The 66,850-nt window shown below is 39.9% G+C and overlaps 1 protein-coding gene across 1 annotated transcript; it reads right to left on the bottom strand.

Moving 5' to 3' along the window:
- Positions 1-6,196: 6,196 nt before the first annotated feature.
- On the bottom strand, positions 6,197-66,309 carry angpt1 (angiopoietin 1). Its single transcript, XM_085148492.1, has 9 exons — positions 65,424-66,309; positions 44,538-44,693; positions 43,759-43,880; positions 42,305-42,537; positions 35,425-35,552; positions 33,559-33,660; positions 29,092-29,258; positions 14,415-14,545; positions 6,197-10,294 (listed from the first exon to the last, which is right to left on the bottom strand). Exons 1-9 carry the CDS (start codon positions 65,823-65,825, stop codon positions 10,131-10,133), a joined length of 1,605 nt encoding a protein of 534 aa, XP_085004618.1. The 5' UTR covers positions 65,826-66,309; the 3' UTR covers positions 6,197-10,130.
- Between the last annotated feature and the right edge of the window lie 541 nt (positions 66,310-66,850).

Raw genomic sequence — 66,850 nt, 5'->3', positions numbered from 1 at the left:
ATGCATTTGTTAGGGGCTCTCAAGCTGTTACTCTGACCTTTGCCCGTGTTCCTAGATTTGTGTTGTGCTCGCTGTTATCCTTTTGATCATACTTAGAGTGTTGCTAAAATGATCAAATCAACTTCCCAACATGCAGATGAAACAGATGTGATTGAAAAAGTAACTTTGGTCAGGGTTTGTTTGCAGGGCCAGTGTGAAATGACAAGATGGAACAGCTGTAACTGGGATGTTTCTTTTTTCCTGTCTGTAGACCTTCACTGATTTGTTGCCTCTTCATTTTCAGGCCAATAAACAATATCTATAACTGTCTAACCGCTCTTGACAAATAATTGGAATTACCTACACAAAACTGCAGTTTTAACGCAGCTGTATTGAGCTCTTGAAATGCTACAATGCTGACCCTGACAAAGAAGTCAGCCGTACAAATCTGTCTTGGCACAGGAAAAGTAAACCACTATAAAATCCACTAATACTTCCTTCCGAAGAGGATAGATGTTATTGTTTGACTGTGTGATTTGTCTTTTATAAATAAAGATGGGAAAGACAGTAAATTAGCGCTAGCTCAAAGCAGGGGTCAGTGAGGCAAAGAAGAGACCTCGTCCCCTGCAGAGGGGTGGACGGGATGACAGAGTGCACTGTTGGAACCAGACAAGTTGATTAGCTGAAGGCCGAGGGAGAGTTTAAAGGTCCCTGGTTTGGATTTATGCACTGGGTTTGATGACAGTGCGTTACACAGCGAAGAGCCTGGAAGAAGACGAGGAAGAAAAATAACAGACAAAACAGGAGCATAGTGGCAGTGTTTACATTTATATGATCTATTAGTAGTGCTGTTTAATGTTACGGATTTTTTTTATGTGTAACTGATAACTGCTAAGGCTTTATAAAGGATTAGATGGTCTCCTTGAGGGGCTTTGAGGCTCTCCTTATGCACACACAGCACTGGCTTCTGACAAATCTAGACGAATGACGCTAACACTCACAGTTACAATGCTAACATGATAACATTTATAACATTTATGTGTTATCGAGCTTAGATTTTCGACTTTGTGCTGTAAAACAAAGTCTGCACAGTGTTTTGGGAGTTCTCAGAAACTTGTGGGTGGCATTTCTCAGTTATAGTTCAGTTACACAACAGTGAACCTCTAGGAAAAACACTGGCTGCCCAGTGATTGCATTGAATGTCTTTGCTGTTGGAGAACAATCACAAGCAGTTGGTGCTGCAACCAAATGGTTGCCCACAGTTTGTGCGTGCAACACCTTCAACCTCTGGGCGATCACACAGGTTGCCTAGTGAAAGGCAACCTATTTTCCTCCGACTGCAGTCACTCTCAGAAAGATTGGCAAAGGTTTGCAAAGTGATTTATCACAGCTGATCGCTGTGTTAGCAACAGATTGCACGAAATTGCCAAATTGATCTTACTCAGTCACAAACTAATAGCAGATTTCTAGGAGATTAACTTTGTTTTAGCTATTTTATTGACATGTTGATGCTTTGAAGACAGCAGTTGGCTGCAAGTAGTCACAGATGCTGTTGCCATTTTCAAAGAACTCAAGTTACAAGTGTATTACACACAGTCGCAGTTATTTTGGTGACCACAGTGTGCAGCTACTCTTTTGTCTTGTGTTTGCAGAGTTGGGCATTTATAGTATAAAACCAGCAAAGATTTATACGCATAGTCTACATGTTCCCTGCAGAAAAATGATGATTTTCCATTGCTATAAAAAATAAGACCACTTTATATAATGCACTTCACAAAAACAAAGATTTATTTTACCCAGATAAAGCACTTTCTCTCATTAAATATCATAATGAATAAGAAAAAATGATAAAAGACAGGTACTTTAGTGGTAATTGGCATTGTAGCACCATTGTTTCATTGCTTCACAGCAAGATGGAGCTGGGTTCAAATCCACCAGTGGGGAGTTGGTTTATTTTTTTCCCTCTGGGTGCCCTGGCCTTCTCTTACTGAGATAAAGTCGTTTTCTGAAAAGTGTGTCCCTGTGTTTTATAATTTCAAGATTTTAAAAATGACACATTTTAATATCTTAATCCAATTTTTTATTTAAAAGTATTTACACTAATGTAACTTGTATTATTCTCAACTATCTGTTTTGGCATTTTATTCTTTTACATTCCCGCTTTGTCTCTCGCACGTACGCCACTTTGATGCACATGCTGGCTTTTGTCACAGCTGCGTTAAATTCTGTGTTAAATTTGTGGCTCGCAAACAAGGAATATATCAAAGTGTTCTGACATAAAGACTGAGACTTGCCAAGTGCAAATTGTGATAAAAGGTTTATTGAAGATTAGGACAAATCAGGCTGCTTTTCAAAGTATTCTTGATCATTTGCACGCCTGCGCCTCTGCATTTTAGACGCATTGAATATGTTAGTAAAACACAGGCTGTTTGTTTTGTGACATGCTCTCGTTACCAGATATCTTACAAAAACATGTTGCTTTTGGCTGGCATAGCATCACTCAGCTCTCACACTTCATTACTTCTAACCGCAGCAGCCTCTGGAGCAATAATTGACCACACACTTCTCACTTGTTACATCATCTTTTATGGAAAGTGAGTTCCAAATTAAAACGACTAAAATACGGCCCTCATATTCTTTATCCACTACTTCCTGACATGCAAACCAACTACCCGTGCTTTTTTGCAGATTTTCCAGCGTAATTAAACAAACAAGTATATACTATGTTCCCATAACTTCAGGATGTTTAACAATCATCTAAATCCATTTGGATAATTTGTCCTTTGCTTAAATTGGTGAACAAATCAACATTTACAGCTGAAAGCTTTCAAGCCCTTCAGTAACCACGCAAGTACAAAGCCTTGGTGTTATTATCAGTTTGAATGGTCCCTTCCGTTGCCTGCAGCCTTTCTTTGCTTCACACCCTCTGTGTACAATAACTGTCATTCTTACTCCCACAGACCATCAATCATGTCAGGCTCTTTTTGAGTTTTTCTGCATGAGAGAGTCCCGCACCTCAACATACATTTACTTTTCTATTCTTCTCCATTTATTTTGTTAAACTGCAGGACTTTTCGCTCAAGACCAGCATATACAATTCAAACTGCTTTATAATTGACAATCTGAAAAAGTAAATCATGACGATACCAGATAAAAATTGGTCTTTGGTGGTCTTGAGAGATCAGAGATTAATAAATTGTTAATGTACATTTGGACAAACTCTGACATGTAACATTTTAACTGAAAAAATACTGAATAAAGTATCATTCCATTTGATAAGCTACAGAGTACCAGAGTGAGAAAGGGAATGATTTGAGTTACATACCTCAAATATGAGGAATATCAGACCTCATTCAATCTGATGAATTTGAGAGGTGACTACACCAAGGCTGTTTCAATATCATGCTTTGTGCTGGTGCATCTTTTTAAATGGCTTGCTTTACTGGTAGTTGATTCTGTCTATTGTTGCTAGTCGTGGAGCTTCCTCCTCATGACTGAAAGTGTATAAGACCCATTTAAACCTCAGAAAAAAGTTGTCATAGGAATAAAAAAATAAAATAACATGTGGCTAAACACTAAATACACTTCTACCCTAAAAATGATGGAAGGAGCCTTTTCTTGGTCGCAAATCTAACACATGGATTTTAATTTAAGCCTGCATCCAAAAATACTGCGTTTGTAATTTGAAACTTTAGTTTGGTTGTCACAACACTTTTTATGGAAACACTTTTTATCAAACACTGCATTATTCCTGCTGAGATAAGAGCTTGATAAAGGTGGGTGATTTTCTCTGAACCTTTCAGTGAGGTTTTTGAGTTCACAATGCTTTGTCTGCCAGATGAAAACGTACTCAAATTTAATCTACACACGTGGCTTAACAACCTGATGTGGCTTTGCTTGCATCACGAGCTTCCAAACCAGACCCTAAATAGACATTTACGCCTCGGGTCTAATATGTGCAACAAGGCTGATTATGTACTGAATCTAAACTCTAAAATATGACTGTGTGAGAATCATCGACAGTATATAAACAATCTGTTTTTAGAGCGTCGTCTGTCATGTGTAGGCACAAGCCAAGAAGTGTAGCCGCTGCTGCTGTACTAACCTGCTGCTCAGCTTATAGCTTGCATTCTGTTTTCCTGCAAATGTGCATATTTGTCTTACTTAAATGTTTCAGATCAAACACATTTTTATATTCGACGAAGATAACCTGAGTTGTTATTAAATGCAGATCTTAAAAAGGATGATTTCATTAGTTAAGGGAAAAAAGCTATCCAAACCTACCTGGCCATTTTTTTCTTTTTTTGCACCACATTCGACGGCAAGAACTGCAATCAAGTGTTTGCAATAACTAAAAGTACTTTGTCTCGCTCGTCTTTGCAGAAATAATCTTCAATGATTTTTTCAATAGTGAAGTATTACATTTGTTATAGTAACAATACTAGTATATGCAACACCTCCAGTTGCATGTTTTTGGCATCTTGATGCAAATATTTACTTTGCAGAATTACGACCAGTGATGGGAAGTTATTTTAAAATAGACGTAAGAGCAACTCAGTGCCGCTGAGTCTTTGTGTTTTACTTGCATCTATCTGAAAGAGCGAGTGTAAACACAAAAAAGGATTTTATTTTATATGCTGGAATATACAAAAAATAGGTTTAAATATTAAACCAACTTCTTCCAGTCAAAGACTGTAGCATATAATTTAATTTTTGCTTGATGCCATGTGCATAAAGTTAAAAGATTAAAATTAATAAAACAAGTTTTAAAAAGAGACTATTTCATTTGATCCAATTTTATACGATAGGTTATGCAGAAAAAGTAGAACTGGGATGAAAGGGCCATTGCTTTAATACGTATTCAGGTTGTGTTTTACCTTTTTAAAAAGTAACTAACTAATAAAGCAACTAATTACTTTTGAAAATTAGTAATCACTAAAAAACCGGGATTACTTTCATGGATAAGTAATCAGTAATTAGTAATTGCTGATTTCAAGTAACTTGACCAACACTGGTTACAACCGTAGATGACCACTATGAGCAAGATAAATAGTAAATGCTAAATAAGTGATGTTTGGAGACCTTTTGTATTATTAGAACAGAACGACATTAAATAGAATGTATTTTTATTGTCATTACAATACATGTATTATACAATGCAATATATATATATAAAGTTAAAAAATAATCATGCAACAGTGCAACATATAAACAAGATATGCCCACTAATGATGTTGTTGCTTTTTCCTACATCACTTCAAGGTATTTCAGGTTCCCCATAAACGAACCAGACGTTTGTTTGTGGAAATGTAGGAATTTTTTCCTTTTCAGGGGCAGCAACTGCAACACAAAGGCCCACTGACCACTGGTTCCATGGTAAACACATTCAACGCACCAAATGCCACTGACGAACAAACAGAGGGTTTTAGAGCTGCAACACTACACATGCACACACAGATTCTCAAAGAGTCACGAATGTACTTCTGGTAGCTGTCATGGCTTTATTATAGTCACTGCCTTTTTAGAAGAGCAACTGAGATTCCAGTGGACAGGAGGTCCTGCCATGAACAGTGATTTTTTAGCAGAACTTTAGGATGTAGTTACCGATTTAGGGTTAAGACTCCACCGAGTACTTACAGTTCTATATGCTTTATAGCAGGCTGATTTGTGGTCTCCACTAAATGCAAATCTACAAAGACGTATGCTTTTTTCTGCTTTTAGTCCAAGGGCAGACTCAACATACATTCATGTGACAAACTTTGTTAAATTTTGGATTCAACCAAGTCTCATTACGGCCTCTTCAGTCTGGAGACGAGTGTGTTTTGTTGCTTGTTCCACAGACAGCTACATTTTGCACAAAAGCAATTCCAGTGATAAACATCTGCTTTTGATACAACAAATTTATTTTGCTGACACCATTCATTTAGTTTACAGTTGCAATAATGGACATAGCTACACAAATACAACTGCTTCTTCTTCAGCATATTCTTCAATAATAATAATAATATAACAATAATAATAATAAAACAAAGAATTACCTGATTTTTGTTTCTGAGAAAAATGAGATCCACATATCAGGACATTTGTTTTAAATTTCGATAGAAGGGTAGCAGGCCCTTGTAGAGCAAAATTTAGTATTTTGGTCTAGACAACTGTTATGTTCCCCTAAAAAGGTCCAGGGATGAGGTTGAAAAAAGGAGACAGGGAGGCAAAATGGTTAAATTAAAGAGTTTTATTACTGCTTCTATTAATAACCAAACTGAAAGAGACAGACAAGCCCCTATCACCATTTAAAGAAACAAAACTCAAGCGTTGGTCAGTAAACTGAAAAGTAAGTAAAAAAGGATTAGTTACCCAACACACTCCTCTCCACCGAGTAGGAGCCAAAAGTCACAAAACACAGCTCACTAGCTGCAACCACTAACATGGCTCTCTGGCACTAGAGCTCACCTTTCTCTGGCCTTAAATACTTCTAATTGCCGATGAGAGTCAGCTGTACAGAAAAATGGTGACACATAAGGCAGATGGCCGCCCCTCCCTGAGCCTGGTTCTGCCGGAGGTTTCTTCCTGTTAAAAGGGAGTTTTTCCTTCCCACTGTCGCCAAAGTGCTTGCTCATAGGGGGTCATATGATTGTTGGGCTTTTCTCTGTATCTATGAAGCGCCTTGAGGCGACATTTGTTGTGATTTGGCGCTATATAAATAAAATTGAATTGAATTGAATTGAATAAGGCATGAGAGACAGCAGGACACACCCACCCAAGGGCAAACTCAGGAGGCGGCCCTGCTAGGGCTGTGACAACAACTCAAAATGTGATGTCCACACATGTGCACGCCAGGTCCTAGGAGGTTAAAGGTCACACCTTTTTGCTAATGCCTGGCATTCAGCCTATTCATCCTTTGTTTTCTCTTTAGCTTGGGCCACTATTAAATGCTTTACTTTACTGCTTGTCAACACTTTAGGAATTATGATACTAATATTTTGTACTTTTTAAATCGTGTCCATTTCAAAGCCTTACTGTGTGGTTCCAGGTGCATCATGACAGGCCTGAGTGTTTTCCGCCACCTCTGGAGCTGGCTTTGCTACCCATGCTGCAACAGCTGGCTGTCATGTTGGAAAGATGGTATGCTGCTGCAGTTGGTAGTGATACTGTAGCTACAGATGTAAATGTGAGTGTGAGCGGTTGTGTGTGTCTCGGTGTTAGCCCTTTGATCGACTGTCGACCCTGCCTTTCGCCTATGTTAGCTCAAACATGCTCCAGTCCATCCACGACCCTTAAATAGATAAGTGGTTAATAAAAAGGACAGAGGGATGCATTTCAAATTACAATAATCTTTCTTAAGAAATATGAAAATGAAATCCGATATAATTGAATTAACAGATGGCAGCTACACTTATGTTTTCAGTTTCACTTTTCTTCTCTCTGAATCCTCATTACTTGTATTTGTTTTAGTTGAGCAGGTGGTCTCTTCAGGGGGTTTCAAAGGCCTGCGGTATGACTGTTCATACTGCAGGCACTGTATTGTGTTATATCTGATTTGGTTGTGCTCCAGTGCCGTCTGTCCTCACCTCTTTCTGGGAGTCCTCGTTGACCCTTAGCTTTTTCTGACTTAACAGGAAAGGATCCATTTTCAGCGCGGTAATCTGTCTGTCAGTGTAAGAAGCTGGTGGCGAGTGTGTACGTGCGTATATGGAGATTACAAGAGGAACACCACTTTGCTCAACATCCCTAAGCCATCACTGGAGACAAAACTTCCCAGTCTTTAGTACCTCCTGTCTTCACACCAACAAAGGACAACGCTTAGGACCACAAAGGTGTTTGCCAGGTTTTTGTGGACCCTCTTCACGCTCCACTGCCTCTAAAGAACACATTCCAGTGAGGGTGTTGGGTCAGCGAAGGCGCTGAAGGACAGTCTGTGGCCTGCAAGCTGCGGTAATTTGTTTATTGTGATTAGGCCCAGGAATGTCAACTATGAAGAGACACTACAAGTCATGACAGCTTCGTTTGACACTTTTGGCAATCTGTCATTGACACTAGTGAGCAAGCAACTCAGCACAATGCCACTCCACTGTGTGGACAGGGAGAGAGTTTTAATCTCTGCAGCATCTGGTTGGGTACTTCAAAAAAAAAAAAGGAAGATGAAAGCACGTCTGTTTATCTACGTGATTTATCTCATGTCTTTCTGCACCAACACATTCACTTTGCCCGGCCTACAGTACAGCATTTGTATATGAAGATTTACACTCCTGTAAAAGATCTTATCGTAAAAGGAGGCTTGTTGAAGCAAAGGAGAAATAAAAGGGAGATGTAATGAGGGCTAAATTCTGAAGCCCCTTGTTTAAACCTTTGTCTATCATCACATCATTTTTGGATGACAAAGTCCAGCCTAAACGCACATTGAAAACATTAGTGCATCACATGCGCTTTTATTTAACCTCAGCAACACAACACTGACCACATGTTACAAAAGATGTTTAAATAAATCTGCAAATCTAAAAGTTAACGAGGTAAAAGCAAAGTTATCAAAGGCACATTTTTTCCAGGGTTATTATTTTAACTTCTATGTTTTATGCTCAGCTTCAAAAAAACACCACTGTACCTCTGGCAGAGTGAAAACTGCAAAAAAAAGAAAGAAAAGAAACAAGCAGGAATGCTGCTTTACATGCACACCCATTAAATTCTACAATTTTAGTATGCTAATAAACATGTCAATTGTCATTTTACAAGTTCCAGATACACTTCATCTTCTCGCCGCGTGTACCTTTAGTAAATACACCACAGTAGATTCTGTTTTTATAAGCTGGAAGTTATGAAATACATGTTCACACGGATCAGTTGGTGGAATCATTAATTTCATGCTTCATATCCAACCCAGACTCCTTTTTTTTCTCTTAAGCCGAATTGATGAGAAACAGAAACTGGCTGGATTCAGTGGATGTGTCATGTTGATGTCTGTGGAAAATATTTTGGATGTAACTCGTCCTAATGATGTGCTCTTTGTCGAAAGTTTAGAGGTCGGAATTCGATGAAAGCTATTGGACAAAAAATAACAACCCCTTTTACCTCAACTCGTTCGAGACGCTAGCTTAATATAAGCATTTACACCTTTGTGAATATGAACGAATTGCTTCGTGGTATCATATACTGAATGCTATGTACAGTATATATAGTGTAAATCTGTAAGAATCACTTGTAGCAAGTGTGCAAATGTGAATGTTTTCCCCTCAGAGTCGCAAATGCATTGGGATTAATGTCCTTGAATGATATTTGTCTTGTTTTTTTACAGTCAGTAAAGGTGATCACTCATATCGTGAACTTTGGCATGTGTTAGTTGCTCCTCGGCCAAAAACACAAGGCAAATACATCTCAGTCCAGAATCTAATCCAATAATAACCTCACACGGTGAACTCTAAAAATAATCACACTCTGTCAAAAACACAAGTGCATAATTGCCAGCGAATAACTGCAAGCGACCTTCCTAATTCTTACCAACTGTATATCACCACTGGAATCTCAAGGTCATCTTAAAAGTTCTTACAGTATCCATAATGCAGACAGGAATTCAGTATACACTGTACGAAAGATAGTTTCATGAGTACAGTTAGGATAACAAAAAATAATACTAAAAACACAATATGTAACACAACCGCGATACTGATGGCCTGTGTTCTGTTAGCAACATTTTAATTACAAATTACAAAAAAAAGTCACAATGCTGTCCTGCAGTTTTAGAGTCTGTGCAGCTCTGTGGTAGCTGCTTTCTATTCAAACAAAACAAAACAAAAAAAACGTTCAAGTCCTTGACATTATTGCAACACAGGTCCAGGAAAATGAATTGAAGTGCGACATTTTGTGTGAATATTCCCTACAAGCTCACACATTTACAACGTCTTCCTCATTTGTAACATCAAGCTTGTGAAATCGCTTGGGAACAGAAAATCAGTTCTGGTGCGTCGCGCCTTGATCTGCGCTCCTCCTCGTGCCGGCTTTTTCAGCTCAGTGTCGGGAAAGGTTACGACGCAACAGCGGCGCAGGCTGAAGAAAAGATTCACTGGGTGACTCCCCTGTCCAGCGAAAATGAGATGAGACGAGAGTAGGAAATAGGAAATGTCCCCCTAATGTGTGGAAGTTGAGTTCACAAGTTCAAAAGACTAGGAGAAGTCCAGTGGGCGGATCATCATGGTTGTTGCTCGAAGTGAGTAGCTGGGGCCCTTAAAGTAGTGCCACTTGATACCGTTCAGCTTCCCTATGTGTTGTCCTTGGTTAAAGTACATACCATTAAGGTTTGAAGGGCCACAGGCATCAAACCACCAACCTGGGAAAAAGACATAAACATATACGTATTATTAACATATAATACAGACCAGAGAATTATTCCTGTAGTGTTGGAGCAGTGATAACGTTACTTCAACTGCAGGCTTTGTGCTTTGTGAAGGTTGAAAGGTTCCCATGGCCTCACCCGCAAAGGCTTGGCATAAGTTCAGACACCGTTTCCTGCTATCTGCTGAATGTGTTGCTGTCAGTGGGTTCATCAGCATGCCAGTACCTGTTGCTGAACACTTTTGGGACCTTCTTCTATTTAAAGCAGTGCATGTATGTGCTTCAGTGGGACATCAGAGCAGTGAGAGGCATGGGAAACTTTTATTCCACCCACAAGGTGACACATTTTATAATTTCTCTGAACTATATCGGTTAGATGAAGAAGGGGCCAAAACTCAGGCACCAAACTCAGGCATGTTGAGTTTTTACGAGGGCCTCTTTTATAGTTTTATCCAGTTTCTCAAGTACATGGGAATAACTTTTCATTTCTTCTTAAAGGCTAAAACTGTGGACCAACTGGCAAATGTCTGCTGAGGAACTTCTACATCTGTGGTAGCCTGAATCCTATTTGTAATCTTTCAGAAGTACTTTTAATCTTTAATCATATATTTAATGTCCACCTTTTAACTCATTTATTTGAATGATACATGATATTTTCCACTCTGTGACAGCGCTGGTGATTTCCACCCGAAAGAGACTGGTGTCTGTGCCAGCAGAACACTACAAAATGGATGTGCCTAATGTTGGAACAGCCGGTGTCAGTGGTTGCTGGGACAGCTACAGCAAAAACACAAAGAAATAAAAAACAAAACAATGATTTGTGGACACAGCCCACGGATTTTGAATCCCGTGATTTTCTGCCAATAAAAATGACAATGGAATCACTTTCAAAACTAATGATATGTAACGTTCTCAAATCTGCCAGAACGTGAGCTGTTTTGTGAAAATGCACTAGCACGAGCATCATGCTGGTGGGAAATTAAAATCTAATTTTGCCCGTTAAAGATTTGGAAACTGCAGATCGTGCTTTACTTTCTTCTCACTCCCACTGCTCTAACTTATTTCTATGAAGGAATAACACAGTTACACCCTTATAGCACTGGCCTCTCTTCACCTAGAAGTGAATACAGAACTGAATATTAATTGATTATTAATTCTCCGTGTCACCTGTGCAGTGGGCGGAGAGTTTGAAGAGAAGGGGAGGCCAAACCTGGTATGGTGGAAATGTTTGGCACTACAAGTACATCTTTAAACTCCTACTTTTTCAAAAACAAATTGGAAATAACATTAAAAGCATCTTAAAAACTTTATCTTTGAAACAAATCTGGTTAAGAGGTCTTTTTATTTATTTAAAGCCTATCAGTGATGCTTGCAATATTGTTATTCAGACAGTTTCTGCTCTTACTTTTAGACATTTGTTTAACAAGTATAATATCTCCTGGTTTGATCCTGGGAGAAGACACAAATTTTGTGAATTAAATGAAAAGCTGTACCTTTCTTATTTGATGATGATATAAAATGCTGTTTATGTTATACTTTCATCCACAGAGTCTGCACTCTTAATAATTCAATTCTCGCTTGCTTCTGTGTGTTTCACATCTATTTAATTTTGCGATTCTGAAAAACAGGAATTCATGAATTTCTGGTTTATGTCATCCTATCTGCCACTGATCAGTTCTTATATCCGAATCACTGAACACACACGGGAACACAGTCAGATATAGATGGAGGAACGGAATGTGTCAGTCACATGGTGACAAATGGCACTTCTCCCTTCTGGCGGTCCCGAATACCACAGCGCACAACAGCATGACATTTCACTGAGACCTGTCAGTAATCAGGAGCAGAGTTTTGCCCTTGTTGCTGGCACACATCACACAGATATAAGTTTCACATTGATTGCTGCTTCATCCTAGGACAAATGGCTAACCTGGCATGGAAACCAGTGCACGCCTCTTTATATTTCCACTGCTGCGTATCATTTCAGGTGCAAGTGCCAGTGGGGAGTGAAATTGCACTTGTGGTGGTGCAATTTCACTTCCCAGAAGAAATTCAGTGAAGAGAAGGTTAAAGCCGGCTATTTTCTGAGCTCAAGAATAAAAAGTATAATTAAGGAAAGGGGTTGTTTAAAGTGGCAGGAAACTCATCAAGCATCTCAGTAGTTCTAACAATGCAATGTCCAAAATCCCCATGTAGACTACCTGCACCGCACCAAACAAGAGCTAAGCTGCTAGAAAACAGCTTGTCCTTCAGCACTGAATGTGAGCATTTAGCAAGTAGGAGAGAGATATTTTCAACCCAGCACTTGGTGGAGAACAAAACAGAGCTGTGAAGACCAAGAAAGACTTAAACCCCCCCCCCCCCCCCCCCCACACACACACACACACACAGATCGAAATGAGAAAGCCAGTGTTTTTATTTTTTTTACACCTAATATATCAGGACTAAACAGACTATAAAAATAACAACGGAGACAAAATTAGTCTTTAAACTGAAAAACCTGTTTTTTTGCAATGCGTTCTGTTGAGTCTGCTTTATTTTATTGAGATTGCATTCTTTCCTCCCATAAAGCAAATGTGGACCACTTGCCATCTTTTACAGTACTTGCTGATATACTGCAGACCACACAACCGCTGCCATACACATAAACATTTAGTGTGCACATCTCGATCCTTTGGGATTAATGATTAGTGGCCTCCCGGTTTCCAGCCCACAGCTTTTTACGAACTTGTAAAATATTTGAGGATGTTTTCCTTTGAAAAACTCTCAAGCACTGCAGTTTGTTCTCATGATGAAAGATGTCCTCCTTACTCCCGATGTCTGAGCGTCATCCCTACTGTACGCTCTGGATATATATATTATGTGTGTCCGTACTGTATCCTGTATCCTGTATTCTTAGCACGGCACGCTGTGGTTGTCCTCATAAAGGTAACAGATACATATTTTCCCCTTGTATATTCAAGGTACTGACGTCATTTGATGTCAGACTTGCTCTTATAAATGCAGGGAGTAAATCAAATGATATACCACATACTGTACCACTAACTCAGCGCTGGGTTCAGCTCAGCCTCGAATCAGGCTACATGTTGTCATGCTTCTCATTTGCGGCTGGCCACAGGCGGGCCATGAATCAAGCAGAGTAGAGTGTTGATCATTGATCAATTCCAAGTTCCCTGTAACCCACTGCATTTAGAATGACCTAAGAGGTAATTCCGATCTTAAATTTGCATTTAGAAAATCCTTGATTGGTACCAGGTCAGGAATCCACAGCAACAGAGCTTCTACGAGGTGACATCAAGGGTCAGCGGGCTCCACTTACACAGCATGAGAAGCAGAGACGTTTTAAATCTCTCTGACACTTGGTGCCGCGCCCAGGGATTTTTATATTGTGCTTGTTTCCAACCTCAGTGTTATACATGTGGGAGTGGATGCAGAATATAGACTAATAGGTACAGATAGATCTTTAATTGGCCACATTTGCAGAATGAGGAGGTTTGTGATCACAGTGACCCGAGCTTATGACTGTGCAGTGAGGGTTGTGGTTATGGAATAGTTATAGTTCTGCATCACGCCCTCGTAAAAGTGCATTGTGTCCTGAGCGCTGCGTAAGGAAAGCGATACTTCTACCTCTTCTGTGTTATCCTTTGGGGTCTTTTTGTAATTGTTGAAATTGCGGTCACGGTAACGTTGACATTTACAAAGCAATCTGGTGAGATGGGGAATGTGACAACATTACGAAGAACAAAGTCAGACGGGGCAAGAAACCCAAAATGATAACACAAGAGTTTTAAACAAACCCTTAGGGAAGCCAAACAATTTTGGTTATGAAAAAACAAACAACTTTGATAGTGTGTGCCCAAACAAGCTGTACACAAACATCGCAGACCCATTCAGCAATTAAAGAGTCAGTAATTTCTCCCAGGAGGGCCCAAAAATGAGCCGAGACACACGCGGAGCAAAGACTGGACTCATATTTTCCAGGTGACTTCAAATGAATATGTCTCAAAAGCATTTTTGAGACATTAGCGATTTGATTATCTGATCGCTCTTCTTCCTGCGCTCGTCAGACTACATGTGTAACTACAATGTTACAACCACTGCGCGAATGCACTTACCACCAGTTAGCATGAGGGCGCATTTGCACATGCAGTTGTCATTGTCCATGTCCTTGGTACTGAAGTCTGCTCCGTGGATTACTAGACTGCTCTGTCTGCCCGCAGTCCCACTGTGGCTTTTCAGGAACAGCCTGAAAGACATCAGGAGGAGGAAAAGGAGTGAGTCAGGACTCGAAAACATGTATGTGGGAGGAAGTGGGGGAGAGAAGTACGGTGAACACTGAAGGCAATAAAAGCACAGAGAAGACATAACGTGGTGCAGGAAACATCTCCTGAGAGATATTTATTTTTCAGTTGTGAGTGAGTACATGTGGAACACCTGGAACAACATTAAGAGCAGGGTAGAGAGAATCTAAAATAAAGAATGAAAGACGGAGTGTATGAAAGAATTACAGACGAAAGTGTGAGTGAGACAGAATGTCTGGGGCATGTCAGCCTGTAGAGCCAGTGAACGCTGATTTACACCGCAACAACAGGCTAAATCATTAAATGCAGACCTGTAACAGCTACCTGCAGTAAAAGAGGAATAAATAACCTGCTGAACAAATCATTTATCCATAGCTGGACACACAGGGAACAATCTCAATACATCATTTCTTCCCTGGCTTCTTGTGTCAGGTACATAGTCCTTGGACTTCTTCTTCAATTTTCCTACCAAGTCCAGGAAGATTTTGCAGCAGGAGTGCAGTTTTCTCATGTTATCTGTGATTTATCGTGTAAGTTCTCTTGGATTGTTTGGATACTGTGCACATGCTACTATTAGTAATATTCTTTCTGCAGGTAAAGGTCTAAGAATTTTTTTTTTCAAGACTGAAAACGAGAAGATGGTTCAGTACTACCAGAATGAAATAAGAACGAAGTATTTCGCCTATAAGTACACTAGATTGGGTGGCATTGTGGAGTGGTGGTTAGCACCTCCTTGCCACAGCAATAAGGCCTTTCTGTGTGGAGTTTGCATGTTCTCTCTGTGCCTGTGTGGGTTCTATCTGAGTACTCTGGCTTCTTCCCACAATCCAAAGATATGCATGGGGTTACATCGAATGGCGATTCTAAATTGGCCAGAGGTGTGAATGTCAGTGCAAATGCTTGTCTGTCTCTCTGCATTAACCCTGTGATACACCGTCCCGTACAGATTGCAGCCCTGTGTCAGCTGGGACGGACTCCAGCACCCCTACATGACCCTGATTTGGATAAGTAGAAATAAATGGATGTGCAGATAACACTTACCTGAAAACAACATTTTAGTTTTGGAATTCTTGCACAGAATTTTTAACAATAGCTACATAAAACTAGTACCTGATAATTATCAATGTGCTTCTGAACCAGTTTAGTGATTTACTTTCAGTAGTACCACGATTCGTAAACATCCATCTACTCATATGTTGACTACTTTTTCTAGTTTATTCTGAATTAACTGCAAATGGCACATAAAGAAGGTATGATGCTTCCTTTCTTGCTTTATCCCTGTAAACACAGCCGTAAATGTTTCTTAATTAGCTTTTTTCTCTCTTAATTATCTCGTTAAGTCTAATTTTAGCAAAGTAATAGATGTGCAAGTTTACTAAACTTCGAGTTAAGAGAAAAAAAATCTTTTTCAAAACAGCCTGAGTTCATTTAGGTGCATCTATTTACGTTTTCACTAACTTTCGTCATGAAATCCAAAATGCATTATTTTCACTGGTGTTTAAAGCATCTGCAATCATAAGCTTACTTAACCTTAAAAGCTTCTGTTTATACTTATCTAAGTGTATTTTAGGGATACTTTCTTGAGGCCTCTAGAGCAGAGCTTGGTAAATATCCTTTCAATTTAAGATATGCTATTGGAATAGCATGTTGGAAACAGCACGTTTAGGGGACTGATGAGCCATCACTAAGATGAATTCCTTCACACACTCAATGCACAGAGCACAAGCTGAAAACTAATATGAAGGTTGGAAGCAGATTTCTCCTGGGTGTGGCCCACTGTGAATTCAATCCTGGTGTGAGTGATATGTGCTGCATGGGGATATGACAATTCCTGCACCCATTGGACAGAACACGCCTTCTCTTATCCTGCCATATCGCAGATTTACTTTTTTCTCCATGGATACCCTTGTTTTTCTCACGCTCTCAGTTTCACTTTCTCCCAGCAGAAGGAATTGCACATCCAAAGATCAGGATCCCATCACCGAGCCAGTGAGGTCTCCATTATTATTATTATTATTATTATTAAGTACGGTTCACTTCCAAACAAAGTAATTGCTTGAGATTATTTTATCGACAACAGGGCAGCGTGGGCGTGTTGTGAACTTTGAGTTCACACTTTGAGTTTTCCGATGAGAAAGTAATAAATGCAAAATGCGGTAATTTATGTTTTAAGTAAACTCACCCAAAACCTTTTTGAGGCTTGTTGCTCTGAGGCATCAGGTTGTGCATCTCAAAGAACCAGACTGATAGGCTTCCCAGGAAAGAAAATCATTTAATGTGAAAGACTTCTGTATTTGGACAGCTGTGTAAACGGCCGATTTGTGCACCAGGGTAAAAAGTATGTCTGCTAGTCACAGAGGGGAATTTGCTAAGCCACTAAACCAGAAGGCACAATCCTACAACATAAGGGTGAGTCATGTTTCTAATCAGTGGCAGCAATGACCGCTGGACATGGCAAGTTTTAATAAGGGCCAGTTACAATTATGCAAGCAGTAAAGTGTCTAAATGTGCAAGTTCCTGTTTGGGTGTCCAAAACTTAATCAGTGACACATTGGAGTATTATCTGGTGTCTAAAAGGCAACAGATGTTTTTGGAGATATTTTCCAGGTCAAAGTAAACTCATCCCAAAGCGCTGCCTCACTTACATGTAGAATGACTTCCATCAGCTAATTCCTGATCCCGACAAATACAGCATTCAATGTCGAGGATGTGGTCTGCTAACGCTCTGATAAAGAACAGACTGTGCTTCACATTTACTCTCTCTGTTTTCTTTAGCTCTTTACGATCTGTGTTTGCCTGATGAATCGCCAAAGCAGATCTTCAAGAAGTCTTTTCGACATGATGCTTTGTCAAACTGCTCGGAGTGTTCTGTGGCTGTGCTTACCAGCTATGCTGCACATTTAAAAGACCAAAATCCCCTAATAAGACTGACATCTGCAGTTTTTTCTGTCAGATTCCATTAAGCACGCAAATGGTAAGTGGGATAATCCAAAGAGGGGCCAAGTTATGAATACAAGAGGAACAGATGCCTTTCCCGAAGCCTGTTTAGAATTAGACAAAGAAAAAGACCTTGGCAGATATGGCATCTTCCTGTTAATGAAATGTATCAAAGGACAGACATCTGCTCAGTCAGACTGGAAACTAAAAAGGCAATACACGCTAATCTGATCTGGCGTTAAAGAAACTTAGTAATGCAATTCGTCAAGGTACATTAGTGAAAAAATAATTTTGGAATTATTTGGTTGTCTTAGTGACAAGAAAGGAGTTACGTGTCATCTCAGGTCTCTAACATCCACTGGAAATGCTGGGTGTTTCTGATGCTCTAAAGTTACAGTGTGTAAAATGCTGCTAGATGTCAATAGACTGCAGATTGCGGTCAACTGAGTTTTGCTTTATTACTCCTCCTAATTGAAGTGCATAATTGCAGCTATGGTAACAACTTTGGCTGCCATTCATCTGTAGTGAGTGTAGGCTGTTAGTTCACTACTTACCTCAGCAATGTGTTGTGTGTCCTGTCTATTTACTCTACAGCATGTGGCTGTAAAATCTTCTCACTTGTAACCAAAGACAGCAACACTGAGGTGAATACTGAGCTGTTGAGGAATCCTGTCAGTAAGTGCTGCTGTTAGCCTCTGTTAGCCTCTGTTAGCCAGCGTAATAAAACTTTCTTTGAAGTGGATCAAACATAGTTCGACTTGGTAACTTAGCAAATAAAGCCTTACACAATTCGAGAATGTATTTAAAATGTTTATTTGGGGGAAAATGTTACTTTAAGGACACTTAAGGTTAATATTAGCTGGCATAATGTTTGCTTTTAACCAACTGTTGTTGGAGACGGGAGGGTCGCACACAAAATCCTGTGTTATCTGCTAACAATAAGTAATTCAACATCCTGACAATATCAGGAATAAATAAACATGTTTTGTGCATATTTTCATGTTTTAGAGCCCCGACTTTAGAAGAAGAGGCTTAAGTTGAAAGAGTGGAAGAGGATGACATTTTTTCTAGATGCTAGTCATGTTTCCTTTTTTTTTTTTTTTTTTTTCGCCTGTCCCATTTGGTTCTTTAGCCATCAGAATTGTTGTCTGAAGACCAACAAGGATACCCAATGGATTTATTTTGCCAAATGGATCATCATGGCATTGCCGTATTGGTCCATTTGATCGACCTTTGTTTTTATTATTTATTTTATTTTCAGTTGTTACAGACGGGACAGACATGAGTGAGGGATAGGAAAGGGAGAAAGAAAGAGGAAGGAAAAGAAAAACAGAAGGGGAGAGGGACAGTGAGAAAGGGGGGAAGAAAAAATATCTCCGGGATCACCTGTTGAGAGAAAAAGAATAGAAAACAAGCAAAAAAAAACAAAACAAAGCAACATACTATACACAACACCATCGCATTAATCTAGCTAAGTGTAAACAGCAGTAAATACTAAATATTGAATGTTGTTGTGCAGCACGCAGGACAGACAGCGCACAATGTGCTTTGAAGTAGCAGCCAAGAAAGGTGTGATTTAAGTCTACGAACAGTGAACACCCATGTGCACACCTGTGTGGATCGGCGCGCTTGTATTCAAATGGTTTCCCCATGTAATGGTCTGCTAGAGGATGTAGAGAGTCATAGCCCCGTCCCCCAGGGCATGAAGCAGGCATGGAGGAGATCCAGGCCCCAGACATCCAGAGGCCCCAGAGTGCAAGAGCCCAAGGAGGACCACCGGAGGGGCATCCGTGCCACCTTCATGGGAAGGGCTGAGGATCCCCAGACGAGGGGTCACCCAGTAGCCACCGGGCAGAAGCTAGAGGGGGCTGCACCGGCGTGCCCGCCGGCTCCGCCGGCAGCCAGCTGTGCCAGAGTGAACCGAGCCGCAGGCACAGAGGCCGGAGGCCCGAGGGCCCCCCACGCCCCGGAAGAGGCCTGACCGAGCAGCAGGCGCCAGGCCCCGCCAAGTAGCCACCGGGAGTGAGCTGGCACATGACCTGAGCGCCCAGCCCCGGACACCAAGAACCAACAATGCACCGACCCCTGAGGGCATCAGTCACCGGCAGGGAGTGTGGTGAGGGGAGATAGGCCTCCACACTTTGGAGGGCCTGGGAGTTCCCAGAGAGGTGGAGTCTAAGACCCGACCTGACATATAGACACAGACAAACAGGCACACACAGACACAGACATGCATTCCCACCCTCATGCACACATATACAAACACTCAGCACTCACCCAACGTAGGAATAAACGTAAATGGACATGTACACACAATCACACTCCCCAAACATACTCTATACCCCGGGTCCAGGTATCCTCACCCGCAGAGATGGAAACGGCACCCAGACCCAAGAGATGTTACCCTTCCCTGCGGGGTGGAGGCAAGCAGACCGCCCCAGGCTCCGCAGCAGCAGGGAGGCCAATCAGACAGCCAGCATCTCTTCCCAGCCCCCCCCGCCCCGATGGCTAGCAGAGAACGGGGGTGTGTTAAGACCCCATACCTCCCTCCTCCCGCTCAAGTGTAGTGTTGCTGCGTGTTGCTCTAAAGTGTATTTAAAACAAGGGAGAGCATGGTGCTGCTGCCAGAGAGCAGCAGGTGTTAGCACGGCCCCTCCCGAGAACCCTCAATGTCTACATGGATTTAAAATTGAGAGGTGGGCACCGGCGCCAGAGGTAGGTTTGAATACACAGACCGTCTACTGGACGCCGTTAACGTGCCCACCCTCAAGGCCCTATATATATATATATATATATATATATATATATATATATATATATATATATATATATATATATATATATATATATATATATATATATATATATATATATATATATATATGTGTGTGTTATGAGAGTGTAAGTAATGTGGATGTCTAAGTTGTGAGATAAAATTGAGGCACAGGTGGCCAGAAGAGGACAGGGGGGGGGGGGAAGTCAGCTAGTCATGTTTCCTATGCGCTCTCACGCCTTTGGTGAAGGAGACCCCTTCTCAGATCATAAATGAACTTTCATATCTTGAGTCTGAAGGTGCCAACATGAAGTTCTGCTAAATAACTGCTCATCGATAACATTAACCAGCTGGCCTAAGCTTAGTTTGAGATGCTGTAAAATGAGGAAAAGCTAGGCCTACTATAAATATGCTCGTAATGTGATTACTCTAGGTCAAATCGACTTTTTTATCTTAAAAAAGAAAAAAGAAAAACTGAAAGAGATGTGAAAACAGAAACTGTAATAAGAGTTTCTGAAAAAGACAGAAATATCCAAGTTCGGTGTCACAAGAAAGTCATATTATATTAGGAAAGACACATCAAGGAACAAATAAACCTGAATAAGGAAACACAACTTAAGTAAACTGAGTTTTTATATGTGTTATTTGGTTGAGCTGAACCCTTAAACCCTTAGATACAGATTCGGTTTCAGTCATAATGAGTCGACGCTCTAGAGTATTACAGCTGCAAACTGTGTACGTGGGAAATCATTTGTAGCACTGTAAGGTGAGCTATCCGATGACACTAATATGTTTATCTGAGACTACTTCCAAGTGAAACTAGGTTACAGTGATTGACATTTTATCAGACTGTAACCTAAAACACAGTCATTAAAATTATTAAGAAGAACAATTAAGGCTGTGCACTTTTTAGGTTTTTTTTTTCAAGTTTAGGCTAAAATTTAGCACAAAGGCTGCATTAATTAACACAAACTCAACTTTATATGTGTAGAAATCTGTTTCATTTAAAGTAGCAAAGTGTTCATAAATGACCCCTTAAAGCTGTTTTTTCCCAGACTTAGTGGATTACAGCTGAGTAAGTGGGATTCATGTGGGGTCCTAGATCTGCGAACACGTTGCCTCTTTGAACTCTTTTTTTTTTAGCTGACATGTTCTATTTCTCAACACTCTGTGTTACTCTGAACTGGGAGAACATTTCTGTCATATTGTAACTTCATAGAAGAATTATTCTGGGAAGGTTTGGGTCAAGTCCTGAAGCAATACTTCTAATGGAATGTATGGCACACTAAAGTTCAGGGTGCTCTTTGAAGAAAATGCCAGAGATAAAGTACGGATGGTGGCTAAGCATGCTTGTTTCTTTCCCATCTACTTATAGGCGACTACCCTGTCAGCTGAGAGTCCTGCATTAGCCTCTGCACCTTAAGCCACTGCAGAGGTTAATCACTCTGACTGAGGGCTAGCTTCATACCACAGAGCCACAGAGGTATCTAGCTGGCTACTCTCTTGCCAATGGGTGTCATATAGCTCCACTGAGAAAATCATTCAGCCAGGCATTTGTCATAGTGCTTATAATTTGGCAATACACTTTATAATTCACATTGTTGCGTTGAGTAAGGCCGCTGCCATATCCATCTTATTCATGCCTGTTAAAATATGCAGACCTATTATGCTTACTGTCACACATACTGACCCTGGATTTTCTCCATCTGACCCAGAAAATTCTTAGCATTGATGGACGAAAGTACAATCAGTTTTATGTTGCATATCTGAAAGCTGTGAACCCTCGAGAATCAGAATCTATCTAACTTGAAATTTGCAGGGACGGGATTCAATTAGCTCCAATTTAAGGTATCCCTGATAATCTCAGAGTCTTGGATAAAGAAGAAGGTAATCATATTTTGCAACTCAAATCTCTGCCAAATTCTTTTGTAAATCTCCAAATGAGAAACATCAAGACGAGATCTAATTCTACAGGGACCTTAGTCATTACCGTATGGAGAAATCACTGAATTTTAGGAACTTGGCTTTCTCAATGGGGAATCTGAATAAAGATGTAATGGCTCGTTAAAAAATAAACATACTGCATAAGTCTTCTAGCTGGGAGATTTTGAACACGCATACTAAAGATTTTTTCATGTAAACTTTAATTTGTGTCTGTGCATATACTGAACTGATGTGAATCTTTCTATCTCAGACAATTTTGGAAACGATTGCTTTACATATCTGGATCTTCAGATGTGCATTATTATTTTAGGATGCATTAAATTCAGTGACCCATATTGCTTTCCCTATGCTTAATGAAATAATTACATGAAACTAAAGATTACAGAGACTCACTCAGGTACTAAAGGTACAAAAAAGTACTAAAGTACTGCACAAACATTTTGAACCACGTTTCATTGCTTTTTATCTTCTAGCAAAATGGGAAATTGGTGTCGTTACTGAAACATATCCAAACCTGAATATAAATATAATCTAAGTAGAAGAAAGAATCAAAGTTTGTATAATTCTCAAAAAGGTTGAAAGTCAGTTAATGTCTTACACAGCCTGAACTCTCTTATGTAAGCTTTATTAAAATTTCTTCAAGTAGTCTTCGGGAATAGCTCTCCAGGTTTCTTGAAGGACATTCAAAGCTCTTTTTTGGATGGTGGCTGCCTTCACTCTTTCAACATCCCACACTGCTACATTAATGTTAGGCCCAGGCTTTGGGGAGGCCAGTGCAGGAATGATGGCGTTCCTTCATATGTTTTTCTATCAAGGTATGCTTTTATACTGGCTATGTTTTTGGGACCAGGGTAAAACTAAAGTTGTTGCCAATCAGATGCTTCCCAGATATTATTGAATTCTGGATCAAAATCTGATGGTACTTCTTTGCATTCATAATTCCATCACTTTTGGCAAGATTCCCAACAGCACAGATGAAAATGCAACCCCAAACCATGACAGAGCCGCCACCATGTTTTACAGAAGACTTCTCTGGTGTACTCTCCTGACCTCCTCTGTACTTACTGACAATGATTTGAGCCAAAGGTTACATAGGTTCATACATCAGGCATTTCTCTTTATTTCCTCTTGCCTTAAGAATGTCTGTTTAAAAGCTCTCATTTAAGGCAATCTCCTGGGACAACTATGATCTTTATTTAGTTCAGTGAAACTATAACCCTCCAAGAATCAGTCTGACAAAAAAACATGTACTTATACCCATTGTGAAAATATGATTGTGGGCTATTATTGTGAGTGTCCAGTGCAGTTTACTTTCTGTGTATATCCTGTATTTGTCAGTTTTCTGTGTTATTCCTTTGTTCCTGCTAATTGTGTTCACAGCTCTCCTGCAACTTTTTCTACCTTCTTATTTATACTCTTGGATACCACTTTCAAGTGTGTCTCCGTTTTCGTTTGCTGGCTAGGATTCATGATAATAATGGTGATTTATTAATTTACAAAGAAAAACTTTTATAAAAGCATCATAAAACAACAGCAAACGTCATTCTGTAGATCCCCCCACCTTTAAATCTTTGTTGTTTTTGTTTATTCCATTTACATTTCACAGTTAGTCATTTTTAATTCTTTTTTGCATTACTTTGCTATTTAACTTTCATTTTCATACTGAACAACCATGTTTTCTGGGCTCTTCTATTAATATTGACAATGCAGAGCCATTCTATGAAACAACAAAACTTTGACAAATGACAGTAATTAGCTGATTGTGTTCATCTGACGGCTATAGTTAGAACAATATTTGAAGGTCATGAAATGATTTTACTATTTTCTTTTCTGCAACCCATGCTGTGGCTCACCAAGCAGATTAGATATGATGATAGGGAACCTTTTTCAGATGTTTATAAGGAAAGTAACCTCTGCAATTATGGTGACTTGAGTCACAATGAAGCAAAAAACCAAAATAGACCTATAGAGTTTTCCACTGAACCACAATTCAACCTTATACGATTGTGAAATGAGCTCACTTTACAATCATGTAACTTTGTGGTTCAGAAGCAAACTCCATAGGTCAAGTGAAATGAAATGCCTGTCAAAGTGTTAAGATGTGCACATTCATGATTAAGACAACCTTGCTGATGTCGGCGTTCTCCCTGCAGATACTGTGTAGATTTCTGTCTTTTTTCATGAGCTGTTTCTGCATTGATGCAGTTCTCCTGCTCTCGCCATATTATCGCTTGTGATTTATGGGAGAAACAACATTTTGAGGGCATGACTGCTTAATAAGGCCTTCAGTGCACTCAAGAATACATGCAAACAGTGCACTCATCTACCATCTTATTAGGTACACCTTGCTAGTACTGGATTGGACCTCTTTTCTTCCTCAGAAGTGCTTCAATTCTTCATTGCGTAGCTTCAAAAAAGGTGCTGGGAACACTGAGAGATTTCCACATGATAGCATCACACAGTTGCTGCAGATTTCTCAGCTAAACATCTATAATATGAATCGTCTGTTCCAACACATTCCAGTTTGCACTACTGGACTGAGACCTAATAAACTAAGTACATTTATTGTCAAGTTCAAGGAACCAGTTTGAGACCAACTTTGAGACATGGGATGATATTCTTCTGGAAGCAGTACACTGTAGCCATAAAAGGATGGACATGGTCAGCAACAAGACTTAGATAGGCTATGGTGTTTAAACAATGTACACTTGGCACTACTTGCCAAGAAAACATGACCACCATCAGCCTGAACCGCTGGTACAAGGCAGAGTGGATCGATGCTTTCAGGTTGTTTAACCAGTCAATCTGAACATCTGAAACCTTAGACCAATTTTGGTCCAAGATGAACTGTAGCCTCAGTTTACTGTTCTTAGCAGAAAGAACTGGCATCCGGTGTGATCTTCTGCTGCTGTAGCCCATCTGCTTCAAGGCTCAATGTGTTGTGGTTCCAGGGATGTCTTTTTGCATACTTTGGCTGTAACAAATGGCTTGTTGAGTTTCTGCTGCCTTCCTACCAGCTTGATGCAGTCTGGCCATTCTCCTCTGACCTCTGACATCAACATGAAATATTTTGTCATTTTCAAACCATTCACTGTAAACGCTGGAGATGGTTGTGTGGGAAAATTCCAGTAGATGAGTAAGGATGAGTGAATAGACCAGCCTGTCTGGCACCAATAACCATACCACGTTCAAAGTCATTTTAATCACCTTTCTTCTCTGTTGTGATACTCGGTTTGAACTTCAGTAGGTTGTCTTGACTATGCCCGCATGCATAAATACTTTGAGCAGCTGTCATGTGATTGGCTGATTTGAAAAAACACAAATCATGTCAGTTTAAAGGTAAATACTTTGAGTCTGTGTTTTAAGTCCAGTACCAGCATTTGACATTTGACAAATCAATTACCCAAATTATCTGAATCATCTGACTATTACTAATGCGCTGTTTTAACAGTTTTATTGTAGTGGGCAAACCCCACAAGAATCCGATGATCGAGGAAAGATAAATAGCAGGTCCAAATTTTTACAGCACTTGTAATAAATGTGACATTTATGCTGTGTACATGATTTCATCTGCAAAGGATTAGGACCCAATATTTCACAAAGAAATAATTGCACACCTCCCTCCCTCTCAACAAGTTGAGTGGTTTGTGCTTCACAGTGTACGTAGATGAAACGAGACGCTGGCAGCAGGACAAGCATTTTCTGGCGAGCAATTCTCAGTATTGTTTATGATAAATGGTAAGTCGTGCGCAATGGTGGACCTAGATTATAATTCTGCCTTCTTTCCAAGTGGTGCTTGTGTTCACAGCCTTGCTTTCTTTAGTGCTTAGAGAGTGCATGCTCGTGAAAGAAAGAAAGCAAGAAACACGCTGACTGACTGTACAGTATAAGGTCTTTATAAATGTTTGTCTGACTAGTGCTGGCGCAGTCAGTATTCCAGTAAATTGCCTCAGATGAAAGAAAATATTTTAACACCAGCTAGAACACAGGCCCTATCACTTGCTATCGCTTTTAAAGTTTTAAAGCAACATAAATGCAGTCTGGCGAACTTTCTGGCAAACTTGCAGATTCTTTATTTAAGAGGAAGTAGGTGCCAAAGCAGAAGAGAAAAAGCCCAAAACAGAATGTGGCAATACCGGTTTGTTTGGGACTGGCCATCTGGTTTGTTTTGGCCCATGTTTCAGAGCAGCAATGAGTGATTATCATACCACAACTATTTTTCGAGAACATATCTATTTATAGAGATCTGCATGTCTCCTTAGCAGTTGAAAACAGCCTGGATTGGCTGGGGATGCCCTTTGCCTGCTGCTGTGTGACAAAAACAACAGTTTTTACATAAAAATGTAAGAAATCACTGTTAAATCATGTGTGAAAAAAAGCAAAAGGAATTAGGGTGTTAAAAAATAAATTCATTTGTTTGTATAAAAATGAGTGTGAATGAAATGCATGTAAATGTGTAGGATGGTGTTTAGCTTTTGAACACTCTTACTTTTACAATAAAGTACATATTGATCAATACGTTTGGCCTGCACCTCACATATCTGTGAACCACAGCCAAAAAATAAAGACCGAAAGCAACAAGAGATGGAGTTTCATTCGGTCCTCACATTTTGAGTGCTCAAAACTTCAACTCAAAACAAAAAAAAAGACAACTTGATCTCTTCCGCCTAAATGAAATCCATTCTCCAGACCCTTAGAGAAAACACACAGCCCACTCCAGGTACAAGCTTCTCAACACAGAAAATTTGTAAAGTGAAACCCCTGTCGTCGCAGGACTATTCTGAAAATTAGATATGGCAAAAGGCCTACCGGCCTTGCTGCTGCAGGGAAACACTTGAAGCCTGTATTCTTTGATGGAGCTCTGGACGGATTGTGGTAAAGGCTTTCAACCACAGAATCTTGTTCCTTAGTTCATCATTCAAAGATGAACAAAAGTCACTTTGAAACTAAAAGGACTTCTTATCACAGAGAACCAGCCATCCAGTGAATTGGAGATGTCAGACCTTCGCCTATGAAGCCAGCAATTGCTTGGAGCTCTGGAATTTGCATCAGTTTTCCACATCTAAGTGGGCCAAGCATCTGCCATAGTTTGAGGCCTGTTATCATTAACCCCCTCAAAAGAAAACAGAAACCTTTGCCCTGCAACACGCAAGGACAAAGCATCCATCAAATCAAAGTACAGTTTGCAATGAGGAGACGATGACAAGCAATACATTTGGGCTGGAAGGAATTTGCTACGAGACAAACCTCACCACAGACTTATATAACAGGAAAGACATGATTGAGGTGTCTGGAAAGCTCAGTTACAATTCATGGTTATAATCTTAACACTTTTGAACATTTTTTCTTACTGCTAAAGTATTATTTTCTGGTGTAATTTTTTTTTCTTGCTTCATTTCAGATATATGCTATAGATACAGTCTTAGAATGTCCAGATGTACAATGATGTAGGCACGAAAAGGTGAAGAGAACACCAAATCTTTGTCCACACCCTGAGAAGTCCGTGGCTCAGGAGGCAGGTTGATCCCTGGCTTCTTCAGCCTGCAAGTCTAAGTGCCCTTGGGCAAAATCCCGAACGCACATTAAACACCCCATTGTGTTGTGTGATAGTTGAGTTCTGAAAGCACTTTTCTGTTTACACAACTGCCGTTTCAGTCAGTCATTTCACGGCTGTCTGATGGAACAAATATACTTCGCTCTTAATCAATTCTGTCCACACAGGCTGTGTAATAGCTTTCATTTGACTCACTCTGTGTATGTAACCGTGACTCAAAACATATTTTTATGCTTTAAGACTGTTTGCTTCCATATTACGTGAATAATTTTGATTGTTTGTTGGGCTTTGAACACTGCCAAAACTTGACTGACACTCTGCTGTGTTTGGACTGAACTGTGTCAACATTGTGTAAAAGCCTAGAACTATGGCAGTGGCTTTGAAGCTGTAATGAGACACAGCAGTGCATTGGGCAAAGCGCTAGTGGCATCATGCTAACACGTGAACAGTGACAAAGCTAACAGGCTAATCTTCACCATGCTGGCATACTAATATTTGCTAATTGCTACTAAACACGAAGTACGAGTGTTTGGAAAAGCATTGGTTCTGGTGGCATTTGTTCTAAGCTAAAGAGTTGACCTGAGTGTGTTGCCACACTGAAGGTGAAGTGTGTGTGAAGAGAGATTTTAATGTTGAACTGCCTTTTAGCTGACAGTCACGCTAGTAAGGCCGGGCCGCTAATCATGCGCAGTTCTAACATCACTCGGGCTTCATTCATTAGCTTTGTGTTAGCATTCTCCCTTTAAATAAGCTACATTTGATTTCAAGGCCACAAGACATCAAGACAAAATGTTTCTTTTTGTCTTGATGTCTATAAACACTTTAGTGATCAGTTTATGTCCTCAATCACCCGTTTTGTGTCATATTCAGTAAAACATAAAGTCTATTTTGCAAATTGTAGTCATACCATGCGATTCAAAGTCGAACAACCCTCCTTGTCTCATGCGTTTGTTTGCAACCAAGATGGCAATTGCAGAAACTTTCAACTTCAGTCTTCAATATGGGACTTCAGAAACCAGTAGGTAACCTCACAGAAGCTTCGACCATCTTTTAAAGAGCTTATGGTGCAGATGTTAGCACAGACTGAGTGTTGTTTTGCAGTATAATACAGTTGTTTCTGTTTTGGATGCAATTTGCACTTTACCATCATGTGCCTGTGCAATAAAATATGACTGCGATAATGTGTTACTTTGTAGCTGGCTACATCTAACACTGGTAACATGGCAATAATAAGCAAATACTGGCCTGAAAACACAATAATCCCCCACTTTGTCTGCTATTACCTGTAGTTTTGCTTCTCACTGCCTATTTGGAAGCGATCGTACAGTGAAAAGGCTTGGAGCCCGTCCCAGTCGGTCAGCTCTACACGGAGGGCATACTGCCTCTGGTTTGTCAGCTGGTAAACGTACTCATTTCCCAACCAATGCTCTGCAGACAGGGTCCCAAAACCCTGCAATGGAAAAGAAAAATTCAATAATCAGCATGTAAATACCACTGACAATACTTTTTTGTAAAGCATAAACTTGAGATTATTCATTGCTCATCTCATCACTTTTCCCTTGGATGATAACATCTTCACACTAGAGGATTATGGCATGAATGGGAAGGAATTTTCTAATTTACTTTTTCTTTTTTATCAATCAGCAATTAGATCAGAACAAACCGTCTCTGATAATAAATGCTGTGGTTGTTTATCCACCAGCAGAAATGTTCTTGTACTGCTGTAGCGTCCTACCCCAAATAGATAAGACTTCCATTACATATTAGACATATTTACATGTTTCTTGAGCATGCTTTTGGCCCAGTCTTTAACTTGGATGGACTTACCTATCTATAAAATTACGAAAATCGATACCAGCTGAATTAGAAGCACACCTTTTTTCCATTTCTGTCTTCCACTAAAGTCACACATGTTTAAGTCATTATTACTTAAAGAATTCATTCCCAAAACATACACCGCATGCACGGACACTCCTTCAAACAAACTCCAAAGTTTGTATTTGATCACAGTGGCTCCCGGTCACAGGCAAAGTGCTTCTGACAGCAGCGAGAGCAGTGGATTACAGAGGGGGGAATATCACTAAGCGAGATGACATTACAGGTCTGACAGGACAGTCAAGGCTGCTCCGTTAAAGATTGTAAAACAGAGGGGCTGAAATTGTCAAAGCGGTAAAGTCAGAAAGACGTTGTGTTTGTGCTCTGTGTGTGTAGTGACAAAGAATAGCAACGAAGGAACACAAATACAGGGCATTCCTATGGCCTTAGCCATGTCCTGCTGAGTGGGTGGAAGAGAAAAAGGCTGGGGCCCATTACCACTTTCTTTCTTTTTCTCTCTGTCGCTACAATTGATCTTGCTCCTGATGAGATGTTCCCATCTAAAAGGCTTTCAGTTTGATCCAATGCCTCCTACTGTGACCACAGTTTATCTCAAGAATTCTTTCTTGGAAGAGGCTGCATGTGGGGATCTTTTGACAGTTTTCCCTCATATAATTCTGAAGCTCTGTGATTCTTCACACGCAAACCTGATCTACATCACTCAGCCCACAAAAAGATGAGGAGATGGTTAGTCATATTGTTGGACTGAGCGCTCGGTTTGCATGTCAGTTACACTTTCAAAATGTCCTGATAAAAAGGAAATGTGTATGTTGAGCACTCATATCTCATATGTAGATCTCATATCTCTTACTTGTTCCCAACCTTTGTTTTTTTTTGGTTGTCAGGGGAGCTTTAGTAACTTATTAGCACCACCCATCCTATCACTTATACACCACACAGCCAAAAAAAAAAAAAAAAAAAAAGTCAAACACTAATATTTTATTGGACTCCCTTTAGCTTTGATGACGGCACCATGGCAATCCTTCAATAAACTTATACAAATTCATTTTTCCCCACAGATCTTTGTCCTGATAATGGGAGGGTTGAACATCCAAATGAAGTCTTCTCCAGCACATCCCAAAGATTCTCAGTGGGGTTAAAATCTGGACTGTGGAGGCCAATCCAAGTGTGAAAATGATGTCTCATGCTCCTTGAGCCATACTTTCACCGTTTGATCCTGATCATGTCGGAATAAGCCGGTGCCATCAACGGAAGAAAAAAAAATCAGCTGATGGGAAAACCTGGTCATTCAGTATATTCAAGTAGACAGCTGACTGTATTCTCCGGGAACATAACATTGATGAACATAGACCCGGCCAAATAAAGAAACCGCAGATCGCAACACTGCCTCTGCAGGCTCGTTTGTAGGCACCAACATTTATCTGCCGCTCTTCTTAACCTGTTCCAGCCATCACTTTGGAATGAGTAAATCTAGACTCTCCGAAAGTTGATTCTGTTCATCTGGACTTAGCATTTTCTGTGGAAGAAACATTTCATCACTCATCCAAGTGATTTCTTCAGTCTCAGCTGACTGCAGGTTTCCCCAATCTTATAAACAGTACATTTGCATAAGATTATAAGATTATAAATTTGGGGAAACCTGCAGTCATATAAGACTGAAGAACTTACCTGGATGATTGAGCATGCATCAAGATGTAAATCTAGACTCAGACCATATGACCTTTTTCCATTGCTCCAGAGTCAAATCTTTATGCCTTTTAGCAATTTAAAGCTTATTTTTTATTAGCCTCACAGATAAGTGATATTCCTAAGGTTACATAGTTTTTTTGTTCCAATTCCTTGACTTCTCTTCACATCGTCTGTGTGGAAATGCTCCCAGTTTCACTGCTAAACATACTGTTGATTATTTTACTATTTGATTTCACCACTCTGATCATACAAGACTTTTTTTCCAACTACATTTCTTTCTCATTCCAGATTTGAATAACATGTTGGGCAGTTCCAAACCCGATTCGCTTCAATAATCTCCTCAGTTGTTTTCGTTGATTGAAGCAGGCCAATAACTTGATCCTTCTGAAATGGCCTTTCGCATCAGTTAGGATTAAATAATCTGTTGCCAGCCAAAACAACTAATATCTGAAGTTATTGTGCAATAGGAAGGCTCTTAACTATTTGCTTAGTTAAATCCAGGGTAAATCCATGTTTTTTTTTGTTTCAAATGTTTATCTACAGCTTTTAGCTATATATATATATATATATATATATATATATATATATATATATATATATATATATATATATATGTATATTTTAAAACGACTTAAGCTCAATAATTCAACTGTTTTTGCATTAGCTGAAGGTCCAAGGAGTCAGTTTTCAAGTACTATCTAGTACTACAACAAACACATTTTAAAGGCTTGCTTTCTTGCTGACATTAATCCCTCTTAAACGCATTGCATGATATTAATACATTAGAAGTGACTCAGGCTGATGGGCAGCCGAGCAGTTACTGTAAATAAAGGTGTCACCTGATAATGCACTTACATGCATGATCTTCAGATCATATTTTAATGCACACGCCACATTCCTCTGTGGTCTCACAAAGAAACTGAGTCTGAGGTTTGGCTGAAATATTAACAGATCCTCTAAATACAATAAATGTGTAAGTACAAGACCTGGGAGACCAAGAATGTGAAAATTAATAACACAATAAAACACTTGTTGATGACTTCTAAACTTTTCAAGGAGACTCTAAGCTGTTAGTTAGCCGCGTAAATGTCAGCCAAGTCCTGCGAATGCACGCTCTTGCACTGAGCACTCCGTGCACTCCCTCTGTGCACCTGTTCAAGGCAGGAAGGTTTCCACTGGGTATTTTTTTTATTTTCTTTTTTATCATTTTATATATCTCTGTTACCGTTTACGCTGCTGACCTTTCACCTTTTTAATTTACCTCAAAAGAGTGAGATTGAGGTCACTTTGAATGAGAGATTTCTTCCCTATTCCAATATTGCTTTTGTTGATTTTTGTTCAGGCTCTTTCAATAAAAACGCCAACATGAAGATTTCTAATTGGAAAAACTGCTGTGGGTTTATATCTGGTCCAGTGTGCAAGTTATCTGCTTTGTAATTCCCCAAATGGCTTTATCTTTTCCCACTTACTGATAAATTGTACAACAAGAGCAGCTGAGAGATGAGGTAAAAACTCAAGTAGAAACAGATTATACGGGGAAAGAGGAAACATCAACTGAAAGCAAGTGCAAGGTATACACAGGCAGCTACTATAGCAAACACTAGCAATTCAACAGGCAGTAAAAATAAATCCAAGTTGCCATCTAAACACAGCCTAGGTAGGAAATGTTAGCACCCTCAATGCAAATATGCACAGCTTTATCCTTGATGACAAACACCTGGCCCAGCTCGACTGAGACTAAACAAATGCTTTGTTTTCAGATTTAGGTAGTAATTTCCTGTTGGAGAAGAGGAAGAATAACAGCAGTGAAGCCTCGGCTAAGGAGCAGTGCAAGTCTCAGACACCCTAGACAATTTTGCTAATACAAAAACGACAGGGGAGATATTGCCGAAGAGGAATGACATCTGGCCGAAGCGTTCCAAATGGTCTTGGATCAGTGCATCCCGACTCTCATGTTTTCATCATGTTCAGTAAAGGCCAAAGTGTGCACGATATTTTTCATCATCACACAGTGGAAGCGTATTTTTTTGAAACAGGAGGTCTCGCTCATCGTACGGTTTCGTAATTTATGCCTAATGGATACAGATGAGCGCGCTCACTCAGTTTCTGGGTGTGTATTCACTTACGGTCTCGTGTTTAAAGAACAAACATTATCCTCTCGTTTTTAATGGATATGAATGAGTGCATGGATGGAGAAGTGCGTGCACGTATTTGTCTTGTCTCACCATCTTGTACTCCTTCCACGTTCTCTGGAAGTCCACGCTGCCATCTTCTCTGCGCTGGATGACTGTCCATCCGCCGCCGGCTGTTTCCATTCTGCAGTAGACCTATGCAATGTTAAAAGGACAGAAAGGGAGGGTTGGAAAGTACTGTGTATGAAGGTGATAGAACACTGATAACACCCATAGGTCTTTGCATAGTCTGAAGATGTAACGTAACTACCAAACTAATGAATTCAACATTCAACATTTCAACTCTCAGCGGCATTTACAAACAGAGCAGGGTCACTTGGACAATTATTTGGTTCTAGACACTCCTTTCTCTTGCTTTCTCGATGAATCATCTTTGGGAATGCAATGTATCTAGGTCCTCTTCAAACTCAATCAGCGTCTCCTTATCCCTCAACAGCTCCCTCGAGATGTTCCTCATCAGTGGTCCTTGTTTCTGCAAAATCAAAGCGGAGGTCCAGGACGGACACATACCAGCAGACACCTGTGTGTAATGTGGCCCTTAACCTTGGACCTCAGCGTGTATAAGCTGATAATGCAGTACTGGCACTCTATCTGCAGTGTTACTCTTTGTTTTGAGGCGGATACCCCGGGGTTTAGCAGAGAAGGTCTCTCACCTCAGCCAGACCACACAGCTGAACACACATGAACAAAGCCTGGGTATAATTAAAGCGGTAGCCCAGACAGAACCCTTCTTTTTAAGACTAGCTCTTCATGCATGCCAAACACACACACACATGCTATGACCATCGACTTTACAACTATCGCTAAAAGTATAGAATAGTATAGAATAATGGTTTTTTTTTTAATTAACTTAAAGTTTTTCGATCTTTTATGCATAGCAAGTAACACACACAAAATAACTTTCAGTGCTAACATGAACAACCCAGGCTAAAGACAGGTAGGCTAGCTATATTTCCTCAGCAGCTAGTATTCCTATATAGCTCATTCTAAAAAGACAACTGTCTCGCCCTGTGGCGGCTGGGATAAGATCCAACCCCGCTGCGACCCTGAACTGGATAAGCGGAAGGAAATGGATTGATAGATGTAAAAAAAACCAGACTTTTCAAACTTGGGTTTGTTTGAACAAAATTAGCAGATCTCTCAGTAATACGCCATGGAAGTCGACAGGACATCTTCCAGCCAAAAAGACGTCAGACGCTTCTATGGGAGCTATCCACCCAGAGGCTTGAAGCTTAGATAGCCTACTGTTTAACAAATATCCTCCAAAGTTTCCTCATCTTTCGTGGAGACTGGAATAATAAACAACAGCTCAAGTAACATTATACATTAAAATGTTGTGTGAATTTAAATTTCAAAAGGAGATTAGCCAAACAGCAACGAACAGAAATTCGCACACAAACTCCCTAAGTCATGAAATCATCGCTCTCATCAATCAGAGAACGTAGCCAAGTTGGCCAAGGGCTCGCTCAAAGGGAAAAGCTGGGTTTCTCTCTTAGATTAGTTATATTTGGTGCCATAACAGGTAAATACATTTCTGTTAAATTCAATAGCATAGATGTGAAATACATACACACACATACCTTTGTCACCATGCTCAGCAGTGTGGTGTCCTGTTTCGCACCTAACCTCCCTAGTAAACTCCTGAACTCTCAGAGCTGCCAAATGTATTTTTAGCTTTCAATATTTCCGCAGCAGCTAGCACTCATCATTCACACTCATCATTGGCTAATATCCCACGGGTTGGTTTTAGCTCATGCAGAGAAAGCGGAGTCCAATATTTTTAAAAAACCAAGTCAGACCCTGTAAATCCACTATAAAAACGCTCCTAGGAGGTGATGAAAGCTGAGATATTTTCACGTTACAGAGAAATGCTGGCTGCATGATATCACGGCTTCCCACCTTTTTGGTCTCCTGTGCATTAACATGGATGGTGTAGACGCCATTCTTATGGAAACCAGCCTGGTACAGGTCAGCACAGTCCCGAAACTTCTTCTCTTCTTCCGTGACCTTTGTACTGTTAGGAACAACTGCGGATACACAAGAAATTTGTCATGTTTTTGTCTGCATAACCTCAATGAGTGAAAATTCTCTGGAAAACACTAGGTTACGTTATATTTTACTGAAGTTTACAATTAAAGCCATTTGTTTAACATATGTGGTGTTCAAAAGTTGAAAAATAAAACCTCAAAACCTCCAAAACTCGACAATTCTCTTACTTGCTTAATGAGGAAAACAAAGAAATTTAGAAATGACAGGACTGCTGGATGTGAAAAATGAACGACTTCCTGCCTGGTTGTGTGACAGCTTAAGGAAGTCTTATATGAGCTGCGGAGTGAGCTTGGACAGTTGTTTCCACATGCTTCCCATTTTTACACTGAGCTCACTCCAGCTCCATAAAAATGCACAAACATGAGTTTACTTATCTTCTAATCTCACTCCATGCAGTAAAAAAAATATTAACTAATCCTTCTTGAAGTCTCAAACAATTAAAACACATTTTTTATATCACTTGAACGCCCCAAAATGTGCAACCTCTTGTATCTTAAAAGTAGAGTTTAATAAGAATCACAAATTGGCACCAAACTCATAGCTGATCAATCTTCAATATTTCAGATCTACATATTACAGGGGGAAGAAAAAAGATAATAAAATTCTCACTGCGAGCGTAACCACCAGATCAACTTTTAGAGCAACCAATTCATTTGCAGCACAGAGGTGATCATTGCTGGATATTTTCACACTCTGAGAGAAGGCTTTAGACTGTGACAGACCAGCTGCATCCATTTCCATCTGCTGATAATTATGGCAGCGTTATTTTGAAACCAAGCAAGGGGGTAAGGACAAAATACTACAAGCTATAAATTTCAAGTTCCTGTTATAACAAGTGGTTTTTATTTACTTTCCAAGCCATGCTATATTGGTGGAAATACCTTCCGATTCTCTCTCCTCCCTGTCCCTGCCTTTCGCCTCTCATAGAAGGGGGTTGGTCTCAGTTTTCACACCACTGTTTTTTATTGTTGAAACGGTTGAGTCAAAGAAAATGTCAGGGAAAAGTGAAATGTGTCAGTGATCCTTTGATCCGCCCCACCCCCTCCCCTGGATGCAGAACTTCTCAGCAGAAGCAGGCTGCTTAGTTGGGCGTAGTATTGGAGCATTTTGACAAGGTATTGAGTGTCGGCAACAAGAATCCCCCGCTGTGACAGGTTGACGGAGTGGACCCTTGCTCTGCAGACTCTAATACAACAAAGAACGGCCCTGTCGGGCGGTAATTGACCCCAAGCTGGCAGACAGCGGGACACATTTTAGAGGCCTGAAAGATCACTGTCAGAGGGGAGCTTTCTGGTATTCAATCTGTAACAGCGTGGACAATTATTTCACAATTGCCTTTGACATCTACCCTGGTGGAAGAAGACTGTCTGCTGAGGGGACCGGACCCTCCAGCTTCATAGCGGCTCCCTTGAACAGCTTGCTGCCCAGCTTTACAAATATTATTTATGTCCCAATATTTATTTACCGAAAAATATTTTGTGGTTCAGCTGGGACTTGTATTCAGCAGGGGGTTCATGTGAAAAGACCAGCAGAGCTTGGGTGTTTGCATAAATCAGGATCCTTGCCAAATGAGCCCAAATACTTGAACTAGGAAGGTTGAATAAAGGAGCTAAATGGACTACCATAGAAATCCCTGCTCCCATGCGACTATAATCAGTCCTCAGTGCCATTGAGAGTTAAAGTGATTGCAAGCGAATTTCTTTATTTTGCGTACTTGCAGATCAAGCATGAAACACACGAAAAACGATGCCAAGTCCTTCCCACAACGCATTTACCGTAATGCAGTGATGATTAATAATTGCCCTTGTGATTTATTACAACATGATTTACTTTTGTCCTATTTTTGGATCTCAGAAATCACATAGCAAAGTATTAAAATCCTATCCCTTCCCTTTGCCAGATACTTGTCAAGTTGATGAACACGATGCTATTTATATTCAAGGTCAACTAGACACAAGCTGGGTCTCTAATGAACGAATGCAAGTAACAGAAATCTTAACAGACTTCAAAGAGAAATTGGAAGCAAGGTACTGTATAAAAATACTAGAGCATGTGTGCCCAGGACAGTGTAGAAAAATCATTTAAAATAAATCATTAAATATAAAAAAAAGAACTGACAATGTAACGGGGTAAAACGGTCTACAGAATGTCAAACAGGGAATTATAAGGAGGGTCACTGGTATTGTGAAAATGTTTTGGGTTCTCTCACTTTTATATCAACTATATCTTTTGAAAGAGTACACATAACGCGTACACGTGATTTGCTTTTGGATATACCTTCCATAGAAGGTATACCACATGCAAACCATGTTTTAGCGATACTCAACTCTTTATACTCAACGTTCCTATCAACATTTACATGATTTGCCAAATTTTCGCCACCAATAGCTAAATCATTCTTTTACTTTGATGTTTTTTTTTTATGTTTGGGCTTCAAACGCCATTTGGTTGATGCTTGTAAAAGGGTTAAAGGTTATTGTGTTCTAGTTAACGAGAGAAAAAAAGTCTGACTTCTAAACTAAAACCATTCTCCCTTCTCTAACCTGAACCAAGTGTTACCGCAACCTAAATCATTGGAGGAAAACGACACAAACCCAAGTCTCTGGTGCCAAACAAAGTTCATGGACTGGAAAGCGGCTTTGTTTTGAAATATTTACCGTGTACCAAATACTTTTATTTTCGTGACGCAATTCTTTATGCAAGGCCTCTAGTGGGGACATGTGTCGTCTATGTAATCTTTTTAGTTTTATTATGTAGAACAATTTAGAATGCTCGCTAATTGTAATTTGTAGCTTAAATGTATAAAAGTGCAAACTTTAGCTTAATAAATATCAGAATAAAATATGCAGTTTTACCCTTATACGTACAACAGCAGCGCGTTTGATCGCTACAAAGAAATGAAATATTTCGGTTGCACCCTTAGAAAATGCAGCAGAGTTATCCCTACTTTTGGATAGGTTATTCAGGTGGATGGAAATAACTGCACACACTTTACAACCAGTCAGTGAAGCATGAAAACAATCGCGTGCAGCAAATTTGGTCTGGAGCGTCTAACGAAGTGGTTTACCATGCTCTTTTTTTTAGGGCATTACACAGAGAAAAGGCCATGTTTTTTAGGCATTGCATGGAACCTTAAAATAATTATATTCTGACTAAGCAGCTGTAAAAATGATGAATGTCATTCATTTAGTTGGATAATAGAACACTGTAAAACAAAATCACATTTAGCAGCCAGATTTCTTTTTTTTAGCACAGTGTTCCAAAGCTGAGGTCAGGTATTGTTCATAACAATGTGTGCCTCACTGCTCTCTAATGAGGTTCAAGTAATGATTGCAACCTATATAAGAACTCCACTGCAGCATCTGGTCATTCTGAAAATATCTCCCCGGCCTCACTTTGCATAGCAACAGCTGAAACACAAGCTGGAAACTTCAATTTTAGGAAAAGCAATCGATGGACAGCTGGTGGGAAAGCGTCTTTTTTTTTTTTAAATTTAGGGCTTTTTGTAAGCATCTGTCAGTTTCCCCGCACTCAAAGATGATTTGAGGCCACGTTTTAAAGGAAGTGCTCAGGCTCCATTTCCAAACAAGAAGTTATTAACGCAAGCAGACGCCCCCCGATGGCATAAAATGCTAAATCTTCACTCGAATGAAAACACTCATTTGTTTCTCAAACAAACTAAAGCCCCCCCTGAACATAGAAAAACAAAGCTCTGCTTCTTCTGTGCTTTAAATGCTGCTGAAAAACAGGCGCGGTGCATCAGATGACCAGTGAGCTCTACCAACTCCTTCACCTTCTTCAGACAGGGCTTCCCCCAGGAGCTATTACAGTTTGACTTATCTGGGCTGGGGTGAGGAAAGGGCAGACCTCTGACCTGCATGCCCGCCCCAACCTTCAACACCCCCTTGGAAGAGGAAAGGACCAACCACAGAGCAGCAGTGGCCACGTTCCATTTCTATCCCTTCTTATTAGGGTAGCCACCAATCATGGGCTGGGGGATGGGCTGGGATACCCTGCTCACCTAACCAACCCTAAAAATGCCACACATGGTACTGAGTTATACGCTATAAAATAATGATTACCAGAGAATTTAATCAATGTTGTTAAATTACAGCAACAACAGCAAAACAGAGATCTACAAGTCTCACATCAAGACACACATCTTAATATAAGGAATGTGCAGATGATCCATATGGCCCAGGCAGGACAAACGGGTCCCAAAAGACCTCCGGTAATTAAATGTAATATATACAAATCCAGACTAAGCATAGAGGCAGTCCGTGACCTTTTTCTGCACGGAACATTAAAATTACAAAAGTCAGCAGCATGATAAATACAAAGCATGTGTTAATCATGTGCAGCAGCTATCCGCTCATGACTCCTTCATCCTTTCAAGCCCTTGTTGTTTCCTGTCTGATGGGAAACGTCGAGAAGCACTGTGGGGTCTCGAGGCGTCTCTGCAGGAAATCCACAAATGGAAATGAGGTTGCAACCATCCCCCCTGACACGGACTTGCATGTCAAATCTCCTGTGACCAAAGGGATTTTGGGCAAATGTTAGGATCAAGTAGGTTTTAATGTTTAAATGCCTGAGAAGGGGGTAAATGAGTTCACTGCGTTTGACCGAACAAGAAAGGTTGCATTGCTGTCGGGTCAAACATTAGGCCAAAAGGGAAATCCCTAGTCTCGTATTAACAGTGAGGGACCCAGAGGAATGAAATAAGCCAATTACTTCATGGACAGAGTCGTGTCTAACATCTCGCTGAAGCCGTGTACACGGACTTTATAAAATTAAAGCGTGAAAAGCGATTGTTGTGAAAAGTGCACCACGCTGGTTTATGAGAGCCACTAAATTGCTTTAATGGGAGCACATCAGGTTACAATAAGAAGCATGTTTCTTTCTTCATGCTGCTTTCAATGGTGCTCGGCATTATAGCTAGTGCATCCCTGTGTCTCTCTGCATGGGGTAAGGTTTGTAGAACTGGTTTCATCATAATATCGCAAGGATTGTCAAATCAAAGCTATTGTAACAGAAAGATCTGACCAGAGGAACTAAGTAATCCAAAACAGCTTGCTGCCTCACGGGTCAAACTTAACATAGCCAATCCACAAACTTTGCTTTTCACATTGTGGTTTGGCAAAGGTCAATAAGCATCTTCTTGCGTTGGGGTCATCGGTGATGGGGGTAGAAAACATTTAGAGCAGTGCACGTCCGACCAATGGATGATTGACAAGTCTTAAAGAAGCATAAATATAAACTTTTCTTCCCCATTATAGTCCAAGTCGGTGAATTGTGGACGGTCTTGATTTTTGCTTTAGGGTGAAACAAGAGTAAGAATTTAAAGTTAAGCAAGTTGAGGCTGTATTTACACACAGCAGTGGGTTGCCAGTCACAGGATCTCCCTGTACAACTCCTCCATCTTATTCACAGTACACAGTGCAATACTTACACCCTTTTGCACATTCTCTACTGTGAAAACAGATAACAAAGTTTACAGTTTAGGGTAAAATGTCAATCATATATATTTAATCTCTGTAATATTCTGTATATTTATAGTTGAGCTGTTTGTATATATGCTAGAGCTATTTCTTACATTTTGTAACTTTATAATATATTGTATTATTTGATTTAATTCAGTTTGTTACTGTCCTTATTGTCTTATAATAATAATAATAATAATAATACATTTTATTTATAGGTGCCTTTAAGACCCTCAAGGTCACCTTACAATAGCACAGAACAGTAGCAACAATAAAATATAGTAAAACAAAGCAAAATAAAATTTAAACATAAGGTAAATAAAAAAACAAAAAAAACAAGCATGAAGATATAAAATCAAGTATAAAAGCTGAGCACGGTAAAAATGGACTAAGACAGATCAGGTGTATGGAATTCTGAATAGATGGGTTTTGAGACATGATTTAAAAATGGTGAGACTACTAAAGGCTCTGAGTCTCATGGTAGTCGGAGCTGAAGAAGAGCGAAGTGTACGAGGGGGTGAGTATGTATGGAGAAGATCAGATGAATATGGAGGAGTGAGGTTATGAAGCGCTTTGAAAGTAAGAAGCAGGATCTTGAAATTGACACGGAGGTGAACTGGAAGCTAATGGAGCTGTTTAAGAACATGTTATATGTTATATGTTCAGTGGATCTAATTCTGGATACAATATGAGCAGCTGTATTTTGAACTAACTGCAATTTATGGAGAGATTTATGAGGTAGACCATAAAGAAGAGAATTACAGTAATCCAACGAGATGTGACAACAGCATTGACAAGTATGGTAGAACTGTTTGGAGTGAGTGAAGTCGAAGGCGGTTAATATTAAGGAGATAAAAATAGGAAGACCGAGTGATATTATTTATATGCGCTGTGAAGGACGTTGGAGCAACTGTAACCACATAATTTGCTTAGGGATGAATAAAAAGTATTTCTCAAAGGTTTTTGCTCTCAGAATTCTTGACTTCATCGTCTTCATCTACTTCTTTGGCACCACAGACCTCTCTTGTGTTGTCTGTTGTATCTTATATATGTAGCACCGTGGTTATGGAGGAACTCTGTCTCGCTTCATTGTGTACGGTACCATTGCACATGCTTGAAATGACAATAAACCCGCTTGACTTCACCAGACATCAAAGGATATGCTTTTCCAAGATGGCTATTGTGTAAAACAATATTTATGCTTTGAAACATTCCAAACTTTTACACATTCATGACTCCAGTTTGCTTACCTCCATCTTTAGAGCAGAGGTTGAGCAGGTTGTGGACAGTGTCCATCATCTCCTGCTGCTGTCTCTGCAGCGCCGTGCTGTTTCCTGTGGCCCGGCTCAGCTGAGCTTCCAGCTCTCTGATAACTCCGCTCTGCCTTCCCACGAGGTTTTGGAGACTTCCCTTTTCCTGCTTCAGTGTCTCTAACTCCTCACGGTGTCTCATCTCCATCTCTAACATCTTCTCCTCGAGGAAGCTGAGGGGAAAAGCAAAACGAAAGAGTTTATTATGGAACATGGTGAAGTTGTTAATTATTATTTCCTTCCAGGTCATCCAACGTCTCTGGAATTGCATTTGTTTTCACAGGATTTAAACTGATCCACAGTTGTTTGGCAGTTTATGCTTTAATCCTGCCTCTGATTTACTAGTTATGCAATACATATCAGTTTCATTTATTTGCAATTATGAGCAGGGATCAGGTGATTAAAACATATTTATTTAAATTTCTTCATATTTGACTTTTGGTTCCCACTGCGCCGCCTATGACAGACACCCAAAGTAATTATAATCAACATGTGGCAATACTCCCCTCACTATCTCCCATGAGGTGATTAGAGAACTCCAATTCAGGAACTTTCCCTGACTAAAATACAAACAATGATGTCTGTAGGCTTAGTTGCCATGTTTTCCTCACACAGTATAAACATGTGCATCATTGTTCACTTTGCAGGCCCATCTGAGGTAAGTGAATACGCTATTACGGCATCTGAGCTTTACAATCTAATACCTCAAAGATTGATAGAAGCTGACATCAAATTCATAATCCTATCCTCCCCGCAGTTATAAGATCGGTAAAGGAAATACATATGAGATTGAATAATGTCATAATTGCTTAAGCTTAGGAAAATTGCTCTCGGAAATCTATGTCCGTAAGCTTCAAGCATAACTGAAGTCTGATTCACCAGAAACTATGGTTTCAAATGGCGATCTTTTTTTTTTTTTTTAAGTGATTGTTTCAGTCTCTGCAGATATCGCAGTGAGACCTATGGACTGAAAAACTACATCATGTAACACAATCCCGCAGGACTAATCACTGTAAAGAACATGGTTTAGAGTTATGAAAACATATCCAACAGCAATATTTTAATTGCTTGATTTTGCAACAAATACAAAGCGGTCCAAAACGGAAAGCGAGGCTTCGTGGGGTTTAGTGGGATCTACTGAGCACGAAGAAAGTATGAGCTTCTTATCATTGCTGCTGTTTCCATAACTAAATATTATTTTGGAAAATCTGCTAACAATGTCAGAGAGCGCTGGTAGTAAGCTTTTGATTTTGTTTATGCAATCATGCAGCAAACAGCAGCAGCGAGTGAAAAATGTTTCGTAAATTTGCTGGCCTTTCGCCCATCGATACATCATCTTTATTACCTCCGGTTTATCTTCGGTTGCCAGTCTGTATTGTGTATTGCGTGTTTACCTGTTCTTGTCATGCAGCTTGCTGATCTCATTGGTCTGGACCATCAATTGCTTCTCCAACTTGTTGGTTGAAAGAGAATTTTCCAGCAGCTGGATCTCAAGCCTTGATGTTTGATTCAGAACCTGCCACGGCAAAAAAATACAGAATACAAAAAATCAATATTATACTTTGTTAGTCCCAGTAATCATAAATCAGCAACAATGTAACAAAATGTAAGATAAACCAAGAGCACTTGAGAAAAAAAACAAAGCACTGTACATTCAAGCCACACATAAATCCCCAGCTTTGTTTTCATTTTGTCAAGCCTACACCTAGAACATGGGAATATGTAGAACATATTTATCTCTACTATGTTTATACTTAAAAAAAATGTGAGCAGTTATTGTTTTAGTGCTTTAGTAACCAATGACGTACACAATCTATTGCAATTTGCAGATTATTGCCCATAAAACAATAAAAATGAGCACAGCTTGGGTGAATGAGCACAGCTTGGGTGAAAACCCATTAGGTGATTCAGTACTTTGAATAAATGAGCTAAAAATGACCTGTGCACTTACTTTTCATCACCCTTTACTCAACTTTAGTACTCAAAGTACTGAAAGTAATCGATAGGCATTCATACACCATTGTTATTGTCTTTGGCCAGTTTGCTTTTTCTTTTTAAGAAAAAATGTGTAAAATAGTTAGTGAAGCACAGGATATACCTACACGGTGTTATTATAACAATTCACTCAAATATAGGCATTCGAAAACATTCGAAGGCATTTTTTAAGTGTTACCTGAGTCTCAACATCAGTGAGCTTGCGTGTTTGTTCAGCAGTCTGAGAGAGGAGGTTGGTTCCCATTTCCAACATGGCTGCAGTGTGGTTGTGGACAGCACTCTGCTGCAGCTGAGCCATCTCTGTTTTCATACTCTCTTTGATGTAGTTCTCAATCTACAGAAAAAAAACAAGGAGGAAGAAGCAACACATTTACACCCAAAAAAGAAGACAGCGGCATACTGACACTGGTGATTACTGACGGACATCCAGAATATACCATCCACTGTGTATGTGAAGATATTGGCCCATTAATATATAAATGAAAAAAAATAATAATCCCAACATCTTCACCATCCAGGTTTCTTAAGTTTATCTAGAAAAATACACACATACTTTTTATTTCACATTATTTGAAAGGAACTCGATTGAAGAATGACCTTAGTTCATACAGGTGCACAAACATGCTGGTGTTTAGCTGGGGCCTGAACAGATGAATAGATATTAGCCGGAGCTTGTCTGGATAGAAGTTTTTCCTCCTTATCTCCAAACTAGTCTGTGCTCCATAGCCAAACAAATGACAATACGGCGGTAAAGGTTTAGGTCCTCCTATAGATTAATCACATAGATCACCTGGATTAACTATAAACTCTGAATTCTGTTATAATCAGGACATTTCATGTTTTCCTTTTGGTTTTTTAAACAGTGAAGACTATAAAGGTATGGATACAGGGTATGGGAATAATAGCAGGTAGCCAGAAATCCATCAAGAAACTTGTGTCCAACTGCGGCCACGCACAACTGGCTAAAATCTACGCACTTGGCTAAAAATCTGTCAAATACAAACAAGGAGAAATTATGCTACATGCTACAATGCACATACGTCACATACAGTTTATATTGGTGGGCATAACGTTTTCAGAAGTGACAGAAATATCTTTTTTATCTGTTTGTATAATTCAATAGAAAACATTTATCCTGCAACTATTTCCAGTAAATGATTTGTATGCAGATAAAAAAAAAATAGACTTTTTTGCTTTCATAGCAAATAAATGAACTGCAATATTTTAATCAATCCAAGACTGATGGATAATAAAAGAGAACCGAGGCGGATCCCTGTTGCTCTTCAGCAGACATTGCCAGTTCTCAGCCATTGGTGTGGCTCTGCCAAGTTGAATTAAGCGTACAATGCAATATCCTCTGTTGGCGACAATATAGAAGTAAAATTAAACATTTTTGCAGGCTGGATTTCAGACATAATATGGCTTCATCTAGCTGTGAACTACACAAGACTGATATAAGTGTCACTTTTCATATAACCTCCAATGGTCTGGCGTCAAGACATGGAAAGAAAACAAGGAGTCTGGAATTTGCAAAGGTCTAATAATGATGGATTATTCTGGCTGATAATGAACCACAGACTACGACTGTGAAAAGGTGATCGGTAAATCTGGAACTCTATGGTTCGTGTGATGATTTCATACAATCATAGACCCCGAGTCTCAGGGCAGTGAGAGGTTTGGCACAGCTTAAGTCATCTCGAAAAAAAAAGGGTATTGAAGAGACAAATGACAGAAACCTAAGCTCAGCTATCACTTCACGGTTTGTCTCAGTGTGGCTGAATCATGGCTGGACCTTGCGAGGGTCATAAGTGGAAAGTACCAAGGAGAAAAGAGATTATATAAACACGCCCATTCATGTAAAATCACCACTTTGGAAGCTGTAAAATAGGTCTATGTGGGTGTTGGGCTATTTAGATGGTTTCTAACCTCGACTCCAGTTAAATGCAGTGTTTTTTCTGTTACTGACTACCAGCAGAAACTATTGTCGGCAATAAAAGCAAATAGTTTTTTCCACTGCCAGAGCTGAATTTGTGTCACTCAGCAGGAGGATTGGGATAGTGAAAAATGGGTGTATAACGAAAATGCAAAGGTTTTATTCTGCTAAGATAGAAAAAAAAAAACAGGGAATTAAAAAAAAATAATATTCAGCACAAATAATTTGGTTTAAGCCTTCACTCAGTGCTTATTGCTGTTTTAAATGTTCATTTAGTAGTGATGATTAGTCACAAAGGCCTAAAAAGTGATTCCATGCAACTACCGTTTACTAGGGAAAAATATGTATTCCCTGATGAGTTGGTAAGTAGTTGCTCGAAGTTGCTGGCCTTCACTGGATGAAATCAATCACGAAGAAGGTGCTTAGCATTTACTCTCCAAATGACAGTGAAATTTGAAAAAGTGTAAGTAAAACTGGTGACCGTTTGCCTTCAAAGTCAAAGCTGTGCCTCACCACTGTAACCAACACATTCCAAAAGGTCCAACTTTTACTTTGAAGATAACGGTCACTTTTTTCAGTTTGTTTGCACTTCTCTCACTACTGCTTGACGAGTACTTTGTGAGTGTTTGCAGACAAGTTGGCATCTTCCAAGCAAACTACTGGTGAACACGAAAACCAGCCAGCAACCAAGTCAATTGCAAGGACGTTTTTGGTGCAGCATCCTATACCTTTTTATCAACTTCCTCCATCAACCACTCAGCATCTTCCTGCACTTCTCCCTAGTAGCTGGTGATTGGCAGAAGGGTCACTGATTGGTCAGTCAGCCTGTGTGAATGAGGCTTAGCAACTGGTTTCAAAGGAACTGCCACCAACCACTCACCAACCATTTAGCTGATACTCATTTTACCCTCACAACCAGTGGTTGCAAGATGGTCATCAACTGGTCTCTGTGCCTTTATGAGTGGGGCCTAAGATCTGATATACACAGTGATCTAAAGAAACCATATTAACATTAAAGTGATTATATTAGCAGGGGCCTTTAAAGTTTTGTATACTTTCAAGTGAAAAATATTACTTAAAGGTATGTACCCCTTATAACAGTAACATAGGCAGACTATAGACAAACTTGTTAGCCACATTAAGGTACAGGTCATCTCAGGTCAAAAAGGTTAGTAGAGCATATTTGTCACTCACCAAAACTAATTAGTCCACTTTCATAACTATGACCTTAAGTAACTTCTAATTTCTAATAGTTTAATACTATTAGAGCCTTCTTAATTTCTTCAAGAAATGGCTAAATCTATCATCTCTTTTAAGATAATCATTGTTTGCTAAGTGAGAGTCTCATAAACACAAGTTTATGTTTTCCTAAGTGCTACTTTACAGAAGTATTAAGGTTTTATGGTGGTGTGTTTGGCACAAGCTGACTTCATGTGGCTTGCCTGTGACTTTACTAATTATGCTCCGCTCCATGACATTCATCCTTCAGTGCCTTAAGTGCACCCTGTACCCTTTGCGTGCACAGACTGGTCAGAGTAAACAGTTTATGAGGCACAACTGGATGTTAATCACCAAACAGGCTGTTTTGAGCCCTTTAGAATGTAAATGACAGGATAGAGACTTTAAAAGCAACTGTTGCTGAGCAAGCACATTTTCATACCAAGCATAACACGCAAAAAGGTTGGAATGGCATCATGTCAGACATCCAACATACGGATCCTGCAAATAATTATGGCAGATCTACTGAAATACCAATGCTTGAGAGCCAGGCACAGGATAATCCCTTTAAATGATACTCTCTGTTACGATTACTATTTAAAAGAACTTCTGATCTTCTTCTAAACAATTGCAGTAGCAGTGCAAAGAGACACTGTGAAAGTAAGAAAACTGCAGGCCTGGACTTTTTAAAATACTTTCCAGTGGAACTTTGTCACATCTCTGCTTATCTCCAGCTCTTTGCGCATGCAGGGAGGTGATGGTAATGGTGTTACTGGGGCAGCCTGGCTTCTGGGATACATCCCTTTCACTCATGCCTGGATGCATTGCAGGCCACTTTAACAGAGAGGATAGGGGTTATTACTTACCATGATCTACCCCCTGCATCAGCCCCCCCCCCCCCCCCCCCCCGGCCCCCCAATGTATCACAGGCCTTAGACCCAAAGCCAGCAAATAGGCTCCACTTATGCTCTCTTATCGTTCACTGACAGCGGAAGGTGAATTTGACACCACTCTTTAAAATCCGGGTCTATAATTCACTCTAGTAGGGCTTTAGAAGGTGCTACCCTGACTTACTGCAGGCCACTTTCTGCAGCTGTATAAAATAGGGGAAACTTCTGCCATATCTTAAAAACTGGGTCACTCGATTGTTTGTTTTCAAAGCCACCTTTAAATGGTTTTAGGACCGCTGTCTTAAAGTCTGTCAAGATTAGATGAGTAACAACTCAGACTGAACTCGTAGCAGATCTCTGTGACCTTTGCTCCAGTGGCCAGCATCCAGAGATTTACTCAATTGCTGCCACATTTTTTTGTCCTCTAACAGGATGTCATGTGAGAAAGACTGACATAAAATAAATAAGAAACAAACAGAGGCCCGGCATGTCAAAGTAGACAGTTTCATCAGATCAGAGTGCTCACTCATCTACTTCCAGACAGACGTATCAGCTAGCTGCAACCTCACAAACCCATCCATTGCATAAGAGGAGTTGTCATGTTTACTGAACAAATGCTTGGGGTATATAGTAAATCTTATTAACTTTTTGAATCAAAGTTTTTTGCTTGCAGAGAACTGGACGTTTCTACCTGTTGCTTGTGTGGTTCGTACTTGCGTTGGTGTAGCGAGTCACTAACTGAGTCATTAACTGTGTCACTCCCTCCGCTCTGGCTCACACAGACTATTTAGGTCTTGCAGTCACGTACCTGCTAACTATGTGATGTCAACTTGTCTGCCATTTTGAACGTGTTGCAACATTGGATCAAGTGAATAAGGCTTCAGTCAGACAGGATGAGAGATATCATATTGCAACAACCAGTCAAGTCAATGGGTATTCTGACCAGTTGGTGATTGCTGGTGGTTGATGCAGTCATTCTGATATTCATTCCAGAAGCAACAGTCACACAGGCCTATAGATTGGTCAGTGACCCCCGTAGGAATTTTTAATATTGAGAGAAAATACTTCCCGTTTATATCCCAATGAAACCTCCTTGATATAGTCACTAGCAGGTTGCTACAGACACCGGTATTTCAAACTGAATATGCTGACTTTTCTACGAATACTTGCTGACCACTAGTTGAACATTTGTGAAACTGTGCAAGAAATGGAAACCATTTGCCTTGAAAGTAAACACCACGTCATTTGAATCATGCAAATTGCAGTGCTGACGCACAACTTTCACTTTACAGGCAAGCATGTACTAAGTCGGGTTTGTGTTGCAATTTTCATGTTTCACTTTTTCTCAGTGTACAGTTAGTTAGCACAGTTAGAGTGTTGGCAGACAAGGTATCATCTTACATGCAAACTACTGGCAACTAAGCAATCTGTTAACAACCAAAATAACCAAAAGGAGATTTTTTTGCACCACATCCTCTTTGTGACTGATTTCGCTCAATGACAGCCAGCAACCACCAGAAACCTCTCGATAATCCATCAGGGAATATGCATTTTTCCTTCAAGACTGGTGATTCTATCATGTTCAATATGGTAGACAGCTCTTGAGCACTGTGTGTGAACCTCTATAGTTGATGAATAAGGCACCTTTCAAGGCATATGTCTTACACAAAAAGCAGAAGACTGGGACTGCTGTTAACATGGATATTAACAGCAGAACCTCTAGAGTATTGCTGCATTGGTTGGCACCTTGAGTGCATACACTCAAGTACCTAAACGAAGCACAAGTAAGGTTGGGGAAACTTGCAGTGAGTCGAGACTGAAGAAATCACTTGGATTAGGGATGAAATGCTTCTTCGACTGAAAATGCTCCATCCAGACTACAGAATCAACTTTCTGGTATTCCCTCACCTGGAATATTGATCATCGATCAAGGCATTATAGTTTCTACTCCACAGATTATAAAGTAGAAAGCTTAAAAAGAGAGGCAGGGGGACTTCCCATTTCAAAAACTGTGGAAGTGCCCTTGGTGCAGAAGGATTTTATAGGTCAGTATAGACTTCCTGCAAGGAGGTAGTTCCCACAGAATGTATTCTTTGTGAAAGTCACGCCACTACATTGGAGAAGGTCTGTAAGCAATACAAGAAAGCAAGTAAACATGCTGATGGCGGATAATTTAGAATAGGAATAGGAGTGCGCAATGAATTGGGTTGTCCAAACCCTCTCTCAGCTCTCTTGATCTGTGTGAATTTGGCCATCTGAAAAACAACCAAGTGCCTGCCAGCACCTGCTTGATCCAACACTGCCTTTTCTTCCCCCTTTATATCTTTCTTGCTTGTTTTCTTCCCGTTTGTCAACCTATCAAGACAGTATTGATGCTAATCTTGTTGTGGTTTTGTATTTCCAAGGACATAATGAAACATGTGTACACAACTTTAAGTAAACCAAGCTCTTTATAAATGATTAGGTCAATTATAGTGCGTAGTTTGAAGTACCCAAAATTGCTTGGCAGGTTCAGACGCACACCATTTTTCAACCTTCAAAGGTTTACTGTCATGATGGTTTGTCAACAGGGCAGCCAATAAAAGAAAGTGAGATTTTCGGGCTGGTATATTCAAGGCTGGGTGATATTTCTTAGGAAAAACAAATCAGAACTTCTAACCAGAGTGCAAAAGTTTTAAGCCAAATTGAAGTTCATATTTTCCACATTTTGTCAGATATTCTTAAACTATACGACTTTGCATATCATTACTCAGTGTTAACCATTCAAATAAATCACAAACACAGAAGGGGGAATATACATAATACCTTTTGATGTGGGGATTTTTTCCCCAAACAACTGATGAGATCTCTGTGTAGATAATTTAAATGCTTCAATTGAAATGAGGCTTGATTTTCAACAAGGTCTGGGTAAAATTCTGATGCTCTTAATCACGATTTCGAAACACAAACCCGAGTCAAATTTAGATTTAATACTTCTTTTGATTATGTTAAATTTGCGAAAACATTAAAACCCAAGAAAGAAGAAAACCTGCTTGTGTTGCTCTTGTTGCTTTTAGTCTGTTTTTTTGTCAGTTGCTTTGAGACATAAATTTTGTGTAATCTGTGTTATGCTTTCTCTTACGTGAATGGTCAAACTTGGAAGGACCTTTTAAATCAAAGTCTGACAGTGTCTATAACACATTCAGTGATAAACTACTAGAATATACGACAAAGAAAGTCTTTTATTTGTCAGAATGAGAGATTGAGATATAAAAATTGCAATGTTGGCACTGTGTTAGGAAAAGCACAGATGGACAAACACGGTCTTTTGACATAAAATAGAGAGGCAGACATTTTAAAACCTTGAACTTGAGTTTTGTGGCACTTGTGTGAGAACATCCAAGAGCAATGTTTGGTTTTCATTTACTGATTTTGATACGGTTATACAGACACTGCTTGTTTTCATGAGGGAAATTTATTCTGGAAATGAATTTTCAGAGTTGCTCTGCTCGGTGCTTCTTTAGGACTAAATTCCAGTGAAACTACACATAACTCAAATCACTGCAAAGTGTTAGACAAGAAACATAAAAATATCATAATATCTACAAGCTACAACTCCTATAAAACCGAGAGAACAAGCCCATCTCATAAAATCTACGGTAGGAACAAGCTTTTATTATTGTTATTATTAGAGATTTAAAATTGTATCTTTAGGTCCTTTGCTACTGGCAGTCTGTCGCAAAAACACATTTTCTTCTCATTTCTTTAGCTGAATCTATGAACAATGCCAAGATAGCACTGCTTGACAGCAATATAATAGTATTTTTGCACCAACAAGGCAATTCCCAAAAAGCTATTAGCCGAAAACTTGGCGTATCTGAGCATGGTGTGTAGTGTGTCCTTAAAAAAGTTGAGGACACTTGACAAGTTCAGATCAGTTGATCTATTTATTGTTCGAAGCCTCATCAGAAATGGCATCAGTGGAAGGGTTGCTATCAAGAAGCCATTCTTAAGGAAGAAAATGCTGAGGTATGCCAAATTAACTAAAAACTGAAATTACACAAAAACCAGTCCCCACTGAAAATCAATGGCAACCAGTCTTGCGAAGATCAGGAGAGAGGTATAACAGTGAGTATCTACAGCCTTCTGTAGAATGGGTCTGAAATGGTTTAGAGCTGCATTTCAGCCAGTGGTGTGAGGATATTGTCAAAGAGAATGGAATTATGCACACAGACAAGTATCAGCAGATTTTGATTCATGATGCAATTCCATCTGGAAAGCATCTGATGCCAATTCAGTAAAAGCATCCCAGAGTAGAGAAAAAAGACAAGAAGAAAGACAAAAGAACACCATCAGTCATGTACTGACTTTCTCAGAGCCCAAACCTCACCATGATTGAAGCAGTATGGGATCACCTTGATAGACAACTGGGGAGTTACTCCTGCAGAGTACTTAAAGAAATTACATGCGTAAGACAGTTCTAACATGGGAATTCTTTTTTGCCTAAGAGCCTTTATTTACTGCATGATGGACATGATTCAATAAATCACTGTACCTAAAAAAACGAGGGGTGGTTCAAGACAACATTTAATGTATGATTCCTAAGTCAAGCAGATGTAACAGTCGCTATTAGAGACAAAGTATGGTTTCTTTCAATGACAAATGTAAACAAATACAGTGAAGGAAAGTGTGCATATGAATGTATATTTTCATAAATACTCCAGTTACATTGGTGCTATCTAATGTCAAAATGGTCCAAAAATTACTCCAATTAATTTTGCTTATCTAGCCTTATGGGAGAGGAAGTTCTTGCAGTCATTCAAGACATGGGAATGCATAACGAAAAACAAATAAGCAAACAAAGCTGGACCTGCTACCATTCATCCAGATGTCTTAAACTGGGAGCACCAGCCGAGGGACAGTCCTGAGATATTGTGGCTCACTTAGTCATCCAACATGAGAAGCTTTCCTCAGGGACACATCTGGACAGGAATGCACCCTTTTTAAAAAGTCTTTTTTTGTGTGTCTATGCTGCCGGCCATGTCAGTCTGCCCCTTTACTTAAGCACACAGGGATCGCAAACCCACCATCCCATGGAGGAGTCTATTACGTCCAAATATTTGAGATAGCATTCCAGTATACCCTCAAAACATCCCAGCAGGAGATTCCTCTGCCAGACAGTTGTAGAAATATATGAAAGGGGGCATGTTTTGTTTTAATTTCAGCCATGACAGAAACCTTACTACATACAGCGTTGTATGTTAAACCTCCTAGTCAGGCAAAACCTCAGGGAAAAATGGTTCCAGTAGTTTGTGTGCCAGCCCCACTACCTACCGAGCTGGGCGTCTTTTTAAATCAAAACGAATGAGCCTTTAATGACAAGGGTTGTTTCCTTCAATGTCACATTCGTGTTTATCTTTCATCCCAACATCCCATTAAGCATAGACTCCGGAGTTTATAAACCGTTCCTATAGTTAATCACCACAGTGTGAGCTGAGCACGGCCTCCTTCACTTTCTCTTTCTGCCTCCCTCCATCCCATATCTGCACATCTACACGTGCTTGCATTTCCGTGTCTTTCTTACAATCTTTGCTTCGCTTTGATTTTAATACCAAAGACACAGAGACACTATCGCACCAGGTCCAGATTATGTTACTGTTCAGTCATTTTGCACACTTCCACTGTTGCTAACGCGCACTGTCAGTGGCTGCACGAGGCACTTCTAAGTAAGTGAGGCCGAAGTAGACCAGCTAACATGCACACATGAAACAGCTTTGACCCGAAGTTTACCACATATGTTTAAAAGGAAGTGGACGCTGCTCTTATCAACGATGTGCAGCTCATGAGCAGTTTGATCTTTGGCTTCGGTTGACATGTTGCATGTTTGTGCATCTTGATCATTAGCTGCTCACGTGTTTGATGTTTTTCATAGAAAAACTGCAGTACGAGTACATTTGTGCACACATTGAAAAGTTCTTGACATAGCATGTCATTGGAATTACATCACATCTTTTTCTGTTGTGCGAGGTTGCTAAAGAAAACAGAAGTAGAGAAAAGGATCATTTAGAGAAGCGCACACTGTGTGCATTACCTGTCTAATCCCTGGGTTTCTGTGTTCAGTTTCTGTTTGTTTTTGAATTTCATAGGCAGCGGCACTCAAGACATGTCTATAAACAAAAGCAAAAGCAAAGGATGGATCAAATGATTTCAACCAGTGCAACTAAACATAAATGGTCATGCTCAAACAACAAAACATCTTATCCATTTTTTGTGATTAGTTTGAGGGCTTAAAGGTTCCAGGTACTAAATGGACTGTAAAGCAATAACACTGTGGAAAAAAAAGAGAAGAGGCTTTGTTTTCTTTTTGAAAGCTGCCATCTCTGAGGACGTGAATGAACTTTAAACCTTAACTGTTAAGCCAACATGACAAGTACCACAACGCTCAGAAAAACTGAAATTTGAACATCTAATCTTGGAACCGAACTCCGTCTGGTGCTGTTGTAGGACTGAAAACCATGAGAAAGCCACGAATCTTAGTTATATCATGGCAAACAATGATAATTACTCCATACAAGGTAGATTTTAGGAAAACAGTGACATCACCCATTCTTTTTTGCAATCTGTAACTGTTAAAAGTTATATCTTCATCCTGCCCTTAGACGAGACATCCTAGACATCATGTATTACTGCCGTGTATACATTTACATGGATAATGTGAGTGCTGTTTGACAGCATGTGTCAGCTTCTGTTCCAGTTTCTGCACCATGTGATTGCACATGCCCAGAGAAGTAACATCTCATGTGATCCTTCTCAGACTATCGGTTAAGCTCAAGGTCATCTCATCCAAACACAGGCGAAAAAACAGGCTTGTGCAGATAAAACAGTGTCGTGCACAAACCCGCATGCAGAAACGGACACGAACGTGACACACTCGGGCGTGCAGATTTACTAACGTCCATGTCCAAGCCTCTGGAGGATTAACCTTTCCACCTCAGAACCACAGCAAACATGTCAACTTAAATAAACTTCTGGAACTATTTGTAACCATTTGTATTTTCGTTGTAAAGTCAGACCAACAAGCACATCCATCTTTTCAATCAACAACAGATTTCTTAGTTAGTTCCTGTTAAGGTCACCGTGCAGCAGCGCAATTTAGAGGTAGTCTGTCACTGCACCGTTAGTGCAGGGGGGAAATACATGAAGAAAAATGTTACGCAACATTTTTTCCATCCCTAAATGTGTGCAAAGTGCTTTCTCTACCAGTAATCACAACACTGACTGCTAAAATCCACCTGTACTAATCATTACAGCCAACTGTTTGCCTAAACCAAAAACAGCTTGATGCTTCAGGCTGACACCAAATACAGCAGTGTTTTTACAAGGTTTTTCCCTGTAACGCACACTCGAATAACAATGTAGCAATAATAAACAGTCCTAAATGAAGGTCCATAAAATGTTTTAATTAAATTTAGTTAAAAGATGTAAAAATGTTGCCTAATCTGATGAGCCTAGATTTCTATAAAGGTCAGAATTTGGTGTAAACAACATGAAAGCATGGATTCATCCTGTATTATATCAGTGATACTGCTGGTTGTGTAATGTTGTGGGGGATACACTTTGAGGTTCTTAGTACCAGCTGAGCATCTTTTAAATGCCACAGCCTATCTGAGTACTGTTGCTGACCTTGTCCATCCCTTTATGAGCACAGTGTTCTCATCTTCTGATGGCTGATCTCAAACTGCTTTCTGGAACATAACAATGAGTTCACAGCTCTCAAATAGCTTCCACGGCAACCAGATCTTTGGGCTGTTGTGGAAAATGAGATCTGCAGCAGCAGTCCACAAATCTGCAGACAAAAAAGGGTCCAACTCGCAAAGGCGTAACTGAAGTAGTGGCCAGTGAGTATATATCAACATGTTTGAGTGGGTTTTGCATTGTGAGCACAGAGAAAAAAATATGTAGGACTAGATAAATTAAGTATAGACTGATTTTTACAACATTTATCATTTAAAGTGAATTTATGAATTATATAAAAGAGCTATTTTCATGTCAATTTGGGTGGGTTTTTTTGGTGGGAGTGTGATTAGCTATCGTTTGGTGTAATGCAACAAAGCAAGTTCTAATGAAAATCTAAATCAGTATCTGCTTATATGTAATTTTGAACTTTTTAGAGCCTTTACTAGAAAGAAAAAATCCAATCCACAGCTTGCTTGCCTAAAAGATTATTCGTTAGAGCCTCTCGTTACCGTACTTGATTGAATACTTAGATTGTGTGTACTTATTTTGTGTTTTAAAAACAAACGAATTATGCGTTTTAGGCGTGTGAATTGCATACTTGGTGCAATTCATCACCAAATTCTGTCGTGCAGCAGGTGTTCCTTATCAGCTAATCGACAGCTCTGATAGCAGCGTGACCGAAAGTACAAACAGCTAAAACGACCACAGAAAAGAAACATACTGAAACAGTCGACGGAGTCAATGATTTTATGAGGACTCTTGAGTTGCACTGTACGATGTTTTGAGGGTGTTATTGTTTAACAGCAGGGAACATAAGAAATGTCACAGGGTAACCCACTTTACTGACTTTCCTCTACACGTCTGCAGTGAGTGTGCCAGCTCCAGCTGTGGTATTCTGTGAAATATGAGAAGTCTGGCTCAGGTCCCCGCTAACGCAAACACAACTCTGTACAGGGTTACGAGTGTCTTTGCTTTCAAAGCAAATATTAAGATTTGTGGGTGCAAATGTGTCTGCATGTGCGTCTATATCTTTTCGTGCATGTGCGTATTGCCACTAGCAGGCTGAACGAAGTGTCACACCAATCACAGCATTTAAAGCGATAAACCGAGACCCGACTCACTTCATGTGCCCAAAGCGCCCAAAGAAAACAGAGGCAGGTTATAAACAGCCTGCCCTTCTGAATTGCTCCAGACTGAATTCCATCAAGATGTGTTGGTCTGAAGATGTAATTCAATACATTGCACAATACTCACAGACCAGCTTGCCTCCCTCACTCGCACCACAAGACAATAAACGATTAAATAAATACGTGAAGTAATGCTCAGATGTGACACGAAGGGCTTAAGAACAAGTGGCTCACATCCTACCACCATAAGAACGCAACAAAAACAATGGAGACAACCATTACTCATTTGAAGATCTATGTAGGCTACACTGCGAGGGAATGAAGCTGTTTATGTTTTCTTTCCTACTATCCCGAGTCTGTCCCAATCTTCTTCTGTCTTCTTTTCACCGTTATGCGCTTCCTGTCAACAGTTTTCTACAACTTGGCCTCACTCTACGGCCTTTTCTCCTCATTTTGGAGCATCTGACCTTGATTCTTGTGTTTCTTCGCTTTAGAATCCGAGAAACACATAATCTGCAGGGCTGACTCCAAGCAGGGTGAAACGGCGCTGCCCTCTGGAACCTCTGGAAGGCTCCCCAGCGCTGACAAACAAAGACATCCACTCAGAATGCAACATCTGTCAGGGAGAGTCAAAGAGACACTGGAGGGAGAGCCGGCCTCAAAGGCAGCATCTAAGGCGGCTTCAGGAATTTTTCCTCCACTTCACAGAAATATCTATGGGATTGAAAATTATCATAAACGAAGATCAAACAACACAACTTAGAGTGAACTTCCAAATTGGATGAACACAAACTGAAGCATGTAGCGAGAGCATTCAAATTCACAGCGTATCCTCATTTTTCATTCTGCGGCACATTGCCAGAATCAGCAATACAAGAAATTGATATTTTATCAGTTATCTTTTCCTGGAAACAAACCAGTTGGGGGAAAAAAAAGAAAGGATCTGACAGATTACTGCAAATTCAAACCGAGTTAGACGTCTTGGGGTATTCTCTGCAAACAGCTCAAATATCAAATATCCAAACAGAGCTTTGTTTTTAATGCCATATCAGTTCCTTTGACCTTAATCAAACTTTGATTTACAGCGTACGACCTGCATGAACCGAAATCTGGAGGAAAACAAATAGCAGATATGGGTGAGTAATTTTATCATCTGCTCTGTTTATCAAGAGTCATTATAAAACAAAAATACAAAAAAGATAACAGGCAGCTCTGCGACCAAAGAAGTTTAAACACACTCGTGATTTGCTGCAGGCTAAAATAACAGCACATTACATTACTAACTGTGCACTTACATCGACCATAATGTCTAATGTTCCACTCTATCTAAGTTGTTATTATCTCATATTTGGCTCATAATCACTCAACCTTAGCAGTGGCAAAGATGCAGACAAGAACCTTTTTGCTTTTGGCAACTCTTCTGACAACAACTTCCACTCTAGTACTAATGGCTTTCACTTGTCTGCCCAGAATAATATTATGTATGGTTGTTCTGTTGGGAAGGCAAAAAAACAAAAAACCTCTTATTTGAGCAATTTTATTAGAAAATATTTAAATTCCACACTAGAATAAAACCTATACACATACACTTACCTTAAAGCTGCTATAATATGTATTGCTGTATAAACAATGGCTCTGTGATGGTCTGTCAACCTTTCCAGGTTGTACCCCACATCTTGCCCCATGACAGCTGGGATAGGCTCCAGCACCTTTCACCCTAAGTTGAACGGGTGGATGGACAGATGACCACATATGTGTCAAAGCTCTTTTCCAAAACCAGAATTTGTTATCGGGCAAGTAAGCAAGCAGAGTGCATTAGTATGGTAAATAAAGCAATCACAGGGTAAAGCTTTTTCATTGCTGTATTATATATAATGGCGCTCTCCCTCTTTGTTTAGATAAAGGCTTGGTGTTATTAACTCTAAATAATTTCCCAGAGCTTTTACAAGTGTTGAGATATAAATAAGTAAGGAAGTAAAGTTTATTTCTAAAGTGCTTTTTACAGATATATCTTCACAGAGCAATCCAAAAAATAAAATATAGGAATTAAGGAAAACAGCTAACTAAAAACAGGTACTATCCATAAGAATCTCAACAAAACTAAACTAAAATGTTTTTAACCGTTTCTTAAAGAGTCAGCTAAACAAAGTTGGAGTTGGAGACTATTTCACAGTCTCAGTGCTGAAATTGCTTCATTGTTTGGTTTGTTTCTCTTATGACTCTTCTGGTCCTGGCAAACTGCTGTTTAAGTAAAAAAAAAAAAAAAGCTCTAGTTAAACCACTTTGTTCTTAATGTCAACTAAAAAGCAGACTTGCAAAGTTAGCAAAGGTGAACATAATGGAGCGTTTAGCAGCTGAAAAGTCAGATATGTCCCTCTGAAGTTGGTGGTGACCAGATTAGAGCTAAAAGGAATCTGAATACAACCTCTCATCAATCGGATGGCCTGGGGCTAGACTTCAGACTACCTCCAAATTTTTTTTTAATGATGATTAAAAGTAATAATACGGTATAGCATATGTGTGTGACTTTTTTCACTGTGTCCAAGTGGCCAAATCACAAGAGTACCTACATTCGTAATACCTCTAACGACCAAATGAAGAAAAATTAGCACCATTAGAAGAGTGAGAGTGCACGGAAACATGAGCCTATAAGAGGAAACTCTCAATTTATTTTACAGATGCACGAGTGGGTGCCAAGCTACAAGCTAGAGCTACAGTGTTTTCAGTGGGGATGTCATAAATCCTGCAAGCATTTAGCCAAATGTATAACCTTGTAATTAAAGCAAAATAAATCCTCAATAAAGTACCCACCTGAGAGTAATTCACTAAAATGAATGATGGAAAAAGAAACCAAATGGTAACTTTGTATCGCTGCACTAAAGGAAGCTAGACAAATTCAAAATGGACTGTCACATTACCTAGAAATGTACTGCTTCATTCATTTGACTTTAAAGAGACATAGGTGTACAATACCTGCCTGGCCAGTATCAAAGCTGCCATCATGTTCGCAGCCACCGGTTAATTGAAATACGACCTCTGGAAAAAACGGGTGAGTCTGAAAACAAAGCAGTACGGCTTATTGAGCATGACAAAACTGCTAAATGCCCCCTTTCCCTGAGAATCAGAAACATTAACAGTGTTGAACCCCATTTTCATGTCCGTGTGGAAATACTGCAGCATTGTTGTAATGTTTTTCCCTGCTCCCACGACACGCAGAAGCAGAAAGTTCTCTTTCCTTTTCACTTACAGTCAAAGCACAAGTGCAACCAAGAAAACCCTTCTGGAAGCTGTTATTGGAGCACCCTTCTATGGTTTCCTTTTTGCAAGTTTAGAGGTCCAGAAGGACAAGATTTTTTATTCCTTGGAGAATTTGCCCGTCTTTATGTATCATCCGATTGTTAGCTTTGGACAACATTACGAGTGAAAATAAACTCTTTTAGAGGAAGTCCCTACTAAAATAGATAGGTTACCCCTTGGATCCCCAGGCACACTGTGTGGCCTTCTGACAGCATTAAGTAGAGAAACATATTCACTCTTTCTCAAATGAACTCCCAATATGGAAGGGAAACAAGCTGCTGCCCACATGTTGGTATATCCTCTAAAGCACTGTTTATGCAACGCAGTCAAGTTCGTCAAGAGGCAGAAAGATGGGAATTTCACAGGGATAAGACACCCAGGCTGGTCATTTCCCCTCCATGTTCAACAGCTTAGTTTGGCAAAGGCTTCTCCAGAAACTTTCTGCAGTTTCCACAAGAGGGGGAAATGAGAAGATCTTGTTACACTTCAGTGCACCAAAGAACACCATCTGTTGTTAAAGTGCAGTAAAAAACACCAGTTTCATCTTTTTACATGTCAATAAAGCTGAGTTCTGGTATTGATCAAAGTATGTCGCAACACTAAATATTGGAAATTGTCGAACATCAAAATCTTATTAGCTCAGTCAACATCTTTGGTCATTTCAGTTTGTATATCAGTTATGAAAACTTGCCTGTATCCACACTCTATCGAACAACCAAAAAAAGGGGGGGGAAACCTCCAAACACAATTCAAAAGTAGATGCTGATAAAATGTAGCTTTTAAAAATGTTTCCACCACCAACAAAACTCATTTTATGCAATAAGTGCACATTTAAATCTGGCTCCTGGTTACATTTGCAATCTTCTGGCTTCTTTATTCCATGACGGCTGCTAATATTTAGTCGAGGTGAAATTGTCCTGTTGTTCCGATAGCATTAAGATTTTGGGACAGTCTGCTTGAAGAAAACATTTTAATAGGAGGTTTTTAGAACATTACGGCCTGTATATGCACATAAACGGTAGGAGACCTTATGGAGAGATGACACTGGGAATCCTTTTTGTGCCCTAAATTGCACAAAGTTATAAGCACGAGATATTTTAAATCCCAAGAAGATCAACTCATACCTAGGTATTTCAAAAATAAGGTTTGCTGCATTGACCAGACAGTTTATGTTATAAAAGCTTCAGAAATGGAAACGTTAGCTGGCTGCGGTTTGATGCTAAATGATTATGTTTGATGTTTGTGAGACACTGTGGTTGAGATTTATATATATTCAAAGTTTCATTGTGGAATTTTACAGGCATACACTGGATTTGGATTGAAAATGGACGATTTTTTTATGCACTTTGACGTCTACCAAAGGTGACATATGTTTGAAATAAATAAATAAAGCTGACTTGCCAGCATAAGATAACAAAATCTCTTCTAAGCTGTAACCGTATTACATTCTAGCAAGGAACTAACTCTAAATAGCAAAAACACCTGTTTATGAGATATGGAGAAAATTCGAAAAAACTTGTACTTTACCTTCCTGCTGCATATTGAGTATGTATTTTAGCATTTTGTTAGCTTCAGTATTCTGTATCACTCTGTTTTGTACTGATTGGCTGGTTTGTAACAGATAGGTGAGTTGCTGCAGCAGGTGCATTGTGGGAATTGAATCCTGTGAAATGTCTGATATACTGTCCCAGTTTTACAGCCTGTCTGATAAAGGATTTTTAATACCGATCTATACTTATGTTTGGTTCTTCCTTGTTGGCAAAAACCTGTTTCCAACAAGTTGCAGAGCGCCCTCAGGTGGACAGACTATGCAACATCAACACTCGTAACATCACTAAAGGGTGTTTCTATTTTTTTTTTTTACATTTTTAGCTATTGCCCAATATAAACCCCATTAAAGTACAAATCAGTGAATAATTAATATCACTGTGGACAATATATTTGGTAAGGACAGAAAATAAAAGTATTATAGATAAATGTGTCAAAAATAAAAACACATTTGCATACCAAACTCAGTCACCTACCTGTTGTCTTTTATTTTCTCTCCATTTCTTGTTTTTTGTGGGGTTTTTCTTCCCGTGTGTTCCTTTTATGACATATAATTCTGTGAAATTCTGGTAAGAAAGCTTATCCGTGGCTCTTCACCTTGCAGACAGGAAAAAGAAGTAATCCTTGAGCAAACACGAGCCACCTTTGACTGGTTAGGAATGTTATCAGGGTCCATATACTTTACCCTGGGTTGACAAAGGTAAGATCTCAGGCTTAAAACACTTCCCCAACAGCTGTTTGCTACATCACTCTTAACTGTCTACCCCACACACTGGACTGAAAGCACAGGCGCAGGGTTGCTATCTATAATAATCTTCTCTGTCCGTCTCTTTCATCAGGGCTGGTTGGAGCAACATCAGGGCGAGCTTTCTTTCAGACAAGCAGTAAAAAGACCGGCGTGATTAAGATAGATAGACCGACTGAGACGCTTAATCTTCTGTCCAATGAAAAATGTTAACTGCATCCTGATGTTATCCCCTCATGTAGTGCAATTAGCGTGAATTACCACTGTGTGTTTAAACTTCCCTTATGCAATGACCAAGAGGTAATTCCTCTTTATTTCTGATATACCTACTTGTTTTTTCTGCTTTTGTATTTAAATTTACAGTATTTAGAAGATACATCAGAAAATTCATGATAAGATTGTCTTTGGTCCTGCACGATAAACTCCTAGGTGTCAGGAGAGAAGCACAATGGCAGTAGTGGTGCTCCCTTCCTTACATCTGAGGAGAAAGTTATTCTAGAGGTCCCATTAGTCAAACCTTCAGTGCACGAATGCTGCCGTTGTGTTTTCACAGGGTCCCTTGTACTGTCATAGACGGATGAGGTTCACTGAGCAAAGATAGAGCTGGTATTATTATAAACCATGGCCTTTCTCTGCACTTAAGACACAGACAGAAACACATACACAAGTTTTCAGACGTTTGACTACTAAAAGTCTTTTCTCATTTTTCCTCCCTTTAATGGTGACTCTACATAAACAACTGTGACACACAGAATGCTAAATGTAGATAAAGTCAGTAATAGTGACAAAATCCCTCTTGTGCTATACCCAAGTTGGTTTGAGACGCATTTCTAAGTTCTGTAGTTTCCTAAGATATTCTGAATTTGCTGGAGGTTGGAGTAGCCCCCAAACACTACCTCCCTTAATTACGAACTCAGTCAACATCTCGCTCTAGCAGACCGCTGCCACTGCCTAGTTAATTGATGAGAAATGACTATTTCCTCCAACTCGTGGAGTGAAAATTACTTTCTGTGAGAAAACGAAAAGCAGACGCAGCGTAGCTCTGAGAGCTTTCGAAGGACATGTTCATTGCGTACAAACAGATTAATCGGCGAAATTCAGCTTGATAAATTCCCCGTTACACTGTGATCCATGAAATCCATCAGTTGTTAGCTGTGCGCGTGTTTGACTTACAAACTGCGGAAAATAAAATAAGCCATCAGCTTTTAGGTGTTGATGGCAGATTGGACATGTTAATCTTATTTGGGAGCAACAACACTGTAGAAAGAGCAGGAGCAGGAGATCCTGTGATGCCAAATTTGGAAGTTTGTTTGTTTGAATCGTGTATTCATTTCAGAGAGACGGTCTTGGGCTTTTCAGAGACACAAAGTCTCAAAGCCTGAAAAAGCAGAGTGCCTGCCAAGCAATATCAGATATGGCTTCAGAATTCGCGTCTTATTAACATCACACAAGAACCATATTTGAACATAGCACCTCGCAGATCTTCAAATTCCCTTTAAAATGATTTAATTTAGCAGTTATTTAACCAATAAATTATTCCAATAAAAATATTCACATAAAACGTCTTTTATATGAATCTGGATTTTCAGGCTAAACTCACACTTGAACAAAAATAAAGACAGTATTCTCCTTCCTTGTCTTTTCCTCCTCTTTGAGTCTCTTGGGGCTCCCTCTGACTTCCTGCCATTAAAGAGACAGCCCACTGGAGAGCAGAGGGTGACTGACATATAGCTACCTTTGCTGTATGAGCATTTTTGGAATTTTGCGGTTAACACAGAGAAAAGTAGGAAGACGTCAGGAAAACAGAGATGTGTTAGACAGAGACGCAGCAGTACGAGATGTCTGTGCGTGAAAACCGGACAGCTGTGTGACATCCAGAACGGAAAATTCAGTGCAGTCAATGTACACAGTTATGTAACCAAATACTCCAGTCTGTCCTCTTTTGTGTGTTATCAAAAACACATATTTTGTTAACTAATAAAAGTCTGTTTGTCGACTCAGAAGCAAAGAAGATTAATGCCACTATGAGACCAGGCTGCTTTCTCAACAACTGAAGGAGTTATGAGGTGTAAGTCAACCAGTTGACAGCCGTGCATTTTAACATTTTTGATGTTGTCAGTGTTTTGTGTGGTAATCTCTGGAATTTTATTTTGAAAGTGGCCACACAGCATCACCCTTTGGGGGGGGATATGGGTAAAAGAAAGCTGCACTTTTCCAAGGCACATAAACTCTCCTACTGACAAGCACTTTGACAAACTACGTGTAGACTACATGAAAACAGCAAACACTGCATGGTTTTAGTCTGACAGCCTCGTCCACAAACCAAAACAAGGTATCTAGTGAAGCTACAAACAGACGCTCTGGGGAGACCACACACCCAAGCAGACACAAATATCTCAACAAATAACACACAGCAGCCACTTCAAAAGAAAAAACTCATGCAGTTGCAATTCTAAGATTTTCAGCGTGGTTCTGATTAAAACAGGAAAATTCCACTGCGTTCTTATTTCAGCTTATCGTTAAGCCAAGACCATGTTTAAAAGAAAAGAGAGATCTAGCACCTGATGCTCCACTTAAAGTTCCTCCTTACCTTCTGTAGCCACTGGGTGTAATTCTCCATAACGTTCTCCAGCTGCTGGATCTTCTGGCTGGGAAAGTCTGGCTCAGGTGGTGGAGCGTCCCTCTGGAGAGAGTTGGCGTTGTACTGCGAGCTACTGGCCTTCGCTTCCTTGCAGGAGCCTCCTCCAGCTCCCTCTCCCTCAGGTAGGATGAAGGTGTAGGTGCACTGGCCATGCTGGATCTTATGAAAACGTCTGTTATTGGAATTACTGCTGCTGCTGCTGCTGCTACTACTACTAGTAGTACTCCCTCCATTACTGCTACTGCTGCTGCCGTCCGTCCCTCTCCGTTGCTCACCTCCTCCGCAGCTCACAATCACCAGAAGCGCCGCCAGCGACAGCAGGTGACGACTGTAGTGGTACCACAGCATCATATCAGCCTGGAAGCGCTGTTGAGGGTGATTAAATTTCTTGTGTCTCTTGTTTCTCCTTCTATGCTTTACTAGATGTTCTCTTAAGTGCTGAATCAGAAAACGTTAGCCTGAAACATGTATCCTCCATCCTTAAGTTGGACCTCCACCAGTCAGAGTTCATGCAGACTTTTTTGCCATGGACGGGACACACATGTATGTTTCCAAACCTCCTCTTAAGCTTTTGTCCTGGCAGGGAAAGTTGCACACATGTCTTGGAGTGTGACAGCTTGGCTATATTTCTGGGTGTTCCTCCAGTAAATCAGAGCCTGCCTGCGTTTATCAGAGTGTGCATTTAAAGTAGGTGCTGGGTATGCTGGGATAGTGTCGTCAGACCTCCCCTGGTCTCTCTGCCGTTCTTTCCTCCTCTGCTCGCAAACTTAACGACTGGGGGTAGAGAGTGAGAGAGAGAGAGGGAGGGAGAGAGAGGGAGACGCTCACTCTGAAGAGCAGTTCCAAGCTTCCAGCACACTCTGCGCCTGCCCCTCGCAGAGCCTGCAGAGGAATGTGACTCTGTGCATGGACGTGTGTGTGTGTGTGTGTGTGTGTGTGTGTGTGTGTGTGTGTGTGTGTGTGTGTGTGTGTGTGTGTGAGTGATTCTGGCAGAATGAGACCTCGGCACAGAGGACATGCTTAGACTGTGGGGATCAGCTTTCAGGCTGTTTATGTGGTTGACCTGCTCCCTTGCCTGTGTAAAATAATAATAATAATAATTTAATTTATCTCTTCTTTTCTCCCTGCTCAGCTAATAACAGGTGCTACGAACCTGTCACCTGTGCTTGGGATAGCTTATGTTCTTCTGCTTATCTCTTGAAAGTACAAATCCACAGTCAGGACAAGCATTTTTTTAATAAACTGCAGCACCTACATGGAAGTAGCCATAGGATCAAACTGCAAACCTACGTAGTGGCTAATAGACAGCAAACCATAAGCCTGAGCTACATTTACCACAAGATATTAAGTATGTTTCATTCCATAGAATTTGTTGC

Source organism: Neolamprologus multifasciatus, chromosome 22, assembly GCF_963576455.1.
Source record: "Neolamprologus multifasciatus chromosome 22, fNeoMul1.2, whole genome shotgun sequence".
Taxonomy (NCBI): domain Eukaryota; kingdom Metazoa; phylum Chordata; class Actinopteri; order Cichliformes; family Cichlidae; genus Neolamprologus; species Neolamprologus multifasciatus.
The sequence above is the reverse complement of the archived record's forward strand: the minus strand, read 5'-3'. Positions and strand labels throughout refer to the sequence as shown.

Bases quoted from the DNA above. Each gene is read 5' to 3' on its own strand.
- angpt1 (XM_085148492.1), bottom strand. From the start codon at position 65,825: ATGATGCTGTGGTACCACTACAGTCGTCACCTGCTGTCGCTGGCGGCG. The intron at 42,538-43,758 runs GTAAACACGCAA...TTTTCCCCTCAG, and splicing joins AAGCTGCATGACAAGAACAG to CTTCCTCGAGGAGAAGATGT. The intron at 33,661-35,424 runs GTGGGAAGCCGT...AACATTGCATAG, and splicing joins ATGCACAGGAGACCAAAAAG to GTCTACTGCAGAATGGAAAC.